A 72089-nucleotide genomic window follows, 5' to 3' on the forward strand; every position below is an offset into this window, starting at 1 on the left:
CTTCTCTTTTCCAGACTAAACAAACCCAGTTTTTTCAATCTTTCCTCAGAGGTCATGTTTTCTAGACCTTTAATCATTTTTGTTGCTCTTCTCTGGACTTTCTCCAATTTGTCAACATCTTTCCTGAAATGTGGTGCCCAGAACTGGACACAGTACTCCAGTTGAGGCCTAATCAGTATGGAGTAGAGCAGAAGAATTACTTCTCATGTCTTGCTTACAACACTCCTGCTAATACATCGCAGAATGATGTTCGCTTTTTTTTTGCAACAGTGTTACACTGTTGACTCATATTTAGCATGTGGTCCACTATGACCCCCAGATCCCTTTCAACAGTACTCCTTCCTAGGCACTCATTTCCCATTTTGTATGTGTGCAACTGATTGTTCCTTCCTAAGTGGAATACTTTGCATTTGTCCTTGTTGAATTTCATCCTGTTTACTTTTCAGACCATGTCTTTCTTTTTTTCAGAGCATTTTGAATTATAATCCTATCCTCCAAAGCATTTGCAACCCCTCCCAGTTTGGTATCATCTGCAAACTTTATAAATGTACTCTCTATGCCATTATCTAAAGATTGATGTAGATATTGAACAGAACCAGACCCAGAACTGATCCCTGCGGGTCCCGCGCGTTATGCCCTTCCAGCATGACTGTGAACCACTGAGGATTACTCTCTGGGAATGGTTTTCCAACCAGTTATGCACCCACCTTATAGTGGCTCCATCTAGGTTGCATTTGCCTAGTTTGTTTATGAGAAGGTCATGCAAGACTAAAGTGAAGATATACCACATCTACCACTTCTCCCCATCTACAAGGCTTGTTACTCTGTCAAAGAAAGCTATAGGGTTGGTTTGACATGATTTGTTCTTGACAAATCCATGCTGACTGTTACTTATCACCTTATTATCTTCTAGATGTTTGCAAATTGATTGTTTAATTATTTGCTCCACTATCTTTCCAGATACAGAAGTTAAGCTGACTGGCTTGTAATTCCCCAGGTTGTCATTATTTCCCTTTCTATAGATTGGAAAAGGACAAATATAGTGTCAGTCTTCTGGAATCTCTCCTGTCTTCCATGACTTTTCAAAGATAATCGCTAAGGCTCAGATATCTCCTCAGTCAGCTCCTTGAGTATTCTAGCATGCATTTCATCAGGTCCTGGTGACTTGAAGACATCTAACTTGTCTAAGTAATTTTTAACTTGTTCTTTCCCTATTTTAGCCTCTGATCCTGCCTCATTTTCACTGGCATTCACTATGTTAGATGTCCCATCACCACCAACCTTCTTGGTAAAAACTGAAATAAAGAAGTCATTAAGCACCTCTGCCATTTCCACATTTTCTATTATTGTTTTTCCTCCCTCATTGAGTAACGGACCTACCCTGTCCTCGGTCTTCCTCTTGCTTCTAATGTATTTGTAGAATGTTTTCTTGCTACCCTTTATGTCTCTAGCTAGTTTGATCTCATTTTGTGCCTTGGCCTTTCTAATTTTGTCCATACATACTTGTGTTATATGTTTATATTCATCCTTTGTAATTTGACCTAGTTTCCACTTTTTGTAGGGCTCTTTTTTGATTTTTAGATCATTGAAGATCTCCTGGTTAAGCCAGGGTGGTCTCTTGCCATACTTCCTATCTTTCCTACACAGTGGGATAGTTTGCTCTTGTTCCCTTAATAATGTCTTCTTTGAAAAACTGACAACTGTCTTCAACTGTTTTTCCCCTTAAAGACTTGCTTCCCGTGGGATCTTACCTACCAACTCCTGAGTTTGCTAAAGTCTGCCTTCTTGAAATCCATTGTCTTTATTTGGCCACTTACAAGTGAGCAAGGTAAGAAGGGCGAAGGGGAGAAGAGAATGGATTTGTAACTTGTCAGAAGACAACATTGCAGGATGAACGTGATGAGTCAATGACTCAGTCTACGCCTCCTTTTGGGGGTAGGGATAAGGTAGACACCTGAAGGTCCCTGTACCCTTCACTCTCCTCCTATCTATAGTTCTGATCTAGCAAGGAGCTGAGCACTCTGGCCCTGATCCAGTGAAGCAATTACCCATGTGCTTAATTTGTTAGCGTGCAAGTAGTTCCACTCACTCCAAGTTTGCTGGATCAAGGTCAGAGTGCATGGCCCTTTGAAGGACTGGGCTCTTTGGTTGCTAGAACTATAGTGAGGAAGAAAGCAAAGGGTGAAGAGGCACATTCTGTCGTACTTGTGCTCTGGTCTGCTCTTCCAGGTGGATCAGATCAAAGAAAGGAGCTAGAGTGTTGCACATTGAGTATTGTGCAACCCTAAAAAATGATGCCACAAAAGTGTCCCAGTGTTTGCCTTGCCAGAAGGGAGAGTCTACAAATTATGTACCTAGATGACCTTCTGGGGTCCCTTCCAACCCTGATATTCTATGATTCCATGTGGTGGATGGGGCAGGCAGCATGAAAATGCTACATATTGTTTACTTGAAAAAGTTCTTGGTGATGAAGTGGTGATTTTTATTTGTAATGGATTTTTTAAAAATAGATATTTTAAAGTCTGGAAGGAATTCTCCTCTGGATCCTCAGGGCTGTATTGTGCTATCGATTCATGCATTCAACTCTCATTGGTGTCAAACCTATTTTGTCAAATCTGTACTTCTGAAATACTTGTCCTTCCAAAAGACATAACCCCACCCCACACACACACAAACCAACAAACCCTCTCTACTCTTCTGTTAGTTTGAGCTATTAGCAGGTTCAAAACTAATGATGGGTGAACCTCAAAAGGTCTGAGGTGTCAATGAGAGTTGCATGTCAGGCTCAAGGGCACAATCTGACCCACATTGATTTAAGGTAGATCAAAATATGGATCTAAGATACTTGCTAATATCACTTTAAGGAAGAGAGGAATAGCATTCCAAGGAGTTTTGTTGATGTTCTTATGTATGCACGTTGTTTAAAATAATAAATGAATACATTTTTTGTGCATTCAAAATTCCAAGCTGCAGAAAATTTCCTCTTGTGATGAGAAGCATTCAAAACAAAAACATGTGGCCTGATTTGTCTTTTATAGAAATCAAAGGCTGCATTCTAAAAAGACTTCCTTTACCACACAAATGTAGCAGATGTTTTTTAAGATTATAGCTGCACAAGCAATCCACAGTTTAAATCTCAGAAGCATTTAAGTTTTTAAGAGAGGAAGAGTCTTTGTGTTTTACCATGATGAACTGAAAGTTACTAGAAGAGGAATTGTTTAAGACAGGTAAATGGTGATAATAATATACAGTAGATATGATCACTATTATATTCATGAAGGAAAATAAAGTTAAGAAAGATCAGCCTGTTGCAGTCAACACTTTGGCGAGTAGGTTAATCAAGACACCTATTCACTGCTGTAGGTCAGAATATACATATGCAGTAGAACATGATAGAGAGGGGGAGAGAGAGAGAGAGAGAGAGAGAGATCTGTTCTTTCCACACTATTATTATTGTTGGATGAAATCCTCAAGTTCTTACTTTGTCCTTACTGAAGCCAGAGACTGATTACAAAGGATCTGATTTTGTGTTCACTGAAGTCAATGGGATCAATGACTGTAGGGCCAGGCTTTAAGTAAAGGCATCCAGATTTTTCTTGTTCTCATGCATTATTATAATTGCCTTCTCTCTCCTGATCAGAGTTGACCAGTAATATACACACATACAGCCCACTTCTAGTAACAGGCTCAAAGATTTTCTTAGGCAGTTTCTGTTCTGTACCAGATTACATGCTGGATATGTTCTCTAGCAGCGGTTCTCAGACTGTGAGTTGGGACCCCAAAGTGGGTTGGGACCTGTCACGGTTCCTCCCCCACTCTGAACTCTAGGGTACAGATGTGGGGACCTGCATGAAAAACCTCCTAAGCTTATCTTTACCAGCTTAGGTCAAAACTTCCCCAAGGTACAAAATATTACACCTTGGACTGGCCGCTACCACCACCAAACTAATACTGGTTACTGGGGAAGAGCTGTTTGGACGCGTCCTTCCCCCCAAAATACTTCCCAAAACCTTGCACCCCACTTCCTGGACAAGGTTTGGTAAAAAGCCTCACCAATTTGCTTAGGTGACTACAGATCCAGACCCTTGGATCTTAAGAACACTGAACAATCCTCCCAACACTTGCACCCCCCTTTTCCTGGGAAATGTTGGATAAAAAGCCTCACCAATTTGCATAGGTGACCACAGACCCAAACCCTTGGATCTGAGAACAATGAAAAAGCATTCAGTGTTTTACAAGAAGACTTTTAATAAAAAATAGAAGTAAATAGAAATAAAGAAATCCCCCCTGTAAAATCAGGATGGTAGATATCTTACAGGGTAATTAGATTCAAAAACATAGAGAACCCCTCTAGGCAAAACCTTAAGTTACAAAAAAGATACACAGACAGAAATAGTTATTCTATTCAGCACAATTCTTTTCTCAGCCATTTAAAGAAATCATAATCTAACACATACCTAGCTAGATTACTTACTAAAAGTTCTAAGACTCCATTCCTGTTCTGTCCCTGGCCAAGACGACTACAGACAGACACAGACCCTTTGTTTCTCTCCCTCCTCCCAGCTTTTGAAAGTATCTTGTCTCCTCATTGGTCATTTTGGTCAGGTGCCAGCGAGGTTACCTTTAGCTTCTTAACCCTTTACAGGTGAGAGGAGCTTTCCCCTGGCCAGGAGGGATTTCAAAGGGGTTTACCCTTCCCTTTATATTTATGACAGGACCCCATTGTAATGGGGTCGCCAGGGCCAGGATTAGACTTGCTGGGACCCAGGGCGGAAGCTGTAGCCCGAGGTCCACCCCCATCTGGGGCAGTGGAGCTGGGGCTCCAGTCCCTTCTACCCACACCTGGGGCGGCGGAGCTTAGGCTCTGCCTGCCCATTTCCAGCGTCATACAGTAATTTTGTTGTCAGAAGGAGGTCACGGTAAAATGAAGTGTGAGAACCGCTGTTCTCTAGTATACTATTTCCTACAGTGGTTTGGTGGGGTCAACAAATTTATGCATGATCTAGCCTGGCAATGGCAGGGTAAAGCACAATGCAGGACTGATGTCCCCATGTACAATGCAATAAAACATTGTACATGGGGACATCCTGACAAATCTAGGCGGTGTGGTTCGTATGTAAATCCTAGTAAGCTCATTCCAGAAGAGCAGGAGGCTGGGCATGAGAAGATGGCAGAAAGAGAAGATCAGGAATAAAAGAGGTAGATAATTTCAAAGGAAATTTCTAAAGGAACTTCCTGCAGTTCCATAACTGAATCTAAAATTTTTTCTGATTTAAGTATTATTTATTACTTGTATTTTGGTAGCATTTGGGAACCCCAGTCATGGATTGGGACCCCATCATGCTAAGTGCAGTAGAAACCCAGAACAAAAAGACAATCTTGGGGCACTTCACTAGCAATGATACCAGTATAACCTCAGTATAAAGGTAAATAAATGTTTCATATTAAGCATGGGGGCTCTAGAATATAAAATGTATGTCAGAATTAGATATTGCAGCCTTCTGCTTCCCCAGGAAATGTAAGAGTATTGTTGGCAGAAAGAGGCAATCTGTTATTCAAGGGCTGTTCTACCATCAGAGGAAGCACATATTGATTTTTGTGAACTATTAACCCATTCTTTTCAGGAACGCACAGTGATGGATGATGATGTGGGTTAATTCTATTTTGCCCATGAAATCTTGTGAGGAAGACATTGGGCATTATATTACCATGGGGTTACTACATCGATCAACCATTACTTCCAGTCGGAAAATTGCAGACCATGTCATGGGAAGTGAATCATTGCCGCTTCTCTGCGCTTTCCCATACTTGGGGGAACTTCCTGCATCAAACTATTTCTTCTCTGTACTTTTCAAATGCTGCAAATCTCCCAGATCTTTCTTCAGTCTGAGATATTTTTTAAGGAAGTACCTCAAATTCTTCGTCTGAAAAAATCAAAAAAATACAAGACTACCTTCCTTTTTCTAGTGGTCCAACAGTTATCAGGCTGGTGGTCAGGAAGGGGAAGGTGGAGTGAAGGAACTCTGCCATAGTATTGGAACCCAACATTTTGGGTTACTTGTTTAAGAAGAAGTGTTTCTCATGACCAGAGGCAGAATTGAACCATTCATGTTCTGTTCCGACTATTAATTAAGCAATCCATAGTGATTATATTGCCAATGTATACTTGCCCCAGTTTGTATTGTCACTAATTCTTCTGCTCCTTGCAGATATATGTTAGTGATTAATTTTTTGCCTTGGTGTTTGTTTGGTTTTGGTTTCTTTTCAGACTGGGTAATTCCAGACTGATCAGCAAATATAGGGGAAAAGCAGCATGTCAAATGCATAAACTTTTGGTGCTAAAACTAGACATAAAGCATAAGTGTGGCTTGTTGCTCAGAAAATAAAATGACCGCTGAGACTTGAAATGTTTTGGGATCGTGGAGAGAGTGCTGGAAATTATGCTCATGTGAGAAAGGTTAGGCCGAGAGGAAAAAGCACTGAAAAAATGAGGTAGGATTGAAGAGATCTGCAGCAGTAAAAATATGCAGCTTGTTAAAGGCTCAAGATGGTGTTATCAGGGATGGGTGTTTTGTCATTCCTGAAGAGTGTTGAGAAGAAGTAAAATTGTATGTGGATATCATCCATGAGAGAGTTTTTCATTGCTCTAACAATTGCACAGCGGTAAGCTGTTGTGCTTGGAATGGGATCTTCTGTGGAAAGCTTTTTGGTGGGGTAAGCAGTGTCCGCAGCTTTAATTTCTAGCAGCACCCTACATCCTTGCCATTGACCCTCCATAAGGTGCTTCCTGATGACTGGAGGAGATCAGTTTTTTGACCCTCAGTTCCTAGCTAATGGAAAGTAGTGTCACAAATTCTGACCTCAGTTAAACGTACTGGGGATTGACAAGTTGTCTTCTGCAGATCACGTGTAGACAGTTCTATATTGAGGTTCCCCACTGGCTACCAGGTGTACAGTTCCTACCACATGTGGCTTTTTTAATAGGACTTGAAGCAGGGGCAACAGTTTCCCTGCCTTTGAGCTAGGGCGAGTCAGTGCTAGCTCTATATTCCAAGGCTGCCTTTGACAGAGATTCTATTTTCCTGTGGTCCTCTTTCACACAAAGGCCAAGAGCTGAGGCCCTGCAGTAAGAGTTAATGTGCACCACTGAGTCAGAGGACAATCCAAAGGCCATCACACACCTTCATAATGGACCACAGTTCATGTACAGTTAAGTAGTTGCGAGGGAGGGTTTTGTCATGATTCTGGCAGAGCTTGGAACTCTCCAGAGCTGACATTGAGCTAAAAGACATCTCCATTAACTCAGACCAGCAAAAGTCTCTGCTCTATTTAATTCAGGCTCCCTCACACTCTAAACGAGACATTTACTGGAAGGCTTTACAGTAATGCTTGCAGGCAGCTGAGTGCAGAGAGACTGTGTCAAAGAAACAAGAGACACTGGAAAATGTGAAAGGAAGCAGAATAGACTCGACTATTATTGGGGGGTGAAAACAAAAAGAGACAGACAGCCTTCGCGTTCTGCTCTTCTTCCCAGCAATTTTTGCAGGCATCATCTCAAAAAATACAAATAACTAGAGTTTAGTAAAATAAAATCTGTTAACAAAGTAGGATATTTGGAAGGTTAATGTCTGTGCATTTCATGAACCTCCCGTTCTTCCATGTACACAATCACAGAAACAGGATGTTGAGAAGAAAGTCTTGGGAGGGGGAAGGAAACCAGTGTTATTTTACCAGCAATGGAAATAAACCTGATCTGAATAATTTCTTTAAATTCTTTCATGTAAATCTTAGTGCTGCTGGATGGAGCATCCCTGGAGATGGAAGGGCTTTCTATTTCCTCACATTGTTCCAGCAGCATGCCATGGCCCTAGGATCCATGGTCCACTTCTAGGGATGAGACAGCAAGTCAGTAACCATGGCCTGTTCTGTCCTTTGCTTCTTTGCTAAATTGGATGCTAGAGCGGGTAGAATATTTAAAAAAGTAAAAATTTCAAGCAAATTTAAAATCTTAGCTATTTGTTTTAAATTTCCATGAGCACTATTGGAGGAGTACGTTTATTGGCAGGAATGTAATGGGAGCAACACATTTTAATCGACTATTGAAGAATGCTATTTGTCGTCAGATCAAGATTGCATGCCTTTCAGGAACGTATGCTTTAGTCAAACACACAGTTATAGGGTTCAATACAGGAGTAACTGGACGAAATTCTATAATTTGAATTCATAATTGCAAGTACTGCAATAGGAGAAATTTGGCTCTAAGACCTAAGTTTATTCAATCAGGAAACAAAAACATATAAGGTGACCTATGCATCCAATCAAAAGAACATTAATTTCAAATAGTAGTAGTGAACTACTCCAGAACTCTCAGCAGAAATTATTTAGGAAATAATTTTGCATAATGAACAAAGGGAAGAAAAATCATAACCTGTTTGTGGACAATTTACGAACAGAAACAGAGACAAAATTCATTGACCAGTGTATTTGCTAGAAATTATTCTTCCAGCTCTAGCAGGCAATGATCCACTAGGAACACCAAAAAAAGATCACTATCAGCTCATTACACACAGGCCAATGAGCAACTGTTGGTAATGATTTTTGACCACTGCTGACCTGGCCAGGTTGAAATCAGTGACCTAGACGTGATGGGCTCTCCAGCTCATTAGCGATTCACTATGAATGTTATGTTTTAAATGACCAGCATTTCACTTTTAAGCAGCTAATATTTTCAATAGAGTTTACACTAGATCATCATGATTTTTTTAACATAAAAAAACCCAACTTTATAAAAACTCTTCCATTGACACTGCTTTGAAATGGGTTGGAACAATTTCCAACTGAGCAAAGATTAGCGTCACACAGCCAGCTTGGCTGTGGTGGAGGTGAAGTTCTATTTTATTTACCTGGGACAGAAGATTGTGGAGGACAACACAAAAGTCTTGCTACAAGGATCAGCTGGGGTGGTATTTAGATCACACATCCAGAAACCCCAGCTGGGGCTGCATTAACCAGCAGACACCATCATCGTGTGTGTCTGTGTGTGTGTGTGTGTGTGTGTGTGTGTGTGTGTGAGAGAGAGAGAGAGAGAGAGAGAGAAAGAGAGGGTAGAAAGGAGTGGCGACTCAATGCAGATCAAATCAAGTGCATTGCAATATAATTCACAAAGGACAGTGTATAGATAGAAGAGTGGGAAAATACTCTGAATTCCTTAGTTGGGAAGCTACTGATTGGCACATACAGAGAACAGGTAGAGGGTTTCACTGGGGTGGAGGATTATCCTGGTTTTCCCCTTCAAATACATCTCAACTTCTCTTCTCAGCAGCCCATTTAGAATCATTGTAATGCCATGAGATTTTTTCCCCACAACTGTAAACATTATCTTTTAAAACAAACAGCCTTTAAAACAGAGTCAAGGCACCCCACCCAGTTCTACCCCTGGGGGAACCAAAAGAGAAACAAGCTGCTGTTTTTAAATGAACAAGGTGCCTTTTCAGAGTGCAGCTGATCACCCTCACATACCGCTTATCATAGGGTTAATATTCTAGATAGTCTTGATTTTAAAAAAATCATAATTGATTAATAAGCGCAAGCCTAAAAATGAACAGTACACCTCTTTCCTGCCTTCAAGCAGCTGAGTACTGCTACAGTCTGTCTATGCTAGGTTTTGGGGGGGCAGAGAGTCAATAATTAGCTCTTGAGCTTCTGCTTGAATATGCATGCAGCGGAAGTCATAATACACATCTTCACATTGCTCCTCAATTAATTTTCCATTTATATCCTCCCGAACCGTCCTCATTCTGTTTGCATTTAAAATTAATATTTGCAGGATAAATGGAACCATCTTGGGCACTGATGGGGGAGAAAAAAAGAGAGACAGAAAAAGTGCTCCTGGAACCCCTTATTTTATTGGAGTTGTGTGTAAAAATAAATGTTGTGTTCAGCAACCATTATAATTAATTTGACACAAGTGGCTGGGAATGTTGCTGAAGCCTTTTATCTATGGAATTAGATGATCCCTTCAGAGTTACTTAAAGAGTAACACACTCAGGCAAATTAAAAAAATATATCATATTTCACTAAAACCCCATTAAACCGTCACTTACTTTTTTCTGCAGTTCCTTTAGCACCATTTCTTTGGCAAAGCATTCGTGCTTGTGCACTGCAAAGAGAGGCATTATTCTATATTATTGTGCCTGTCCTCCCCATCACCTGCTTCACTCAGCAATTTCACAATTGCTTGTACATAATTATATAAGCAAAAAGTGTGCATGCAATTGTTTAATTTGCACATGCATATAACACCATTACACATGCAAGCACCATAGTGGCACATGCGAGTGGCTAGTTCTATTCTCGTCCATGTGCAATGATCCTATTTGCCTCCAAATTTAAAGTCGTTGTGTGTGAGGAAATTAGGTGTTCACTTGTGCATTGCACATGAGCAGTTTTGAGCTCCAATGTTTGCAACATCTTCACAGTCATTTTGCCTGGTGGCAAACAGTGGTGTCATGTACGCTGGCATAACATCTTGTAATGAACCAGCGAGGAGAAAGCAGCTGGTTGTAAAGTGAAACATCCAATTTGCACATAAATAACTTGCTAACTTGGCCTTCTTGTAAAAGTTTAGTTTAAATTTTGTATAGGCCTGGGTGTAATTTATTGCCACTCGAGAGAATGTAGACTAGATATGGATGTTGCTAGAGAAATGGTTAGCTTGTTTGTGTCCAAAGTGTTATCTTACCTGAAATCACATAGCTACTTTACTAATAAAATGGATATTCCTGGGTAATAGCAGGCCATAAACAATCATGATTAATACCAGGAAGTAATTCAGAATGAAATAAACGCTTTAACCAAGATCCATCTTCAGGGCTGGGTGAATGTTTAATCAAGACTTTAGCAATCTGTCCCCAGTGACTGGTGTGTGTGGGGAGTAGACTAAAGAGCAAAGGCAGAAAGGTGAGAAGGAAAGAGAGTGACGTGGAAAGAAACAGAGAAAAACTGGAGCCTGACATGGTACCTGATTTTCTTCTTGCCCTCAGCTTGGCTTCTAATTTTGCAGATGTAGTTTTGCCCTTACAAATAGTTGCATCCACAACTTTGTGCCTGCAGCAAAACGCAGGTGCAAACGATAGCATTTAAATGGGCTGGCATGGATTTTCAACATGGCCTAAATTTTTGCAATGAATTCTGGGGGAAAATAGTAGTTAAATGTCTAGTTACCTGCTGATGCCTGTAAATCAGGTAGCTAGACATTTAACTGCTACGATTTGTGCTCACAAAGAATTGTGGGTGTGGAAATATGGATAAAAGTTTTTACAGGTGCAAAATTGCACCTGTAAACACAAAGGCCAGACTGATGCCGAACTAGCAACATGGGTTCTAAATACTAAAGTGGTCTGAAAGTCCTTGCACATTCAAAACCATGGATGCAATTATCTGCAGGCACAAAAGTGTCCACCACGTTAGAAGCTGTTACAGAAAGCCAATCCCAAACTAACTTGCAGACACTTCCAATATGCTTTTTTAGTACTGAGGTTATGCATAACAACTCTAGTTCTGCAGGGCAATAGTCCACATGTTTTAATTCTGAAGGTTATGTTGCAAGAGAAAGATAGTCTCATCATTCCATCTCCCTTCCTAACTGCTCAGTCCTCCACGACTTGATTCTCAAAATACTAGCAGACCAGCGGGATGGGCTGTGCAGAGCACAGGCGGTCTAAAGACCACAGTTTAAGAAGAATGGCTGTGAGGAACGTAAGAGAATTCTTAGCTGTTTCCTGTTCAGTCACTAAGTTTGTGACCTAGCTTGCTCTATGGAAGGCTATTCATTTACTGCACACAGGATGTGAGTTAGTATGGCGAAGAAGCCTTCTGTGCAGCAGCTGCGTGTGCTAAAAAGCCACTCTGGCCCAGATTCCCCCAGGCACTAAGGCCATTGTGCATCACAACCCATGCAACAAGGTCCTCAGACTGATCTAATTTATACTGAGGGATTTGCCCAGCACACAGCCTACCCGGATAGTGGATTGAAGCCACCTTCTCCCCACTCATCCACCCAAGTTGTACCAACATTTGGGCCTTTGTCAATGGCTTAAAGAAGTCATTCCATCCACTTGTTGCCTGCTAAACAGCATGGTCGCAGCCTCAAGCTCTCCAATCCTCTGGGAGTCCTTCTGAGTTCAGTGACATTGCCCTGTCTTCTCTCATAGTGCCACCGTCATCGCTAGCTGTTCAATGTACATGTGAAGCAGGAGATATGAATATCACATTCTCTCTTACTGGAACTGCCTGATTACCCTTGTGTTCAGATTTCCTGGGCACAGTGAGATCATATAGAGAATGTGTCACACTATGGGAAGAATGCAGAGGGCAAAGCATAATAATAATAATCCTGCCCTGAAAGGTCTGAATTAGTAGACTGACAATCTCAAGCCTGAGGACTGCAATGCATGAATCTCATCCTGGCAGCACAGGAGCGGCACATTGCTTCTTGTGATAAGATTACTTATCAAAGGTTAATGACTAATCTGTTTACCCAAGCTTCATTAATCAAAGATTTACTAGAAGTCAGATTCATATTGCCACTCAGGGCACAGACAGCTTCACGTCCAGGTTACAAACTGCAGCTGCACAAACTGCACAAAGCATATAACTCAATGCAAATTGAGGTTACTAATGTGTGTGACCAAGTGAACATCAAAGAAAAAAGACCCTCATCAGAGGGGACGATATCTGTGCCCATGGGGATCACGTGCACTTCACTTTGGAGAAGAGTTCAGTGATGTCCAGCTGCAATATGATCTATTTCAACACTAGTTCAACCATCTGAAATGATTACAAATTTTTTATATCCTGAAATATTCCCATATTCTTGATTGGAACGAACACGTCAATAGCAGCATTTATGAAGAGCTAAAAGAAAGCAGAAGGTTGCCAAGAAAATGTTATATTAAGTGGTCAATGGACAGGCCTGGGAAACAGAACTTCTAGGTTCTGTTCTGTCCTTATCATCTAACCTCTGTATATCCATTAGTATACTGGACATAATGAAATGTACCAACCTCAGAGAATTAATTAATCCCGAGAAGCACTTTGAAAATTCATATTTGTAAAGTGCTTTGAGATCCTGAAATCAGAGGGACTGTAACTGGAAAAGTATCAATTCCATATCAGGTTCTTGCTGCGGACTACAAACTTCACCCAAGTTTGCAGAACCTGAACCCCATTAAGTATCATCCATCTTTGCCTTATTGATGGGAACACTGAAGCTCAGACATCTTCAGTTGTGAAACTGGTCTCAGTCGCCAAAGCGTGGACTTTTGTCAATTGACCTATTCACCAGTTTTAGCTCTGCAGACTCAAATGTGGACAGTCCAGGCAGATTTTTATATTCTCCTTTCCAAACAACCCCCAAACCCCTCTAAAACCTCTGTCACCAGAAGATGCATCACATTGCATAAAATCAGAAAAAGAATGGATGAAGGGTCTCATATATATGACTTGATGGAAAAAAAATAATGGAAAATTAAAGCTGTTTGGAGAACATATGGACAGACACACTCTCTCAAATCCTGGTACTCATTCAGGAGAGAGACAGATTATTAGTTTGGTTACTATAAGATCACAAACATCACTCCACCAGCACATGAGCAGACCATCACTCTGTTCCACCATCAAAGCAAAGCAAAGTGGCTTGCTGACAACATGAAGTTGATACACTGAATGTAAGAGCAGCAATGACGCAGGACTCTGTTCATGGGTTGTCACTTTGCTGGTTTATGCTGGGTCTAGTGTTTATTTTTATTAGGGGGTTAATTTATATATAAACTTTTTACATAATGTAAAAAGCATTTTGTACCTATCCAAACTAGACACTTTGCTCTTGGGTGGCCTGGTGTTATTTACAGCTCACACCTATTGTCAATCACTTTGCTGTTGGTCCCACTGATATTTCCAAGAAAGAAGAGAATCATAGTAAGGAAGGAAATAACTAGTGTGACAGGGTCAGGCCAGATGTCTACAGGAGAGTAACAGAAGGCAGATATATTAGCCCCTGGCTATGTAGGTCCCTTTTCCCTGGTAACAGGGAAGGTTCCAGAACAATCAGGAACATTCTGGAGACAATTAAGACAGACAGGCTGATTACAACACCTGCAGCCAATCAAGAAGCTGCTAGAATCAATTAAGGCAGGCTAATCAGGGCACCTGGGTTTAAAAAGGAGCTCACTTCAGTTTGTGGTGCGCATGTAAGGAGCTGGGAGCAAGAGGCGCTAGGAGCTGAGAGTGAGAATGCGGACTGTTGGAGGACTGAGCTGTACAAACATTATCAGACACCAGGAGGAAGGTCCTATGGCGAGGATAAAAAAGGTGTTGGGAGGAGGCCATGGGGAAATAGCCCAGGGAGTTGTAGCTGTCGCCCAGCTGTTCCAGGAGGCACTCTAGACAGCTGCATTTCCACAGGTCCCCGGGCTGGAACCCAGAGTAGAGGGCGGGCCCGAGTTCCCCCCAAACCTCCTAACTCCTGGTCAGACTCAGGAGGAGTTGACCTGGACTGTGGGTTCACAAAAAATGGCCAAGCTGAGGGCTGCCGTGAAGCTCCAAGGCGAGCAAATCTGCCAATAAGCGCAAGACCCACCAAGGTAGAGGAGGAACATTGTCACACTAGCTTGAAGAAAACCAGACTTGCAAACCACAAGCTGAAAAATAATTCCAGGTTGGCTTGAATCCCTTTTCATCACATGGTCTCATTTTCAGGGAAGGCCAAGCGACAATGATTGTGACGATAGCAGTGATTCTCTGGGAGTTGTACAGATTTCAGTCAACTACTGAAATTGGTCTGTATGAAATGTTTCAAGAAGAAAAAAAGAAGAGAGCATGAGAAGAGAACACACATACTGGGGAGAGAGCGGGGAAACCAGGAGTCATGGCCAGTACTGAGAGATCAGTGCAAACTCAATATACTTATTAAACACATTTTTAATGTCATATACTGTAAACTAATTAATTTAGAGCCAGACTGTGACCCCCTTACTCACAATTCCTGACTTCTGTACAAACTTCCCATATGACTTTGGACCAATCACTTAATTTCTCTGTGCCTGGATTCCCCACCTTCAAAAAACAGGATAAAATACTTCCTTTCTCTCTCCACCCCTTGTACTATCTATTTTGATCATTGATGCCTTTGTACAGCTCCTAGCACAATGGGCCCTGATCTCTTGATTTTCTCAAGGTTCCATATTATTATTTTTTTAATACAGTGATTGTTACCATAATACAAATAATAGAAATGTATGTAATTTCTAACCTTTTTTTTGTAAAAATATCTAAACCTTTCCCAAAGTTTGTGAAATTCCCTTTTCTTCCCACTCCCTCGAAAAGAAAAAAGAAAACAAAACAACAAACTAATACCACAACCACACCATGCAAAGCTCTCTCTCTTATTTACCAAGTAAAGGCACCTCATTTCCTTGTTCATTTTTTAACCATTGCTTTTGATGTCTCCTTATCAAAGAGTTTGAAGAAAAAGAATTGGTTTGTGTGGGAGGAGGTCCGATGATTTATCTGTGCACTGTGCATGGATGTCATTATCTGCACATGGCAAGTCTGACATCAGTATTCACTCAGTATCAGAGGGGTAGTGAGCAGTGTGGACCAATGAGAGACTCTACTTCTAATATACGGGTTTTAGCTAAAGGCAATGGCACCCTCACTCCTGAGAGCAATCAGTTCAATATGAAGTTGCTCTGTGTAAGTACAGAAGAGAAGTTGCAGAACTGTGGATATTGGGAACTTCCTATAAAGCAGAAAAAAATTTATATATGCAGCCACAGATGTCACTTTATATCAGACACTATTTTTAAAGGCACAACTTCCTATTTTAAATGAAAACAGCACAACTTTTCTACTTTTTTTAAAAAAATGTGTAGCTCCAAGGACAGCTTCAGAATAAAACAAACCAATACAAATTAGAAAAAAGGCTTGAAATGTTTGGAGGGTCAGATGAGCATTTGGAAGTTTTTCTTTTTTCTTCAGCAGACAAGGTTGAACTAGCTTGGTACATGCTTGGGGAATGTTTGCCCAGGGCACTTACGCTTTATTGATATAAATGATGGACCAGCTGGCAGGGCATCCTCTGTGAGGGCTCCAGGATTCTGGAAATTTATTCTCCTCAATCTCTTGGTTCAAAATAATCCAAATTTGGTGATCTTCCAGGCACTCTGCTCACGACAGTTCAGTTAGGGTTTTGGAGGAGGCCGTGGCATGGTTCCTCCATGATGAAAGGTGGAAAGGAATTTTTGTAGGTGGCTGTCAGCAGAGCTCTTGTTGCATTGATCATTTAAGGCTGAGGAGATTTAATTGTATTGTTAATGGTGTGTTATAAGGTGCCTAAAGCCTTGGATAGGCATATTTTTAGTTCGCTTGCCTTGAGACTAATACCATGTGGCTGGCAATAGGGATTAGTGAGTGACATTGCTCCCTTGAAATCAGTGAGTTATTTCTATTTTATGCTGGTTAAAGATCTGGCCCTTGAGTTCCAAACATTTCCAATAAAATTGGAGGGAGGGAGAGGAGAGATTGAATAAACACAAGATAAAATTGTCAAAAGTACATAAGTGACTTCGGAGCCAAAGACCCATTGAAAGTTCTGGGGAAAAAAATATTCTCAGCTCCAGTTGTGATCTGTCAAAAATTGGCACGGTGACGACACTTCTCTTCTGCTCCTGGAGGTATTGCCTTACATATCTTGGGAGGTATTTAGAGTTTCAGAACTGTATATTGTTTCTTGCGTACATCACTTCATTGTTCTAGGGCAGCTCATACACATGGAGTTGTTAACATTTATTTTTTTAAATGTGGTAAGAAAACAGCATTGACACATTTTTTCTTTGATTAATAAAAAAAAGAAATAATTGGCAGCGACAAGAGGTCCAAATTTAGGCCCACTGATCTCAACAGCGTTCCATTAAGAAGCAAAGAAAGAGCGGTGTCCTTATCCCCACGGATTGTAAGTCAAAAAAACAAAGCTGACTTTTACAACTAGGTGTCTAGACAATCAAGGGCCTTTTGCTCAACATAAATGTCAGAGTGGCCAAACTGCTAGAATGTCTGCAAGAGACTAAGAAATAAAAAAGGCAAAATTCCACAGAGTGGTGCAAGAGCCGTATCATATAATTGCAGGGTTCTGAAAGCATAAACTTGACTAAACTGGACAGCTTTCCCAGTCAAAATATACCTTCTGGTGTCATTTATCAACAGCTGCTTTACAAAGCCGACCTATGGAACAATGATCATTGATAGCAAGCTTTGCTGTCATTAATAAACTGATATTGCTTTGATCCTTTGAAAACAATGAATTCGGTGCTGGTCTTTTAGCCCTGAAGATTCTAAAGGTCAGTTATTATGTGGACACATTATTAGTATTAATTATGTTTATTACAGTAGTCCCTATCATGAAAATTCCCCCCAGACCATTTCACCCCTGATCTGGAGTGAGGAACAATCTCTAGAGGTAACAAGTTACTGAGTCATATACTAGCATCTAAACAACAGACACACATGAAGAATCCAAATTTGGTGACATTATTATTATTTTGCAAAGCTGTAACTTTAAAAATGTTCACTTCTTGTCAATTATTCTTACTGAAACTTAGGGGGTTTTGCTGCTTTCTGCTGAATCCTGCCGATACCTTCCTGTTGTGGTGTTGAAAACATTTTCTTAAAGGGCCCAGCTGTGTTTACAACTCCACTTCCTGGATTTTTTCCTTTTATTTTAAAGTAGAGAAGACAATATAGACATAGTTATCTCTACAACACCTAGCCTACAGTCCTGGAATTTTATGATTCCACCTACCATACAGAAAAGCGGGGGGGGGGGGGAGGGGAGACGGCTTTTTCACAGAGATTAACTATGCAACAGATCTTTGCAGGATCAGGACCTTCATTTCCAAGTGGGACTTAATAGCTGATGATACTTGGCAAGAAAAAAAAAGAGACCTTTTTGAATATTATCCTGAACATTTACAAAGCAGAAATAAATAGATGATAGCCTTGGAGGTGTGATTTGTTTGTTTTATGAATCAGAAAAGAGCCCATAACTCAGGAGAGATTAAGGCTGAAGCAAGTTGTATGGGATCTTGCATTACAAGTGGAGCTTAATGTTTTATCTCATGAAGCACCATCATTCATCAGTCTTTACTGCAGTAGTTTAATGTTAGTGACAGAAGAATTGAGTTTTACATTTTAAAAATGTTCTTAGTTTCTGTTTGGCTTTGCCAGGGGGTTTTGTCAGAAGCCTGGAATCTTTCGTAGTTAGGAGATCCTCCCAGCACAGAGTTGTTTTAAAGAACTATCCAGGGAATACACCTGCAACCGTTTTAATGTCATAGAGCTTTAGGTGACTAACATGGTAAGAAACAGCACCCTAACCCCTAAAATGGATTCAATTGAAGGGCTCTACTACCACTAATCCTGTCAAGTCAACAGTATGCAATATCACTTCAACAGAATACCTCACTGCACATCTTGTTCACCATTGCCAGAATCGCTTTCCCAGTCCCTGCCACTCCAGCGCAACATTGCCCTGCTATCCCACTGGCTACAGCTACTTGTGCAAGTCCACCAGAATGCTTTTGCCATGTTGCTTCTCCCTTTCACCAGAATTTCAGTGGCCATGATTAATTAAAACCCATAATTCATGGGCATTGTTAAAACAGCTGTGAATGACAACATTTTATTTTTGGACTGCAGTGCTCTTGTGGGTTGTTGACTTTATCTTCCATTGCTATATATTGTATCACTATCACACCTGTGAATCTTATGCAAATTACACTAAAATGTATTGAAACACCCACCTTTTATAAATCTATTACAATCGTCTCTGCTATTATCGTATCCAAGACTGCAGATGCAACAGGAGAATTAACTTGATGAAATGTACCATTCCAAACTGTTTCTAAAAAACATCTTTCAGGGCATCTCTATCAGCTCATGGATTCTCACTGGTTTTCTTTCTTTTCTTCTTTTCCAGAACCATTTGCTGCTTCTCAGTTGTGGTAAGCCATTATTTGTGCTTTAAAGCAAACTCCATGAAGAACATTTTTCAAGTGGAGATCAAAGAGTACAGCAAACATAAAAGCAGTCTTATAAAAATTGCATTTTAAAGAAACTAAGCTACATCCATATGACAATTACATCCAAACCTCATGTCTCCTTCTCTATAAGGCTGTTTAAAGGAGATAGGAATGTTGCATGTTACGAAAAAGGCTTGCGTTATAGAAGAGGAATTTATCACACAACTGGTAGCTGGCACATATGTAGTAACCTTATATTGGCAATACAGGGCTTGTATACCCAGAGAATTTAATCAGGAGCTTTTTGACATGTATAAGGTAACACACAACACACAATACTAATATCTGCACTAATATCATGCAGACAAGATGCCTGTACCCTCTTTCAGTTTGCATCATTGTGTACACATGGCAGCAGCTTGCTGCATATTGAGAGTGTGGCATGCTTGGCGGATATCCCATGGTCCTCCCCTGAGCTGATTGCTCTTTATCTGGCACTGGTTGGCATTCCAGTTGTGACCCCTCACTGACATCTTCTTAGCAATGTCCACGAAAAGATCTTCATTTTGGTGGCTGGCCACAAGAGCCATGCAGCCATGTTTCTCCCCAGATGGCGATGAGATCCAGCATTTCAGCAGGCCTCCAAGTGGCTGCTCAAGGCATATAGTAAGCTTCTGTAGTAATAGCACAGCACTGCTGATATACTCAAATCCAGGAGCAAATGAACAAATTCTGATATCATATGGCTGCTTCCCCAAAGGCTACTGTGGGCTTGTCTACACGGGGGATTTTAAACTGGATTAAGTTGAGCCAATCTGGTTTGAAAACGATTGTGTAAACAAGACAATTCATTATAGCACACAAACTCATCATTTATCACAAACTCTGGAGTCCTCTTTCAAAGTGAACTAAGTTTGATGCATATTGACTTAGTTCTATTTTTCATGTGCTCATTACTTTGGCACTCCTCCAACAGCTATCCCACACTGCTTTTGTGGGCAGCCCTTATTGACCTGTCTGTTTACCTCTGTGCCCTCCACTCATCTGGTGTCAAATTGACTGGATGTCTCCTCCCCTGTTTAAAAACTGGCACAAGGCCAGAATTTGCTCATATGCTCCTGGATTTGAGTATATCAGAATTGCTGTGATATTATATTCAGGTTTTATCAGTAGTAGTTCTGAAACGTGGGGGATAAAATGTCATTCTCCAACCCACCGAACTGCATCAGTTTAAGAACTTTACATTAACCTTCAGCAGCCAGCATAGCCCTACTTCCTTAAGCAAATGTTTGCCACCTACTCTGGCACATCCAATGCTCAGATCCAAAAACCACCCCTAAAAGCCTTGTCATGTAGGCTCCCGTGCATCATTCTTCTGTAATTTTCTTCTCCTTTAACATTTCTGCACCACAGGTGTTCTTCCCATTGACTCTTCCCAACTGGGTCACACAGCAGCACACCCAAAACCCTTTTTGGATTTGAGCAACATAAAAGACTGATGGAAGTTCTCACACTGCAGATATCTGCATGGTGTCAAGGTTCCATATTATTATTTTTTTAATACAGTGATTAAATACAATTAGACTTCAGAATGTGCAATTATGGGAGATTCTCAAAGAGAAGTGGAAACAGAATAGATGGGCTAATGACACATGGTCCAAATTCTGCTGTCACATCCGTGCAACCCTAATAGCTTCCTTCTTGTACCTTCCGTGGTGTCAAAGATTGTTAGAATCTCTTTGTATCAAGTGTGACAGGGTCGGGCTAGATGGCTATAGGAGAGTAACAGAAGGCAGATATATTAGCCCCCAGCTAAGTAGGTCTCTTTTCCCTGGGTAAGGTAACAGGGAAGGTTCCAGAACAATCAGGAACATTCTGGAGACAATTAAGACAGGCTGATTAGAACACCTGCAGACAATCAAGAAGCTGCTAGAATAAATTAAGGCAGGATAATCAGGGCACCTGGGTTTTAAAAAGGAGCTCACTTCAGTTTGTGGTGTGCATGTGAGGAGCTGGGAGCAAGAGGCACTAGAAGCTGAGAGTGAGAACGCAGACTGTTGGAGGACTGAGGTGTACAAGCATTATCAGACACCAGGAGGAAGGTCCTATAGTGAGGATAAAGAAGGTGTTGGGAGGAGGCCATGGGGAAGTAGTCCAGGGAGTTGTAGCTGTCGCCCAGCTGTTCCAGGAGGCACTCTAGACAGCTGCATTTCCACAGGGCCCTGGGCTGGAACCCGGAGTAGAGGGCGGGCCCCGGTTCCCCCCAAATCCTCCCAACTCCTGGTCAGACACAGGAGGAGTCGACCTGGACTGTGGGTTCAGAAAAACGGCCAAGCTGAGGGCTGCTGTGAAGCTCCAAGGTGAGCAAATCCGCCAATAAGTGCAAGACCCACCAAGGTAGAGCAGGAACTTTGTCACAACTGGTGTCAGTAGTGGGATCTGGTGTCCACAGCATGGCGGAAGAAGGAGGGTGTTCGGAAGGAAAAAAAAAAGGGAAGAGAGTCTATTTTTTATTTTTTTTCACCACAATGGAGGAGGTAGTGCGGGCACTGATACAAGCCACGGCTGCCCAGCAGGAGGCTACTCGTGTCCAGGCAGCCGCCCAACAGGAGGCAGTGAGGCTGCAGCAAGAGACTAATCGTCTGCTGATGGACCAGGCTTCTCAAGACCGAGCTATGTTGCGGGAACCGGTGAACCAGGTAAAGGCCCTTACAGAGCTGAACCGCAGCCATGATGGGATGCAAATCATGCGGGCCAGCAATTGGCTGCAGAAAATGACGCAGGAGGATGATGTAGAGGCATACCTCCTGGCCTTTGAGAGGACAGCCCTGCGGGAGGCTTGGCTCCGAGAACAGTGGTCTGGCATCCTCGCTCCATTCCTGTGTGGGGAGGCCCAGAAGGCCTACTATGATTTGCCTGAAGAGGCTGTGGCAGACTACCCCCAGCTGAAAGCAGAGATCCTGGCCACATCTGGGGTAACGACCGCAGTGCAGGACCAGCGATATCATGAGTGGAGGTACCAGGAAAACAAAACCCTGTGGTCCCAATTATATGACCTCATCCATCTCGCACAAAAGTGGTTATGAACTGAGTCCCGGAGTCCAGAGGAGATACTAGAGGTTCTGGTCATCGATCGGTACATGAGAGGACTGCTGCCAGACCTTCGTGTCTGTGTAAGCCAGAACGAACCCTCCACCTATGACAAGGTTGTCGCACTGGTAGAAAGGTGAAGGACAGAGAGGGAGCTGACCCAACCAGTTAAGGAAGAAGCACCCCAGGTTAAACTAGCAGCACCAAGCCCTAGAGCTCGGATGACTGGGCCACCAGGAGAACCCAGGTGGAAAAAGAAAGGGGCTGAAGGCCCACCAGTAGCCACAAAGAGTTGGAGCACTGAGGGGGAAGAGGATCGTGATGTTAGACTACGCAAACCAAGAGACCGGGGAATGCCTAGGGCTCCATACAGATGTTACGCCTGCGGGGAGTGGGGACACATAGCTGTACAGTGTCCCAATGCCGAGGAGCCTATGCAGTGTGACCTGGGGAACTGGGCAGACCCATGTTCCCTAATCCACCTTTTGGGGGTCTCACTAACCCCACATATGTACACTAGACCAGTGAAGCTAAATGGGGTAGAGATCACAGCACTGGTTGATTTGGGGAGTGCTATCACACTTGTCTCGGGGAAGCTCGTGAAGCGTTGTCAGCTGCTGTGGGCTAAGCATACGGGGATAACATCCATCCATGGGACAGTTGGTTATTACCCCACCATCCCAGTAAACATCGGGATTCAGGGGAACACTACTGAGGTAGCAGCAGGTGTAGTCCCTAAACTCCCATACCCAGTACTCCTCATAGGGAGGGACTTCCCAGGGTTTGGAGACTTACTCCCGGTAGGGGAATTGGAGAAAGGGGGAAGCCCTGAAAGTAGTGAGGCATCCACAGTAGACTGTCAACCCCCAACCTTCTCTGAAATATCCCCAGATTTGTTCTCCACTCCCAGACAGCGTAGAAAGACGAAAAGGGAAAGAAGGGCAGCTAAGGCCTTGGGAACCTGAATACTGGCCCAAAGCCAGAGGGTCGCTCTCATAGGTAGGTGGACCTGAGCAGCTGAAAAGAAGGCCACCCAGGAGGGAGAAGCACCGAGTCTGACCCACACCCTAACGCCTCTGAACCAGGAGAGGCAACAGAGACTGGCCCCCTAGATCTCAGGCAGGTTAGCCCCAGGAGAGGAAATTTTGGATGGGATCAGGCTGAAGACCCAAGTTACGACAACATTAGGAAGGAGGTGACCGAAATAGATGGGGTCCCCGTAGAAGGAAAACCCAGGGACCAGGACCCTACTTCATAATGAAGAAGAACCTCTTATACCGGGTTGCACCAGTACATGGGCAGAAGGTACACTATATCCTAGTACCTCAAAAACACCAGAATGCTGTATTAAGTCTGGCCCATAGTCATCTTTTTTGGGAGCATTTGGGGGTAGAGAAGACCCTGGCATGGGTCCTGTGACGATTCTTCTGGCCTGGAGTACATGAAGAAGTGCGGAGGTACTGTGCGTCCTGCCCGGAGTGTCAGCTGCACAGTCCCCGTCCCCACTTGAGGGTACCTTTAGTACCCCTTCCCATCATAGAGGTCACCTTTGAGCAAATAGCCATGGATCTAGTGGGACCCCTGGAGAAGACAGCCCGGGGCCACCAATATATACTTGTCATTCTGGATTATGCTACTCGCTACCCAGAAGCCATCCCCCTGTGGAACACAGCCTCTAAAACGATAGCTAAAGAGTTGGTGGGGATCTTTGCCCGAGAGGGGCTGCCTAAGGAGATATTAACAGACCAAGGTACCCCATTTATGTCAAAGGTAATGAAGGACCTCTGTACGCTACTCCATATACATACCCTGAGAACTTCAGTCTATCATCCGCAAACCGATGGGCTGCTAGAAAGGTTTAACCGAACCCTCAAGGCAATGATAAGGAAAGTGATAAGTTGAGATGGGAAGGATTGGGACACTCTACTACCCTACCTTATGTTTGCAATCCGGGAGGTACCTCAGGCCTCAACTGGGGTTTCCCCTTTTGAATTATTATACGGACGCCATCCCCGTGGCATACGAGATATTGCAAAAGAAATCTGGGAAGAGGAACCCAATGGGGGAGAAATATAATTGACCATGTGTTGCAGATGTGAGAATGGATAGCCTGGGTCACCCCTATTGTACGGGAACATTTGGAAAAGGCGCAGGAGGCCCAGCGAACCCATTACAATTGCCAGGCAAAAGTCCAACAGTTCCAACCAGGGATCGGGTGATGGTGTTGGTACCCACGGCAGAAAGCAAGCTTTTGGCCCAATAGCAGCGGCCCTATGGGGTGGTTGAACCCATGGGAGAAGTAACCTACAAGGTGCAGCAGCCAGGACGCCGGAAACAAGAACAAATTTATCACATTAACCTCTTAAAGCCTTGGCACCAACGAGAGGCGTGTGTAGTGGCCCAAGAGACCCCGATCCAGGGAAATAATATGCAGGAGCAGATCAGGATATCCACTGATCTGACATCAAACCAGAAGAAGGAGGTAACTGAGATGATCAACCGATACCAGGACATGTTTTCAACCAAACCAGGCTGGACCACCGAAGCATATCACCACATTATCACAGACCCTGGGGCAAAGGTAACTTTAAGGCCCTATCGGGTCCCAGCAGCAAAAAGGGAGGAGATCAACTCAGACGTAAAAAGGATGTTGGAGCTGGGAGTCATCGAAGAGCCCCACAGTCAGTGGTCAAGCCCGATTGTGTTGGTGCCCAAACCCGATGGCACCAGTAGGTTTTGTAATGACTTTCGCTGGCTGAATGAGATATCCAGATTTGATGCATACCCCATACCCCGTATCGATGAGTTAGTTGACCACCCTTGATTTAACAAAGGGATACTGGCAGATTCCCCTTGCCAAAGATGTGAAAGAAAAGATGGCATTCTCTACCTCAGAGGGTCTGTTTCAATATACTGTTCTTCCTTTTGGACTGCATGGGGCACCTGCCACCTTCCAGTGTCTTATGGACGAGCTCCTACGGCACCATACCAGTTATGCAGCCGCATACCTGGTTGATGTGATTATTCACACCCCCGACTGGGAGACCCACTTAGGAAAGGTGGAAGCGGTTCTGGACACACTAAGACAGGCTGGCATCACAGCCAAACCGGCCAAGTGTGCTATAGGGCTAGCCGAGGCTAAATACCTTGGCTACATTGTAGGAAGAGGCATGGTCAAGCCCCAACTAAACAAACTAGAGGCTATCCAAAATTGGCCCCGGCCAAATCGGAAAAAGCAAGTCTGGGCATTCCTGGGTGTGGTGGGGTACTACCGATGATTTATTCCCCATTTTGCTACCAGAGCGAGTCTCCTGACAGACCTGATAAAAGCCTGGGGTCCAGACATGGTGAAGTGGACAGATGCCGCAGAGAAAGCATTCATGGATCTACAGACAGCCCTCTGCAGTAACCCCGTGCTTATAGCCCCAGACTTCAACGAAGAATTCATTTTACAAACAGATGCATCTGAAGTAGGATTGGGAGCTGTCCTATCACAGATTCATAGATTCATAGATATTTAGGTCAGAAGGGACCATTATGATCATCTAGTCTGACCTTCTGCCCTGGAGGAAAATTCCTTCCCGACCCCAAATAAGGTGATCAGCTAAACCCTGAGCATATGGGCAAGATTCATCAGCCAGATACTACAGAAAATTCTTTCTTGAGTAACTCGGATCCCACCCCATCTAATATCCCATCACAGGCCATTGGACCTATTTACCATGAATATTTAATTACCAAAACCATGTTATCCCATCATACCATCTCCTCCATAAACTTATCGAGTTTAATCTTAAAGCCAGATAGATCTTTTGCCCCCACTGCTTCCCTTGGAAGGCTATTCCAAAACTTCACTCCTCTGATGGTTAGAAACCTTTGTCTAATTTCTAGTCTAAATTTCCTGGTGGCCAGTTTATATCCATTTGTTCTTGTGTCCACATTGGTACTGAGCTTAAATAATTCCTCTCCCTCTCCGGTATTTATCCCTCTGATATATTTATAGAGAGCAATCATATATCCCCTCAACCTTCTTTTAGTTAGGCTAAACAAGCCAAGCTCCTTGAGTCTCCTTTCATAAGACAAGTTTTCCATTCCTCGGATCATCCTAGTAGCCCTTCTCTGTACCTGTTCCAGTTTGAATTCATCCTTCTTAAACATGGGAGACCAGAACTGCACACAGTATTCCAGGTGAAGTCTCACCAGTGCCTTGTATAACGGTACTAAAACCTCCTTATCCCTACTGGAAATACCTCTCCTGATGCATCCCAAGACCGCATTAGCTTTTTTCACGGCCATATCACATTGGCAGCTCACAGTCATCCTATGATCAACCAATACTCCAAGGTCCTTCTCCTCCTCCGTTACTTCTAATTGATGCGTCCCCAGCTTATAACTAAAATTCTTATTATTAATCCCTAAATGCATGACCTTACACTTCTCACTATTAAATTTCATCCTATTATGGTCAGTTTAGATGAGCTATTACCAGCAGGAGAGTGAGTTTGTGTGTGTATGGGGGTGGGGGGGATGTGAGAAAACCTTGATCTATGCAGGAAATAGCCCGACTTGATTATGTAAAGAGTTGTCACTTTGGATGGGCTAGCACCAGCAGGAGAGTGAATTTGTGTGGGGGGGTGGAGGGTGAGAAAACCTGGATTTGTGCTGGAAATGGCCCACCTGTTGATCACTTTAGATAAGCTATTACCAGCAGGACAGTGGGGTGGGAGGAGGTATTGTTTCATGATTTCTGTGTGTATATAAAGTCTGCTGCAGTTTCCACGGTAAACATCTGATGAAGTGAGCTGTAGCTCACGAAAGCTCATGCTCAAATAAATTGGTTAGTCTCTAAGGTGCCACAAGTACTCCTTTTCTTTTTGCGAATACAGACTAACACGGCTGTTCCTCTGAAACCTGTCATCCTATTACTATTACTCCAGTTTACAAGGTCATCCAGATCCTCCGGTAGGATATCCCTGTCCTTCTCTAAATTGGCAATACCTCCCAGCTTTGTATCATCCGCAAACTTTATTAGCACACTCCCACTTTTTGTGCCAAGGTCAGTAATAAAAAGATTAAATAAGATTGGTCCCAAAACCAATCCTTGAGGAACTCCACTGGTAACCTCCCTCCGGCCTGACAGTTCACCTTTCAGTAGGACCCGTTGTAGTCTCTCCTTTAACCAATTCCTTATCCACCTTTCAATTTTCCTATTGATCCCCATCTTATCCAATTTAACTAATAATTCCCCATGTGGCACGGTATCAAATGCCTTACTAAAATCTTGGTAAATTAGATCCACTGCATTTCCTTTGTCTAAAAAATCTGTTACTTTCTCAAAGAAGGAGATCAGGTTGGTTTGGCACGATCGACCTTTTGTAAAACCATGTTATATTTTGACCCATTTACCATTGACTTCAATGTCCTTAACTACCTTCTCCTTCAAAATTTTTTCCAAGACCTTGCATACTACAGATGTCAAACTAACAGGCCTATAATTACCCGGATCACTTTTTTCCCTTTCTTAAAAATAGGAACTATGTTAGCAATTCTTCAATCATATGGTACAACCCCTGAGTTTACAGATTCATTAAAAAGTCTTGCTAATGGGCTTGCAATTTCATGTGCCAATTCCTTTAATATTCTTGAATGAAGATTATCTGGGCCCCCCGATTTAGTCCCATTAAGCTGTTTGAGTTTCGTTTCTACCTCAAATATGGTAATGTCTACCTCCATACCCTCATTCCCATTTGTCATGCTACCATGATCCCTAAGATCCTCTTTAGTCTTATTAAAGACTGAGGCAAAGTATTTGTTTAAATATTGTGCCATACCTAGATTATCCTTAACCTCCACTCTATCCTCAGTGTTTAGCGGTCCCACTTCTTCTTTCTTTGTTTTCTTCTTATTTATATGACTATAGAACCTTTCACTATTGGCTATAATTCCCTTTGCAAGGTCCAACTCTACTTGACTTTTAGCCTGTCCCACTTTATCCCTACATGTTCTGACCTCAATAAGGTAACTTTCCTTGCTGATCCCTCCCTTCTTCCACTCCCTGTATGCTTTCTGCTTTTTCTTAATTACCTCTCTGAGATGCTTGCTCATCCAGCTTGGTCTACAACTCCTGCCTATGAATTTTTCCCCTTTCTTGGGATGCAGGCTTCCGATAGCTTCTGCAGCTTTGATTTAAAATAATCCCAGGCCTCCTCTACCTTTAGATCTATACATTCTTCAGTCCAATCCACTTCCCTAACTAATTTCCTTAATTTTTGAAAGATGGTCGGAGATGAAGAACACCCAATCCTCTACCTCAGCAGGAAACTCCTCCCGAGAAAGCAGAAGTATGCCGTGGTTGAAAGAGAGTGCCTAGCTGTGAAATGGGCCATGAAAACACTATGTTATTACCTTCTGGGATGACGGTTTACCCTTGTGACTGACCATGCACCCCTCCAGTGGATGCAGCGAAATAAAGAGAAGAACGCAAGGGTGACCAGATGGTTCCTGTCCCTACAACCTTTCCAATTCACCATAAAACACCAGGCTGGAAGCCACCATGGCAATGCAGATGGCTTGTCACGAGTACACTGCCTGACGTCCCAAGTTGCTCAACCCCATATTGTTGAGCGGGGGGGGATATGTGACAGGGTTGGGCCAGGTGTCTATAGGAGAGTAACAGAAGGCAGATATATTAGCCCCCGGCTAAGTAGGTCCCTTTTCCCTTGGTAAGGTAACAGGGAGGGTTCCAGAACAATCAGGAACCTTCTGGAGACAATTAAGACAGGCTGATTGGAATACCTGCAAAAAGCCAATCAAGAAGCTGCTAGAATCAGTTAAGGCAGGCTAATCAGGGCACATGGGTTTTAACAAGGAGCTCACTTCAGTTTGTGGTGTGTGTGTGAGGAGCTGGGAGCAAGAGGCACTAGGAGCTGAGAGTGAGAACGCGGACTGTTGGAGGACTGAGGTGTACAAGCATTATCAGACACCAGGAGGAAGGTCCTATGGTGAGGATAAAGAAGGTGTTGGGAGGAGGCCATGGGGAAGTAGCCCAGGGAGTTGTAGCTGTCGCCCAGCTGTTCCAGGAGGCACTCTAAACAGCTGCATTCCACAGGGCCCTGGGCTGGAACCCGGAGTTTAGGGCAGGCCCGGGTTCCCCCCAAACATCCCAACACCTGGTCAGACACAGGAGGAGTTGACCTGGACTGTGGGTTCAGAAAAACAGCTAAGCTGAGCGCTGCCGTGACGCTCCAAGGTGAGCAAATCCGCCAATAAGCGCAAGACCCACCAAGGTAGAGCAGGAACTTTGTCACACAAGGCACTAAGACTAGACACCAAGGTATATAAAGCATTATTAAATGTTCCTATTCTTGATGAGTATAGTTACACAGTGCTGATTCAACTCCCAAAGTCCAGTCCCAGCAAGTATTGGTGATAGGTTATCTGGTGGCCAGTCTTTTCTCTGGTTGTTCCAAAGTCCTGAACAAGAATATGAAGAAGGACATTACACCTTCCGTCTAGTGACTCAAAATATGTTCAAGGTATGCAGGTATTCATTATTTAGAGCCTAGTGTACATCTAGAGTTAAATATTGTCTGATAGGCTGCTGCCCAGGAAGGGTTGACACTGCATTCAGAGTCTTGTCCAGGACCCTTTTTCCCTCAGGGCCTCAGCTTTACATTTTCCACATGAGAACTGACAACCGAAATTCCACATCAATTATCCCTTCCCCCTTAACTCAGGGCATTTCACGGGAGCCTACCTACTCCCTACAGGTTTTCACTTTATAGGTCTCTTGTTGGAGAATCATACTCCACTCCAGGGCCTGCCACAGAAGTCAACCTGTTTGTCCCAGGGGCTTCCTGTCACAGTCCTCCTGCTCCAGCAGTTCACTAGCCCAACTGAGATGTTTGCTGGCTTTTATAATTACCTGATCCCTAGCTGATCAGTCTCTACAGGGAAGTAGCTGGTCATTACAGGTGAGGCTGGAGCCAGCTCCCAAAAGGCCAGCCATCCTGTGACATGCCCACAGTTGGATGTGAGCACAAGGGCTCAGACCCTCAAAAATATTTAGGCACCTAACTCCTATTGAAATCAATGGAAGTTAAGTGCCTATATACCTTTCAGGATCTGGGCTGAGGCTCTCTCTAATATCACGGGGCATATTTCTGCCCTCTGTGGAATCCATACCATTGAATTTTGCCCAGCTATCATGCAGCTAAGGCTAGATTTTGGCTCCAGTCATGTATTGTTGCTTCTGATAATATGGTGAAACACAGCTAGAACACAAAGTAAACAGGCAGGACTTTAAGGAAGCAATAGAAAGATACATGAATGCAGAGGAAGGTTGGGAATTTTGCTCGAAATATTTTTTTAAAGTGATCAAAACCATTCTTTTCATTGAACAAAAAAAATAGTATTTGTACCTGTGCCAAAGGTGAAACATACTGTAGACCCATGGAAACAAAAGACGAGTGAAAAAGTTAATGAGAAAATAGTTACTGGAAGTTCTCACCCTGACACAAGTAGTCTTATAAATACTTCTTCAGCCATGAATATCCAGGGTCAAATTCTCAATAGGTGTAAATAGATGTAGCCCCCATGACTACAAAGGAGCTTCACCAATTCACACAAGTTTAGGATCTGGCCCTGAATATACCATATAATATGCCATCAAATCTATAGAATTGTGAGTCCCTAACAACATTTTGTGGTTCAACAGAGTGTGGAGAATTTTTATTATGGAAAAGTTAACAGCGGACCTTAGACATGGGGATAGGAATGTCTTACAGATGAGCTCCCACTGACTTACTTGGGAATTGGATTGAGCCCTTGGCCATCATTTTTAGAACAGGAAAAAGGCAAGACAAATGGAGCAGAGAGACCTGGGATATACAGAAAATTCTTTTACTCTGAAATATTGAGTCATTGGCTTCTGATCTATGAGGAACAACTATCTGTTGAACCACAAAATGTATTAAGGGGGCTTTTTCCCCTTCCAAATCCTGCCAGCAGACAGTTCAATGCTATCAGAAGGGAGGACTACAATTTTGTATCATGCAGTGGATATGTCTTTTAATCTTGGAGACCCAAAAGCACTACCACTGAATCCACTAGTAATTTTACTTTTGTTATATCCATTTTGAGGTTTAAAATCTTTGTCTATTACTCCTGTGCTTTGGGTCATTCTCCCAGAATATGGATAAAAATACCCTTTCTCCCCCTTCACTCCAGCAGTCATCTGATACATTTTTGTGGGTTTTCTTTAAAGGAGACGGGGTCAGAAGCCATTGAAAATAGCCATTTATAACTATATTCTGTTACATATATGCAAGAGGAAGCTGCCATGCACCTAATGAGGAACCAGTTATCTAGGGGAATTTTCACATTTATTCATGTAATTGCATTTGTCTTCTATATCATATTTAATAAACTCTCTATATAATTTGAAATGATCCCTTTGGATCTTAGGGAGTTTATCATCTTCTTGGTTTCTGTAACTGGTCTCTCTTTAAGCACACCATTACTTGGTAGTTAGAAAGATGTTTTAATGGTATATAGTTAAATATAGGCACCTTATCTATACTGAACGGTCTTTGCAATGCCTATGGGGCCATCATTTCCTCCCCTTTAATTAACCGCCCTTCTCTGTGCAGGGCCACTGTTAAAAATGGGATCAATGTCTCCTGGAGAGAAGTTTGGATTGGATCCAGTTGGGCCTGATTTTTGAGGGTGCCTGAGTTTTATGGTACTATGTAGGGGCCAGTGTGTGATTCTGTGTGGAAAGGACGATAGTCAGTGGTATCACATGGCTTCAGCCCCTAACCAGGCACAACCTAGTTTGTGCAACAAAAATGATTAGGGTGCTGGAGCACATGACTTATGAGGAGAGGCTGAGGGAAATGGGATTATTTAGTCTGCAGAAGAGAAGAATGAGGGGGGATTTGATAGCTGTTTTCGACTCCCTGAAAGGGGGTTCCAAAGAAGATGGATCTAGACTGTTCTCAGAGGTAGCAGATGACAGAATAAGGAGTAATGGTCTCAAGTTGCAGTGGGGGAGGTTTAGGTTGGATATTAGGAAAACCTTTTTCACTAGGAGGGTGGTAAAGCACTGGAATGGGTTACCTAGGGTGGTGGTGGAATCTCCTTCCTTAGAGGTTTTTAAGGTCAGGCTTGATAAAGCCCTGGCTGGGATGATTTAGTTGGGGATTGGTCCTGTTTTGAGCAGGGGTTGGACTAGATGACCTTCTGAGATCTCTTCCAACCCTGATATTCTATTATTCTAACCTCTGCTGTGCTGAGTTTAACTCCTCCTTTGTCTGCTGTGATCCTCACCCATATTCTGATTTACCCATCATCTTATTATATATCCTTCGACTTCAAGTCCTAACATATGTTCCTGGTCCTCAAGCCATTGTTTTCCCTATATCTCCCTCCTGTCTACACTCTCTAGTATCTGTCATCTGAGGAGCTCATTAATTAATTAGGCCTTGCAAAATTATCCCCATTTCACAGAAGGAGAAACTGAGACACAGAGAAATTAAGGCCCACATCCACAAAAGGTCCCTAGGTGCCAGAACCGCACACATAGGCACCTAAGTCTCGGGTTTAAGTGCCCCAGTCCCAGTTTTGGCTCCAGTATGATCCACAAAGCTCCCACCAAATCCCCTAGGTGCCTAAACTCACTTGGTGCCTAAATTTTCAGTGTAAAATTTCCCTATATGCTTATGTTTTTGGTGACGGGCACATGCACTGCTACCTCCCTCTAGGTATCTGAATGCCTGTCTCCGCACCTAAGCCCCAGAGTGATTCACAACCCAGGGACAGACAGGCATTCAGCCGTCTAAGTCATGGACAGAACCGGATCTGGTAGGGGACCTCTGAGCCCACCTACTGGATTGGGTCTCATTCAAAATAAAGGAGGAGGTGTGGGGGAAGGGTGATGGACACCATATAACTTTTATCCCAATGGTTACAGCACACACCTGGGATGTGGGAGACCCCAAGTCAATTCCCCACAATTTCCCAGAGGTAGGAAAGGGGTTTGAACCATTGTCTCCCACCTCTCAGGAGCATTCTCTAACCATGGAGCCCTGGGATACTCTGATGCAGGGTTCCTTCAATCTCCGCTGTTAAAGCTGTTCACAGTGGTTTAAATAAGAAAAGTGATTGGAGCAGGAGGACTGGACCCAGTGTCTCCCACCTCCCAGGTAGGTGTGCTAACCAGTGGACTAGGCAATCATTCTCCTTCTCTCACCCAAATGACTATTTAAGTATTTATCCACCCTAAGTAACTTGCCCAAGGTTACATAGTGAGTCAGTGACAGAGACAAGAAAAGAAGTGAGGAGTTCTGGCTCCTGGTCCAGTGCCGTGTTATATAAGAACATAAGAACGGCCATACTGGGTCAGGCCAGTTGTCCATCTAGCCCAATATCCTGTCTTCTGACAGTGGCCGGTGCCAGGTGCTTCAAAAGGAATGAACAGAACAGGACAATTGCCGAGTGATCCATCCCCTGTTATCTAGTCCCAGCTCCTGGCAGTCAGGGGTTTAGGGACACCCAGAGCATAGGGTTGCATCCCTGACCATCTTGGCTAATAGCCATTGATGGATCTATCCTCCATGAACTTCTCTAATTCTTTTTTGAACCCACTTATATTTTTGGCCTTCACAACATCCCGTGGGTGTTGTGTGAAGTAGTATTTCTTTATGTTTGTTTTAAACCTGCTTCCTATAAATTTTATTGGGTGACCCCTGGTTCTTGTATTACGTGATGGGATAAATAACACGTCCCTAGTCACTTATCCATACCATTTGTGATTTATTAGACCTCTGTTATCTCACTCCTTAGGGTATGTCTACACTACGAAATTAGGTCGATTTTATAGAAGTTGATTTTTAGAAACCGATTTTATACAGTTGAGTGCATATGTCTTCACTAAGCGCATTAAGTCGGCGGAGTGCATCCTCACTACCGTGGCTAGCATCAACTTACAGAGCGGTGCACTGTGGGTAGCTATCCCACAGTTCCCGCAGTCTCCGCTGCCCATTGGAATTCTGGGTTAAGCTCCCAATGCCTGATGGGGCAAAAACATTGTAGCGGGTGGTTTTGGGTACATGTCATCAGGTCCCCTTCCCTCCCTCCGTCCGTGAAAGCAACGGCAGACAATTGTTTTGTGCTTTTTTTCCTGAGTTACCCATGCAGACGCCATACCACGGCAAGCATGGAGCCCGCTCAGCTCACCGTCACCGTATGTCTCCTGCATGATGCTGGCAGAAGTGGTACTGCATTGCTACAAAGCAGCATCTCCTTGCCTTCATGGAAGACAGTGCAGTAGGACTGACAGCCATCGTACGTCTCCTGGGTGCTCCTGGCAGACCTCGGTGAGGTCGATCAGGGGCGCCTGGACAGACATGACTATCCTCCGCTTAGAGCACTGAATGGGAGCCAGAGACTCCAGGTCATTCTCTTTTTTAAGTTTTGTCTCATGGAGATTCAGTCCTGCCTGGGATATCATGCGAGCTGGAGGCTTCTGCTTCAGGCTGCTCTCCCAGCCAGCAGCACCGTGTGGTCACACCTATCCCAGCCTACCCCTTGCTCCCATGGCTCATGAAGCCTGGACTGTAGGAAGGAGCAGTTCAACTATAGGCTGAGCAAGTGCAGAATGGTGGTAGAACGTGCCTTTGGACGTTTAAAAGCTCGCTGGTGCTGTTTGCTGACTAGGTCAGACCTCAGCACAACCAACATTCCCATTGTTATTGCTGCTTGCTGTATGCTCCATAATATCTGAGAGAGTAAGGGGGAGATGTTTATGGTGGAGTGGGAGATTGAGGCAAATTGCCTGGCATCTGATTTTGAGCAGCCGGACACCAGAGTGATTAGAAAAGCACAGCCAGGTGCGCTGCACATCAGAGAGGCTTTGAAAACTAGTTTAATGACTGACCAGGCGTCGGTGTGACAGTTGTGTGTGTTTCTTCTTGATGCAAACCTGTCCCCTTTGTTGATTTTAATTCCCTGTAAGCCAACCACCCTCCCCTCTTCGAAATAAAGTAGCTATTGTTTTGAAACCATGCATTCTTTCTTTATTCATTAAAATAAAAATGAAATAACGGACAAGGTAGCCTGGGTGGGGTGGGGGAGGAGGAAAGGACAAGGCCACATTGCTTATTGTAGCCACAATAAAAATCAAAGTGTTTGAATGACAGCCTTCGGTTGTTTGGGCCATCCTCTGGAGTGGGGTGGCTAGGTCCTGGAGCCCTCCCCCCCCGCACATTCTTGGGCATCTGGGTGAGGAGGCTATGGAACATGGGAGGAGGGGAGGCGGTTATACAGTGGATGCAGCCGGGGTCTGTGCTCTTGTTGGCTTTCCTGCATCTCCAACAGATGTTTCATCATGTCTGTTTGCTCCCCCATTAGCGTCAGCATCACATCCTGCCTCCGCTCTTTGCGCTCACTTAATTCTTTCCTGGCCTCTGCCATTGAATGTCTCCATGCATTAAGCTGTGCCCTATCAGTAGGGAAGAACTGCAGGAGCTCGGAAAACATGTCATCGTGAGTATGGTTTTTTTGCCTTTTAATCTGCGATAACCTCAGGGATGGAGATGATAGGGGAAGCATAGAAACATTCTACGCTCTGTGATTCTGGGGGGACTGTATGGTCACCTGTGCTGCTGAGTGCTGCTGAGCTCGCCACACTGACCAAACAGGAAATGAAATTCAAAAGTTCCCAGGGCTTTTCCTGTGTAGCTGGCTAGTGCATCAGAGTTCAAAGTGCTGTCCAGAGCGGTCACAATGGAGCACTCTGGGATAGCTTCTGGAGGCCAGTTCCGTCAATTTGCGTCCGCACTACCCAAAATTCGACCCAGAAAGGTAGATTTTAGTGCTACTCCCCTCGTCAGGGAGAAGTACAGAAGTCGATTTTAAGAGCCCTTTAGGTCGACAGAATGGGGTTGGTTGTGTAGATGCAGTCATTTTTAAATCAACCTAACGCAGCCAAATTCAACCTAACCCCGTAGTGTAGACCAGGCCCTTTTAGTAATCTCTTTTCTAAGATGAACAGTTCCAGCTTTTTAATCTCTCCTCCTATGGAAGCTGTTCCATAACCCAATAATTTTTTGTTGCCCTTCTCTGTACTTTTCCCAATTCAAATATATCTTTTCTGAGATGAAGTGACCAGAACTGCATGTGCTATTCAAGGTGTGGGTGTACCATGAATTTATATAGTGACATTATGATATTTTCTGTCTTATTACCTATCCCTTTCTTAATGATTCCTAACATTGTTAGCTTTTTTGACTGCCACTGCACATTGAGGAGATGTTTTCAGAGAACTTTAGCAAAGCTTTTGATACAGTCTCTCACAGTATTCTTGCCAGCAAGTTTAAAAAGTATGGATTGGATTAATGGACTATAAGGTGGATAGAAAGTTGGCTAGATCATTGGGCTTATCCTTACCTGTTTGGCATTGAAGTCAATCTTACTTTAGCAATCATCCCTTTTTTTTAGCAAACAGGCTGATTTTGACAGGTGTGTCCTGTATCTTTCAGGGCATTAGAACATTCTCAGAAAAACTCTTGAGGGCTGATGCAACACGGTGGCAGTATAATAGCCTCATAATGCAGCAAAATGTATTCCTGAGGGCAAAGTCAGAAAGGTGATAACCCTACAAGAAACTGGCATAAGATTGCTTCTCTCTCTCTCTCTCCCCCCTCATCACTCCATGTAGTAAAGGGTGAAGGAGTATTATACATCTCTAATGGGTCTATTCTTACCTTGAAGTATGAGAATAAGTCCCATTAACATTCAACTGAAAGTAGAATGGACTGTGGGCCCATTCGCATGAAATATAATCTTTACATACTTGCTGCAAAGAGACACTTGCATATCTCTTTTTTTAAATCTATCGGGAAAATGCATGACTATATCTAATCTTCCAGCTCAGTCTTCAGTCCTTAATCCTACAAACATTTATGCACATGCGTAACTTTATGCACATGAGCAGCCCTACAGAATTTTCCCTTTGTTTGGTTTACTGTAGGGCCTATAATATAATAAACCCTGTTGCTCATATAATCAACAAAACTGATGCTCAAATAAATGCAAGCAGGGGGATTGGATGGAAACGCACACTGGAGAGTCTCTTTGAAGGAGGATGTTTAGAAGCTGAAATCAACAACTGACAAACGAAGTGACAGAAAATTCCCACAGCCTGAGATACAGCCTAGCCCTGTAACGCTGGGCATAAAACCCTCCCTACTTTCTGCCTCTGCAAACAGCCAATTTATGCAGTGCACCTGTGCAGGGTGGGAGAGTGAGGAGGAAAATAAATTTAACTCCTTGTGCACCAGGAGCCAGGCAATGCCCCTTTACCCTTTTCCAGTGAAGAAGCAAACAAGTCAGATCCACGCTAGCTTTTTGCCTCCTCAGGGCAAAGATAAGCTAAGTGTTTGCCAAAAGGAAAAGAGTAGGATCCACAAAGAGGCCTAGGTGTTGGTTTTCAGCACCCAAATCCCAGCTGTAGGCTCCACTGTGATCCACAAAACTCCTGCTGAGCCCAGTGGGCACCTACACTCACTTGGAGCCTAAGTTTTTTAGGGTTTTAGGTGTCTATGAGCATGAGCACTGCCATCACTCTAAAACCCAGATCCCTCTCTCCCACCTAAGCTCCAGAAGCGGCAGAAGACAAGCATCTGTCCACTTAAGAAGCGTGCAGGTGCCCTGAGAGGTGGCCTCTGAGCACACCTACCGGATCCCAGGCAATTGCTCTAACCACCTAAGAGTTAAAAAGGTGAGCACCCCCACCACCTCTTCTGCTGCCCCCATTTTGTGTGGAGCCGGGCAGCTGCCCATTTTATTCCCACAAGACACAGCCTAGGCCCCTGACAGCAGGCAGGGGTTCCCATATGTGTATTGCCTCCCTGTTGCCCACTTAGGTGCTTATTGCCAAGAGTGGAGTGGGGCTTAAACACGCCCTCCTCTTGTCAGCATCTCCCATTGGCTAGCGTAGGTGCGTCCCTACCTGGGGTGCTCGCTTTTGCGGATTGCATTTTGTAGATGTCTCTCTTTCCCCATTCATTGGGTAAGGTGCCTTGGCTCCTAACTCATTTATGTGGATCACAGTGTTGTTCCTGTGATCTTCTAGGGCCTAAAAGCTAGGTGCCGGGATGCTGGGCATTGTGAATTCCTCCCAATAACTATAAAGATCTCCGGGAGGTTTTGACAATGGCCTGTTCCAAAGCTGCACACGGATTGGTGCTGGCTTTGCCCCAGATACACATTGTCTGTAAATACTCAACACTTCAGTCTAGGCAAGGGCACTTTACAGACATTAAGAGCTCTTTTGTGCTGTTAAGGCTCCGTCCTGTGACTTCAGTAGGAATCAAAGGTGCTTTGCCCCTTGCAGGATGAAGCCCATCCACAGAGGTAAAGTGGCCTGAGGTGCTCTAGCAAGTCTTGTTGCTGGAGGGGGCGCAATGCCTGCCAGAGCTCCAGAGCACCCAGGATGAACATAGCAGCTGCACCCGCTTTGTGACCAAATTCCCTTTCCGGTCAGCCTGGTCTTTGTGGGGTGTGGGGAAGGCTCCTTCTGCTCTTGCCCTATGTACACAACAGGTGGGCTCAATCTCACCCTAATTAATTAATGTCATGCAGGTGAGTATCCTGTCCATTTTAGGGAACATTACAAAGAGGCAAAGAAAGGTTAAGGGCTTTGCCCAAGGTCAGACAGCACAGCAGTGGCGGAGGTAAGACTAGCACTCATGCCTTCAGACTTCCTGTCTCCTGCTCTGACCACTCCACACTGCTCCCCTAACACATTACAGCTAGAAAGCTAACTAGGAGCTCTTCGCACATTTCTGATTTTACATCCAATACAATGTGTTAAAACTCTCCCATTTCATTTTCTTGTTGTACTTGAATTGACATTTCATAATGTCTTGCTGCTGAGGGCTTTCTATGACTGCCGTGGCAAATGAAGCATGTCCCCAGCTATTTCTACATCTCTTTCATGGATTGACTCATGTTCTTCCAATTGCAGTCAGACTGCGGGATGAACAGGTGTATCTTAGAAATCACATACAGCTTGGGTGGCTGAATGCCTCTCATGTTTTCCTTTTTGGTGGGTGTGAGCATCTTCCAGCCATTCTAAAACAGAGATCTCAGGTTACAAATCAAGTGTAATCAGCCCACTTATTCATGCTGCAGAGAACACTCCACTGAACACACTTCCACCCTGGGAGAGCAGGAGAGAACAAACACGAGAGATATTAGTCACATTGCTTCATGCACTACTGGAAGGCATGCCGATACTATAACGATGAGAGTGGTACATGAACGTATGTACGTTAGTATATAGAATAGAAAGGTTTGGTGCAACAGCTGGTGCTTTTGAATCTGGGTGGCATTCATGTTAAGTGCAACACTTTGCAATTTCTCAGTTATGTGCAAGCAAAACCAAAACCAATTCCCTCAGTGTATAAGTGTAACCCCTTCATTGCTGGGCTACCCTTTGCCATAAGATGCCTGTGTTGCTGCATTAAAGTGACATTCCCTTTAAATCATTTTGGTAGCACATTAGGTGAACATGTCACTGTCACATTTCACCTGTTGTGCAATTAGCACAGACCCTGCACAGAGGCTCCTGCAGTGAGAAAGTACAATAGCGTCCGAATAGAGGGGGCAGTGGTCCTTATACTTGGAATCCTACCTGGAAGGGGTACATCCTGGGCTATTTAATGATGGTTCTTGCTGAATATTAATTGAGAGGTTGTTCCAAAAGCAGGGGGTGACATGAAAGAAGGCATAAAGTTAGGAAAAAGAAAAGGAGGACTTGTGGCACCTTAGAGACTAACCAATTTATTTGAGCATGAGCTTTCGTGAGCTACAGCTCACTTCATCGGATGCATACTGTGGAAACTGCAGAAGACATTATATACACAGATACCATGAAACAATACCTCCGCCCACCCCACTGTCCTGCTGGTAATAGCTTATCTAAAGTGATCACTCTCCTTACAATGTGTATGATAATCAAGGTGGGCCATTTCCAGCACAAATCCAGGTTTTCTCACCCTCCGCCCCCAAACTCACTCTCCTGCTAGTAATAGCCCATCCAAAGTGACCACTCTCTTTACAATGTGTATGATAATCAAGGTGGGCCATTTCCAGCACAAATCCAGATTTTCTCATCCCCCCCCCCCCGCTTTTTTTTCAACCTGGTGGCTGAACTTTGTGACTTTGTCCTTACCCATAACTATTTTACATTTGGGGACAATGTATACCTTCAGATCAGCGGCACTGCTATGGGTACCCGCATGGCCCCACAGTATGCCAACATTTTTATGGATGATTTAGAACAACGCTTCCTCAGCTCTCGTCCCCTAACACCCCTACTCTACTTGCGCTATATTGATGACATCTTCATCATCTGGACCCATGGAAAAGGAGCCCTTGAGGAATTCCACCATGATTTCAACAATTTCCATCCCACCATCAACCTCAGCCTGGTCCAGTCCACACAAGAGATCCACTTCCTGGACACTACAGTGCTAATAAACGATGGTCACATAAACACCACCCTATACCGGAAACCTACTGACTGTTATTCCTACCTACATGCCTCCAGCTTTCACCCTGACCACACCACACGATCCATCGTCTTCAGCCAAGCTCTGCGATACAACCGCATTTGCTCCAACCCCTCAGACAGAGACAAACACCTACAAGATCTCTATCAAGCATTCTTACAACTACAATACCCACCTGCAGAAGTGAAGAAACAGATTGATAGAGCCAGAAGAGTTCCCAGAAGTCACCTACTACAGGACAGGCCTAACAAAGAAAATAACAGAACGCCACAAGCCATCACCTTCAGCCCCCAACTAAAACCCCTCCAACGCATTATTAAGGATCTACAACCTATCCTGAAGGATGACCCAACACTCTCACAAATCTTGGGAGACAGGCCAGTCCTTGCCTACAGACAGCCCCCCAACCTGAAGCAAATACTCACCAACAACCACATACCACACAACAGAACCACTGATCCAGGAACCTATCCTTGCAACAAAGCCCGTTGCCAACTGTGCCCACATATCTATTCAGGGGACACCATCACAAGGCCTAATAACATCAGCCACACTATCAGAGGCTCGTTCACCTGCATATCCACCAATGTGATATATGCCATCATGTGCCAGCAATGCCCCTCTGCCATGTACATTGGTCAAACTGGACAGTCTCTACGTAAAAGAATAAATGGACACAAATCAGATGTCAAGAATTATAACATTCATAAACCAGTCGGAGAACACTTCAATCTCTCTGGTCACGCAATTACAGACATGAAGGTCGCTATCTTAAAACAAAAAAAACTTCAAATCCCGACTCCAGCGAGAAACTGCTGAATTGGAATTCATTTGCAAATTGGATACTATTAATTTAGGCTTAAATAGAGACTGGGAGTGGCTAAGTCATTATGCAAGGTAGCCTATTTCCCCTTGTTTTTTCCTACCCCCCCCCCCAGACGTTCTGGTTAAACTTGGATTTGTGCAGGAAATGACCCACCTTGATTATCATACACATTGTAAGGAGAGTGGTCAGTTTGGATGAGCTATTGCCAGCAGGAGAGTGAGTTTGTGTGTGTGTGGGCGGGGGGGTGAGAAAACCTGGATTTGTGCTGGAAATGGCCCACCTTGATTGTCATGCACATTGTAGGGAGAGTGGTCACTTTGGATAAGCTATTACCAGCAGGAGAGTGAGTTTGTGTGTGTGGTTTTTTTTTGGGGGGGGGGTGAGAAAACCTGGATTTGTGCTGGAAATGCTGGGGTGGCTGGTCAGACTGCTGGCATTGTACAGTGCAGAGGCTGCAGATGTCAAAAGTGAGGGCCAACGGGACGGAAGACATTAACATTTCTGAGAGACTGTGTTCTCTTCTCATGTTTCTTTGTTTAAGAAAACTCCAACAAGTTAGCAAAAACAGCAAAAGTGTCCAGCCCAGAGACCAATTCTTCTACACCAACCCTGCATAAATGAGTGCCACATATATATGTAGGTCTGAACCAAGCAGAATCCATCCTGCATGTACAGCATTCTCGACATAGGTTGCACCTTCATCTTGTTCAGTAGGGGGTGGGTTTCAAGAGTGGTGAAGTTGAAGGTACCATTGGGGGCTTTCTGTTCTGGCTGAGATGGGGATGGCAATGGAAGAATCCCACCTGGCATCATGAAGCAAGAGGACCCGAGCTTGTGTCAGTTGATGCACCTTTGAAAAGCAACACCTAACAGAATTAATCAAGTAGTCATCACCTGAGGCACAAGAGTAGAAGAAAAAAATCCCAGATTTTTCAGTTCAAAGAGAAAAGAACAATGGGCCTCTTGAGCCCCACTTAATATGCTGCAAGCTATTAGAATTTCAAAGTTGTATTAAGAACAAGAAGGCTAGATAAGAAACATGCTCAGATCCTGTCCCTGGTAGATGGGAATAGCTGTGTAACAGATTTGTCCCATTGTGCTGCCCTCCAGTCTGTGTGGGGTGAAACAAGGCCAAGTGAATGCACTATTCATCCCGAAAGGTTATTCCTGGGGATTCCTGGTATTTCACAGTGACCCAATGACAATGGCCTCACCCTTCCACTTTTTGGTGGTCATCTCCACATTCATGGATGCTGAGGGGCTGGATTCTGGCTGTAAGTGGCTAGTGAAGAATTCCCTTCTCAGAGGGCAACTCCCAGCTGCAGTAAAGAGGCTGGAGACAGTTCCTGTGCTAGCCACATCCCCATTCCCGGAGAAGGGGGCATGCCAAGGAGGATAGGGACATGCCGGGGTGAGGGAGAAGAGTGATAGAGCTCTACCCTCCACTAGTGGACCATAAAGCAGTCCCTCAGCTGCTCTACGTACTGCTGGCCTGAGCAGGGCTGAATGAGGGAGTTTCCTAATGCTCCCAATCGCAGCCCTGCATTAAGCTTGGATGTATGGGGGAATTGAACTCCAAGTTTCTTTCCTGTTTCTCCCATGCTGGTACCATTTGTAAGAGAAGACAGTCCTGCCGGGGGAGCGGGATGACCTAGTAAAGCTTTTTCTTCTCTAAGGTCCAGTATACAAACATTATGACTTTCTGTTCACAGAAGGTTTCTTAGTCTAATGTCCATGACCAGTCTGGCTCCAAGAAGTGCAAGAGGGACTCCCACTGAACCTCTCATTGGGAGGTTCACCTCAGGAGCATCGATGGAAAACTGGGTCCCACGTTTACAAGCTGTGATCATGCAAAGTCTTATACTGTGTTTCAGCTGTTGCACTCACTTGTCCCCTTTTTGGATAGGTGTTTCTTAAGTTGTTTCCTCAAATACAAAAATGTAGGTCCTGATGAGCAAACATGCATGCATCTGCATGCTGAGGATCTGATTTTCTACTGTGCTACCACAGTATTATGTCAAGAAAACCAGGAAACTATGAAAAGACTGATTTGATTTTGAAAGTTTAAACTTATTTCCTTCGTTTAGTTCCTTTTGCATTAATCCTCACTTTTCACAGCTGCATGTACAATTACAATGATTACACTTACAACTGGTGAGAGATCTTAGAAATACCAAATATAATTACATGCATAGAAGACCAGCAATCTGTATAGTCCCTTGCACATACATTTAATGTTCTTGTGACAGTCGTCATGGTAATTGCATGTGCAATTTAGGGGCCTGGTTCTTCACTGCATTATACTAGATTTATGCCACTAATTCTATTGAAACCATGCTGGCGTAAAGCTGGAGATCCCCAATCGCTCAGTCTTGTGGGTATAACTTTACCAGTCTTCCCAAAGAGCAATACTTGTCAGAGAACAGATATACGCAGTGGTATTTTGTCTGCCAATATTAATAGTGAAGTGACTGTCAGCATCCCAAATTACTCCCCCTTTGACATTCACATAGGCAGATACCTACTCAGAATATGGCCCAAGGCCTTCGGAAACAAATAATCAAAGTGATTTACCCATGCAAATGCCTCCGTTTAAGAATGGGTGCTCAGTTAAATGACTAGTTATCTTCAGTGTCTCTGCACATTTCAATGTTGAGCATGCCCCAAAGGTCAGATGCCTTAATGCTCTCACGCGGATGCAAAACAATTTTTGAGCACCACCTGTTGAAAACTCTAGTGTGTGTGCAACCACATCCTCAAGAAGGTGGGCAATTGTCTTCACATGTGCAAAGCAGATGCATATTTAAGGGATAGGGGAAAAAAAAAGCCATTGGCCCAATAATCACAATAAGAAACCTCACCACATACAACAGATGTTTTTTAACATAAAACTAGGAATTTATTTCCCTCTTTAAAAAAGTCCATCATAATTTGTTTTTTTTTCTGTATTAAGGGAAACTCTTAATAAAACATGTGCATTAAGGAGCGCCAACTGCATATAGGGAAGACTTAAGACTAAAAAGGCAACATCAGCTGGTGGAAGTCAGCATAGCTCCAGGCCAATTTCCACCAGCTGAGGACCTGGCCCAATATATACTAATAAACCCTTTGCAGCCATCACAGGTCACCATTCATCTTATTTACGTATATAGCCTTATTGATTTCCGTGGGGTTGCTCACATACATAAAATGAGCAGGATTTGGCCATTGGACTTTTCTTGTATTATTTTTTCCTATCACTGTTGATTATGGAAGATGTTAGGTATGAAAGAAAATTTCTCTTTGACAATCTGCTTTGCACACCTGCTTTTCACAATGCCACAGTTAGGGCCAGAATTCCAGACATGGTAGCTGTTTGAAATTTAAAACTGAGGGCACATGAGTGAATACTTGCCTCTAATGACCTGACTTTCGGCTTGAACATCTAAAGGCACTAGTATAGTGGGTCTCATCTAGGGGTACACATACCCCTGGCGGTACACAGAGATCTTCCGGGGGGTACATCAACTCCGAGATATTTGTCTAATTTTACAACAGGCTACATAAAAAGCACTCGCGCAGTCAGTGCAAACTAAAATTTCATCAAGGCAATGACTTGTTTATATTGCTCTATATACTATACACTGAAATGCAAGTATAATTTATATTCCAACTGATTTTATAATTATATGGCAAACATGAGAACGTAAACATTTTTTCAGTAACAGTGTGCTGTGACACTTTTTGTAGTTTTATGCCTGATTTTGTAACCAAGTAGTTTTTAAGTGAGGTGTAACTTGGGGGCAAACAAGACAAATCAGACTCCTGAAAGGGCTACAGTATTCTGGAAAGGTTGAAAGCCCCTGCTGTGTACTCAGAATTCTTCCCAAACATCATTTTGTGAGTACAAATGTTACAAGTGCAAACTGCACTTGCTAATGGATATACGTCTGATTGAAAAGTGTAGGCCTTTAAGTTGCACAGGCCATATAAACACAGTTGCTTCCACTCCCAATATCCATGCATAGTTATTGCAATTACATGCACAGATCAGGAATGATGTAAGTAAATAGCTAGACACTTTGCATGTGATATTTCCCAATTTGCACGCAGTGTTACAAACGATGGATTTAAGAGATCCTGATGTAAATAAAAAGTAAAAAGCAGCCAGCTGATTGGAAACAGTAATATTTCTCTGGACACGCAACAAAATCCTTCCATAACCAGAGACGACAGGAAAGGAAATACAGAAAAAGTCCATGAACAGTTCATGAGATTTTGGTAAAATATGATATAACTTTTTCAAATGTTCCTGACTCTGGAAATGGCAAACAGCTCCTTCAAATAATTCATTCCATGTGTAAAATGTGTTCTACATTCTTTTTCTGTTTAAGCTAATTTTCCTCATCCTGAAACGTTTTGCCAGCATGATTCTGTAACAATGACACAAAGCCTCGCAATACCCCTTTAAGGTAGAGCATTGTTACGTTCAGTTTACAGGTGGGGAAACCAAGGCACAGTAAGTGACTTATTTGCCCAGGGTTATGAAGCAATTCAGTGGGAATGGAACTCTGAGTACTTGACTACAAACCCTGTGCTCTTACTATCACCATGATTCCTCTTGTTGCTGCTGAGTCTCTCCCCCTTAGACTTCCCATAGTAGGCCTTTGCCTCACCTAGCTTCTTCTCTGGAATATTGCTCATTTAGATAACTTTTAAAGTTTTCCTCCAGTCTACTTCAGTCTCTGGACACTTCCTACCCCACATGGGATTTCCCCAGGGATGGTTTGCTACCTGGCAGGTGTCTGGAGTGTGCAGCTCTTCCATGAATGCAGCTAATTCCACTCTATAAATCTGGTGGCAAAAGAGACTCAAAGAATGTATTGCCCTCTCCCACCATTCCAAGGCCTGAATGCACCAACTCCATGATGCTTCTTCTGCTCCATGGGCCTGGAAAATGAACACTCAAAAGGTTTCTCCTCAAGTGGTATCGGTCTTATACTGTGTCTGCATAACATGCTTTCAATGCAGCATACATTTTTCAGAGTGTTTCACAGAACTGGTCAGGAATCCCCACCCCCCAATGAAAACATTTTTTTCCATTGAAAAATCATCAGCATTTTAAGTTTTTCCACAGGAAAAAGTCCGTTTTGATTTTTCAATATTTTTGAAACGGGGGAAATTAAAGTTATGAAATTTCAACATTTTTTAAATGAAAAGTTCTATTTTTCAGTTCAAAATGTAATTTATAGTAAATATTTTAGAAAACAAATTTAAAGGTCAAAAATGTTTTGACATTAACAAAACCATTTAAATTGACCCAAACTGATCCCTTCCCGCACTCCCCAATTACCTGTTTACAAAAGTTCAAGGTTCTGACTTTTAGTCTTGATTTGGGCTGGGAAAAAACCTCAGAAGTTTTCCTGGGACATGAAATCCATTTCTTCCCCAGCTCGAGTGCTTCATCTGCTGTGTTTCAGAGAGGTGTTCTAGCTCCTATTGAAGTCAAGGGAAGAGTTCCTATTCCCAAGAAGCTCCTGGACCTGCCTTTTCTCCCTGTTGTTGTCATATGCTCCATTCAGACGCCTTTAGGGTCTCATCTCCACTGGCTGAGGAGGTGCTGTAGTAACCATTTTAGTCAAGTCATATTCACAGAGGCCTTCGATCCTTAGCTGGTAGAGCGGTACTGCCATTGCTCTGTAACTATTGCCACGGTTTGACCCTGTTCCTAGCTGGAACTCCCTTAGCCCTCTTTTGAAAAGTTGCTCAGTGAGAATTTTCTCCACTCTGAGATCAGAGCTATGCTAGCTATTGTACCATAGCATTCAAACACCATGCTGGCTAGCACAGTTCTGAACCGGTTGTGGATGGGACTGGAGAGGTGATGTGTAACCTGAGGGCCTCGGCATTGCTTGGGAGAATAAAATAAACACTGGCGAAATGTGTCATTTTCAGTTGCAGGAACAGTAGTTGCTCAGGCTGAGAATTTTCCATCTGAATGACCATTTTTTGCACATCCCAGCAAAACACCTATTCAGAATGGAAGTGCCGGCAGACCATTAATGAATACAGAGAGAACGGGGCCACTCTCATCAGAGGGAATATTTATAGTTGCTTTCCCTGAGGTGCTGAGTTTATACCAAGCTGCGTGGAGGAGTCACGCCTGGTTTTACCTCTTAGCACAAGCTGCCCCTTCCCCTGGGGACTAGGATTATACGCCACAAAGTCACGTTGCACTCCTTGAGCTGCTGCCGCCACTTAACACAGCCACATGAAAACCAATATTGAAAAAGAGTTAAAGTCTCAGCATGAAACTAAGCTGTACAGCATATGCTTTTAACATTAAAAAGAGGAAGCAGTTCGGGGGGAAAAAAGCTGCAGACCCGGCAAGTTTTCATTCTTGGGGGTGGAGAGTGAAGAGTTTTCTCTCTCCTTAGATGGAAAGTATACTGAGTATAGTAGCTGACAAGCAGCTATCAAGGGCCTGGAGACACGCCATAGGTACCAACTGGCACAGTGACAAGCATGCCACATAGAATGCAAGGATTCATTTTCAGGAGTGTTGGAGGCAACGTTTCTTGCCTTAACTAGCAGGGTTTGTTTAAGCTGTAGCAGGCCTTTTATATCACACACTGTTCTCCAGCAGCCCCTCTATGGGTCCAATTCTGCAGCCCATAGGCTTAGAGTAGCACCTACTCAACTGAGTAATCCCATCGAAGCCCACGTGAGTAAAGGGTGCTGCTCAAGATGACACCATGCAATGTTGCCAACTCTTGCAATGTTTGGTGATTTTTCTTTTGAGTAAAGGGTGCTGCTCAAGATTACACTATTCAATGTTGCCAACTCTTGCAATGTTTGGTGATTTTTTTTGAAAGCCCCAGCTCCTGGAGTCATGTGACTATGAGAGACTCAGCTTTTTTTTTTTTTTTTTTAAAGTAAGTTGCTAGCCTTTGTGGTTGTAGAGAAAAGCTTGAAAAATGTCAACTCTAAAAGGCTCAAAGAGCAGCAGAAAAATAAAAAGAGCCCAATATTTTAAAAAAATCTCATGATTGTTAAACCAATCTCATCATTTTTTGGGGTCCTGACTTGTGATTTTTGAATGTTTGGCGTTGACGATATTTTCAGTGAGAGTCAAGATCACAGAATCAGGCCCTAAGTTTCTGATAGAACTGAGAGCACAATTTGGCCCAGTATTATCTTCAATGGACCAACACTTGTGTAATGGGGAGCAGAATTCAACCCATTGTGAGCAACAGCCTGGCTACTTTGGGAGGTTATGGTGATACTGCAGGTGTGTGCCACAGTTCAGCCGGACTTTGTGCAAATCTGAAGTTATTAGTCACATGAGAGACAACTACTCTGCACCTTGGCAAACCACTATGACCTACCATCCTGGATTTTTTCATTCAGTTTGGGACTAAAAAGGAGCAACACGACTTGCAGGCCTCTTAATCAGAGCTAGGCCCAGTCCCTGTGTTTTGTTTTCTGATGGCTAGATTATGCCATTGAGGCACAGCGTATAGCAAAGGATATCGCAGAGATAAACACTGCCCCAGAGGGAACACTGGTAAGCAGGGTCCAGTAGTTTAATTTTCTATTCTAGTTCCTGTTGGGGCCACAGGCTCAAACTGGGCTTCAGAGTTTGTTGCTTCAGGATAAGGGCAACAGGGTTTACATTTTCTAAAACGACAGTTTGATAATGATAGGATCTGAGAGTTTATAACTGGGATTTCTCCAATAGGGAAATATGGCTTCCACATGAAGACTATGGCAGCTCTGACTAGAAGACAGTTCCATTTCTTGGATCCACTTTCATCCTTACCCATACTTCTTTCTCTACCCCTCTCTCTCTTTTTCACATGAATTCATCTACAGTATGCTACACACCAGCCTTTAAAGCTTGCTGTGGAAAATACCTTCAAAGAGGATATAGCCCCACTTGGATCTTATAGTACTCCTGATTTGTCACTAGTGTAATCCCACCAGTGTACAGACATGAGTTCAGAATCAAGCCTTCCCTCTCTTGTGACTTGAGGGCTCTGTGCAGAGGAAAACTGCACGTGACTGAACAACGTGAAGACTAAACACCAGAGCTTGTATTTCCGCTCCTGCTCCCCACCTTTTTTTTTTTTTGCTCAATCAAGGCAACTGAATGGAAAATTTGCAGAAAAAGGTCATTTCGAAGTTATATGATTCACTCTGAGGGGGCAATGCCCTTCCCTACCTCTAAGTAATATCCTCTATTTCCTCTTCAAGGTATCACGTGCAGGCAAACCACAGACTGGTGCCATTTGCTTGCTCAAGTTGATTATTTTTATCCAGTAGTGAATACCCTCGCTTCCTGCTTCTCAACAGATCGATGACTCCCCCGAAGCCCCTTGTTGCGACAGAGCTTCCTACAGCTTTAACCATTTCTGCACTGATGAGATCTTTGAGAAGCAAACAGCTATGTCTCTCTCAGTCTCTCTCTCCTTTTATTTATTTAATTTATTTATTTATTGGCAGGGGCAAGGGTAGGAATTGATGTTATTTTCACCACTTAATACGTTTGGAGACATTGTAGAAAAGAATTAAGGGAGGTAGGGGGAGAAAATGGCTTGCTCTTGACCAAAGAGGATCTTGTTGGCGTTACGTTTGCTACAGTGACTTTTCCCTTCATATTCAGCTGATCCGGATGGGGCCAAATCCTTCGATACTTAGTTTTAATTCAGTCTTTACACAAACAAAGATTTGTTCTACCCTGCGTGGGGATTTTAGCTGTGCAAGGACTGAGTGAAAGCTGAGAACAGACTACAGGATTTGTCCCACTTTTTTTTTTTTAGAAGTGTATAGTTGGGTGGATTCTCCCCTCTTTTCACACTGATGTAAATCAGGAGGAACTCCATTGTAGCCAATAGCATTGAACTAGTATAAAATGCATGCGAGTCAGAGAATCAGATCACTCAAAACAAAAAACAAAAAGCAAATGAAGGATGCATGTAATACGTATCTACTTAAAATAGCATGGCAGTAAGTCTCTAAAGCAAGATACTACAAATAAATAATGCCAGAAAGAGATACACAACAGCAAGTTTATGCAGAGGCATCAATCCTTTAGTTTGCTATGTGTGTTAGCTGGGAAATTAGAATTAGACTGAGAGCTTTGGAGCAAGGACTGCATGTGTGTATGTGTATGGGCAGGACCTTGTTTGATGGGCCCCCCATCTAGTTGGGGCCCTAGAATGATACAGCATATAATAGATGAACAACATACTGTATCAACATGATAAATTCCTCTTCCTGAACACCCACCACCAAATCCAAACAGATCATCATATCAAAAGGCATCCTGTAGCTGGCAGGAGTTTGATTTGCATTCAAAGTGTGAATTTTTGTTTTCTTAAACACTAGTAGGATCCTTGGCATCTGAACAAGGGTGGCTACCTTTGACTTAGCAATCACAAGAGTGTGGGGAGGTCTTCCTCCTCCCCATCCAAGGCAGTAATATAAAGAGTTTTTTCTGTATAAGTTAGGGCAAGAAATTCAGTGCCAAAGCTTTCAGTCTATCCCTTCCTTTTGGACTCTGTTACACCCACCTCCTCCCTCCTAGTTAACTAGAACCTCAAACATACACCCAACAGATGTTGTGAGATTTTAGGGACTCAGGAGCAGGTTCAAGTGATCCCGAAGAGGAACCTACTTTTTGAAAACCTGATTTCATGAATATGTCCCCAAGATGACAGATCTCACAAGGACAACCTACTGCCACCATTCAGATGGATCATTCCACCATTTAGAATAGATCAGGAGATTTCAGTAACACACAGACCCTAACTATAGTCCTGCTTCAGTCTTGCACCCAAAGCTAATTTGTTGCGTCTCATCCTAACCCCCTTCTGGATCCCAACTAGCCTAGCCCATATTCAATTCTAGCAGCCATAAAATCGTCACATTCAACTAGTGGTTGTCTGTCTGCACCTACAAGTCCATACCCACATTTTGGATCCCAGAGGCATCTGCAAAATTTCAAGAGTTTGGTTAGACACACAAAATGGGTGAAGTAATCTTTTATTTCACCAACAAAAGTTGGTCCGAGAGACAAGCTTTCGAGCTTCCTGAAGAAGAGTTCTGTGTAAGCTCAAAAGCTTGTCTCTCTCTCCCCAACAGAAGTTAGTCCAATAAAAGATATTACCTCACCCACTGTGTCTCTCTAATATCCAGGAACAACAAGGCTACAACAATGCCTACAAGAGATTTGTTAGTAATTATGGTTTTATTAAAGATTTTCTGAAGGGGATATTTATTAATTAAAGGGAAAGTCCGATTGATATTGCCTCTCTCCTGCAAGTGCTGAAAAATGCAAAGATTTTCACCTTCACAGAGGGTATAAAAATTCCCTACAGGTTCAGTGTTGATGGAGATCTACAGCAGCAGGGTATTAAACTGGGATCCCCATCTATGGGCATAGAGGGTTACTCCCCTTACACAATATACAAAGGAAGGAAGTGGAAAGGAAGTAATTTATGAGTTAGCACTGAGTAATACAGAGATATGGTTATAGATGAAGAGACGGAGGAACATGTATGCAAGAGTTAAAATCCATGGCTGACTGGGAGACCAATATGGGAAGGAGTAAAGATGTATTTCATCTGAGTGCATCTAGAAGATCATGAACAGTAGTAGAAGCAACACATGGGATCAAGTGAATGGAGAGGAAAGGGAGCCTTTTATATAATTTACACAGGTGACTTTATACATATCTTTTCCTTCCTTTGTAATTCCCCTTTAAGGAGGTAACCACTATAGGATGAACAAGTATTTTTTGTATTCTGAACCAGATTAGATATATTTATAATCTCTTGGCATAGAGTTCTGTATTGCATATAATAGGAGAATTTTTGTCATGTAGTTTTATCTGTTAACTCTTAATTTGTTCACAATTCATAATCATTGGACTACTTCAGACAAAATACATACAGAGGTCCCCAAACATTTGACCCAAAGCTTACACAGAGCCTAAACCAGAATTTCTGGAAGTTCAAAAGAGTTCAGTTAACCTTTCCCCCTATTATTTTGTGTTTCTGGGAAATGTACTTCCAGGCCCCAAGTAGGATCAGAAGTGGAAGTCCTGAAACACAAGAAGAAAGGCTGTTTGTTCCTGCACTTTCATTTTGATGAGAGTCAGAAAGCATCAGAGATCCTAAAACAAAGCCCATTCTGGTAGAGCTAAGAGGTTTGGATAAGGTCTGGAGATGGAGACAAAGTGTTGGGTGTTTATCCAAACTTGATCAGAAATCGTAGGCTTTTAAGGTTCACTAATCACTATTCAGAATATTCTGTTTTTTTCAGTACAGACACTTGCTTCATGCCAATAAATATACATTTGTTTAAAAAGGAAGGATCTAGGAATGACAGAGGTGACTGATGTCCTGTAAGATTAAATTCAGCACTTAGGAAGGCATTGGAAATGTAAATCAGAGAGAATCTGAAATCACCTGGCAAGGTCTGATTCGTTGAAGGATAGCCAGCAGGGAGTTGTGAAATGGGTGCTATCATGTGTATCACCTTCCGTAAAACTTTATTTTAGGGAAGTTGAAAGCAGTACATAGTTTACCCAAAGCTCATGCAAACTATTCAGAGTACTAGTTTTCATGAAAGCTAACCCATAACAGTGGGTAGTACTGGGGGAGAGTTGTTTGAGGGGACAAAGATCTGGTTAGAATATTAACCACAAAGGGAAAAATACAGCCCAAATTGTCCTTTTGACACTCCAAGTTAAGTCCAGTTTGAATTGTAGGGGGTGATTAAAAATGATATACCCCAAAGATAAGGGGTGAAATCCTGGCCTCACTGAAGTCAATAGGAATTTTGCCATTGACTGCAATAGATCCCAGCTTTCACCTCAAGATGCTCTGGGGTTTCTCCAGCTAGAGAATACAGTCATCTGTCCCATATCAGCTACTGTGGAGTTCCTCAGAACAGGATGTGTACTAGAGCAGCGAGAAACCAATTAGCTGCACTTGGCATGGGTTTCAGCAAGCCTTGATACCTTCCCTATAAAAGGGAAGCAATGCTAGTTTTCTGACAAAACCCTAGCGAATAAATGCTCTGATTTTGGATGGACCTTTTGACACATTACCTCTTTGCAATCACTGGAATCCAGAGACATCAGAAAGGATTCCGAGGCTATGTCTACACAGAGATAAAAAACCTGTGGCTCTGAGTCTCAGAGCCCTGGCCTGAATGTGTACACTGCAACTTTATAGCCCCACAGCCTGAGCCCTGCGAGCTTGAGTCAGCTCTCCAGGGCCAGCCACAGCTGTGCTACCGGTCTTTTACTGAAGTGTAGACAGGCCCTGAGAGGTCTCAACTCAGCCTAAACATGAGCCAAAAATCAAAATCTTGATCTGAATATCTGCCCCCAATCCAGACTTTAGTAGTTCATGGCCTCTGGATCCAAACTGAAAAAGTTTTGCAAAAATCAACAGATCCCCTTTTTAGTCCATTACAGAGATGGACCAAAACCAGAACCTTCTATCTGACCCCACACCACACACTTTGGATGTGATTCTGCTCACAAAGACTCAAAGGAGATTCACTACTGATTTCAATGGAAACATTATTGAGGAAAAAAAACTGGAAACTGAATCTGAACCAACACCAGGTGTGGCTAGGGTTTGTAAAAACCCAACTCATGCTGCTTAGGGAAACCCAACAGAAAACACTGTCTCCTTAGTCCATTCCCAGCTGAGCAGCTGGATGTTGGCAATTCATTGCAAGGATTAGGCATTTCACTGAAAAATTTTACTTGCTAACATGCTCCTCTTTCTTTAGCAATTCAAGAGACTATGAATACAATGGAGCAGTACTGACAAAAAATAAACCCCCAGCCATCCTAACAGTGCGTGAGGGAAAAGCAATGAACTCACGGTGAAGATGATAAAAGAGCAGATGTGGCAATCTCGTATTCATTGCTCATGTTTATAGTCTCATGCAGGAAGAAGGAAGCATGTTGCTCCAACTCCCAAATTCACTGGACATGTAATTTTCCCTTGAAAATGAACAAGCAAATTAGTTTTTAATTAGTTATTTTTAAATGTTTCTTCACCCAAAACATTCCTTCCTAGCGTTGAATTCCATCCCCATGTGCTGGGTGTCACTGCCACATAGCACAGAACAGTCACTTCAGACTATACAGAAGCCTCAAGACTGCTCGCAAGTAAATAAAATCAAATAACTGTAATAAAAAAGCTAATTCTAGCCTTTTGTTTGTTCCCATTGTAAAATTGCCATGGGACCGAGGAAATATAGTAGCACATAATTTTAATAGTTCCATCATTGTAGATTGGCTGGGTATTAATTGTGTTAACTGTGATCATATTGAATTCATTTGGTATTTATTGAGAGACCACCTGTGCACCCATATGGTTTCCATCATTATTCAGGAGTAGTTAATGGACCCATTAGGAGTTAGCCGAGAGATGTGGGCTGGCAGTTCTTCCCAAGAGTGGTAGAAACAGTCTGTTGCTATCCATTGCATTCTGAAGATTTTCCAAAGAGGCATTTGCTCCACACCAACTCTTTTCAAAAAATATAAATACTGTCATTTTAGGACTCAATACTTAAAGAAAAATAAACTCATGCTTTGCTGCCCATGAACAGGCTACAAAGCCAATCCCTGGCCTTCTAACTTTAGCAAGATATTTCTTACTCAGCATATTGGCTGTTTAACTCTCGAGAGGAAACAGTGCATACGGAGGCTTCCAACATCTGTGCAGTCTTTCCAGTGTGTGTGTGTGTGTGTGTGTGGTGGGAGGAGAAGATGGGAAGAGATGGGGGAAAAAAGGGGAAATATTCTCCTTTTGGGTTTACTTTGCACTGGCTCTCCAAGCCCACAAAGTGACATGCAATAGGTTTCGGTTGTGCAACACCAGAAAGCTGTGGTGGGGAGCGGGTGGCGGAAAGTCATGTGCAGGGAGTCAGCTCTGACTGTCAGCAGAGGAGAAGGAAGAACACTCTGGCTGGGTGTGGCGGTAACCAAGGCTGCTTTCTGACCACAGTGACCTCCTGCTTTGATCCACATATCTGAAATACTGTTGCACAGCAGCAAATCATTAGCCATACGCATGAAACGCACAAGAGACTGCAGCCAAATAACTTCTATTTTGGGTGCAGTAACAAGGGCCAAACAACATGTCCTTCGGCTGAGAAGCAAGTACTTACAGGCCTGTTTTGTGCAAAGGAATAATTATTTTATTCAAACTGGGATTTTCAAAGGAGCCTAAGAGAGTTAGGCATCTAATTTAAAGGGGAGATGAGCACCTAACTCCCTTAGGTTCATATGAAAAATCACAGCCTTATTTACTTCAATCTGATAAGCAGGTCATTTTCTGCTCTGTAAGTAAGGAATCTTATTCAATGTTTAATACACTTCCCAAATGGAGGCTCTGTTCTCTCACCTTCCCCTCCTGATCTGGGTTTGTCTGGGTCACATGTTCTTTAGTATTCCTAATAAGCCATTCATAAGATGTCAATTGCCAATGGAAATTAGAGGGCAAACACTGTGCCATTACTGCATCTGAAGTTTGTGTGACCAAACGTTATGAAATAACATCTCTCCAGTTTTGAGGACTGTCTTTTTAGCATGTGGCTTAACAGGGCATTTTTGTTTCTGCTATTAACCATATAAAAAGTTAGTGGCTTGTAATGTTATTAACACTGAAAATAGGTGAGGACTTAATGACTTAGGGAAATGACATAGCAGCTACTTAAACCTTCCCCTTTAAGCCCTCAATTTGAATGTGGTACAGGCTGTTAAGGATAAAAACCATTAGTTACTAACTGATGGCTGTTCAGTGGATTGAGTGGTTACCTCAGTCCAGATCTCTGTTGACACAAACAGAAGGTCCACTAATTGGCACCTTACTTCAGGGGAGAAAACACATTACTGAAACTCTGAACTGACCAGCCCAGGAAAACTGAGGTACCTTCTTGACCTTGGAGACAGTCTCTTCAGGTCAGGATTTTCATAAAATGAGGGAAAGCTTGTACTGATTCATATGTTCAGTCAAAAGAGCATCAGTCTCCAGGAATATTCACAAGCACTGAATAGCGTTAGGCTAATATTTTCCAAAAGCGGGCCTCTGATTTTGGTTCTCTCATATTTGGGGTGCACAACTTGAGACATTAAGCACATGACAATCAGAAGACATGTTAGTTTTGTTCTTAATTCACCTCTCCGCCCCCCACCCCCGGCCCTTTCTTTTTTGGTAAATTTAGTTAACCCTGGGAATGGATTTATGGCCGTATCTGAAGCCATTATGGGAGCAGACTAGTTCACTTCAACAGAAGGGCTCGTTGGAGTAAGGGCGGCACAAGAGGCCATTAATTTGGATTTCAGGAAGAACAGATTCTAAGTTGTATTTTGATGTTCTGTTTAGTGAGAGGTGACAGCAGTCAGAAAGATAACATAACTCCATCGGTCCTTACCATGTAGAACTAGATGATCAATGTAATAATGACTAGAGAAGAAAGGTGGGATTGGTGCCACACTCTTAGCTCCTATTGATGGTACAAGAAAAAAAACTGAATTCAACAGCAGTTGTTCATCTTAGTTATTTTCACACAGTGTGAGTGGGGCCTGAGAGTTCTCATCCTTTAAATGAAGCATTTTCCCCAAGATGCTTTCTGCTGGTCTCTGGTGGCTGTACCGCTGTACATTAAAGACCTGATATTAATAAAGGATAGTCACAGTTCCCTTGCAAACATTCGTTTGACATTTAAAACAAGTTAATACACAAAACTGAGGCCCAGATCCCTAACTCCCATGGGAGTTAGGTGCCTAAATACTTTGAGAATCTGGGCCAAGGAGCCCAATGTCCAGATCCTGAAATGCTCACTGAAGACAATGGGAATTGTGACTGCTCAGCATCTCTCAGGATCAGGCACACTAATGTGGGTCTCAGAATAGGCAACCTAAGTTAGCCTGACAAGTTTAAAAATTGGGCTCACAGGTCACCACATGACCAATATCTTTATAGAGCATTAATACTGAGAGGTGCTATGCAAACTTCAGTTTGCTTTTATCCACTGACTGTGTAGGTCACCAGTTTTATCTCTCTTCAGTCTGGTGTATCTCACGCTTTTCTCTCTTTCATGAGCACCTGTCATTCTGTCTGCTCATCCCCTTAATCTCTCCTCTGAGCTCTTAATTTTCCATTTACCTTCTATATCCAAACTTACAAAACCCCAAACATTTTAAAGTGCATTAGATTTATGCATGCGTTTTTACTGTATTGTAATAACCTTCCTTTCTCCTTTTCCCTTCCTGTTTTACTTTTTTGCCCCTCTAAACCTACCACTTCCACTTTTGTTTATTCTGCTTTCTTTAGTTTTCCTGTCTTCTTTTACAAAGTGTTTAGTTTTGTTAATTCAAAATTTAGGGCCACATCGTCATATCTTCCACCCTGGTGTCCTATTTGCACCCCTCCAGTGGATCAGATCGGCAAAAAGCTGCCTTAAGACAGCAGCTGGGGAATCCTCAGCTGGTGTAGAACTGATAGTACTATCCCTAGACCAGCTGCTCCTCATGCAAGGGTCATTCCAGGAGGGGTGGGGAAGTACAGGAGGGGGTGGACTAGAGCATAGGGTGATCCACTGGCTTTGATTGGTGGGCAGCTCCTTGGGCACAGTTACTCACCAGTTTAAGTTATAGTGGCAGAAAGGCAGAAGAAAGTCATTTTTATTTTACTCCCCCCACTCCCCCTTCACTCCCTTATGGCACTTTAAATAGCAACACCACAGGGGAGCACCTGTGAACTGGAAGAGAATGGAAAGGCATCCCTCACATCTCACTCACTGCAAAGATACCTACTGCTATCATTCAGCAGCTTGTCACTTAAAGGATTAAAGACCAGTCAAGTAAAGGTTATATTATTTCAAAGGGGGGGGGAGGGGAATCCCCTCCTTTTTTATTCTGACATTGTCAGACAATGGGCCCCTCAGTGACGGGCTAGGAGACACCTGTTCCAAATGGCTCTGCATGTCCCAGACCTCTATTAAATCTTTCCTACAATTACTGCTCTCGGTGGCCCTTTTAGCAGCTTCTCTACAAGCTTGGGCAGTAACAGCTCCTTTTGAATATGTACCATGATACTGAAGCACTGGAAGGGGTGGGGATAAATGAGGGGAAGGATCCTTAGAATGAAGCAAGTAAAAAAAAAAAAAAGGAAACTGATGTATAATTTAAGATAACTAATGTACTTGGTTTATATATTAAAGGCCAGATAGCGACCCAGACATTTAGGGATATGGGGGGGGGTGGTAAGATACCACCCCAGTCTCCCTGCACAGCCACCCCAGATGGCCATTTCTTATTCAAGAAGAGACCACCACTCCTTTCCAGGAGCAAACAGGTAATGAAGTGCTGGAGAGGAGCAGTGAGTACATGGAGCCCGGACTCCCCTATTCACCCTCAACAAGGCAGCTAGAGGAATTGTACCCAGATGGTGGAGGACAGAAGTAATCAGCACTGGTTAGCTGAAGCAGCTGACTTCCATGTTGGAGCAAGGGTGAAGCACAGGAGAAAGCGTGCTTCAGTCATGACGGGAAACCACTCCTTGCCTAGCACTTTGCCTAGAGTCACAAACTAGCTCTAAGGTAGCAGAAGCACAAAAGTTGGTTTTAGAGTGAGACAGATGCTACACTCAGTTACATAAAGCAAATTCAGAGTAACTGTTAAAAAATAAATAAAGTCACCAGAGCAAGTGGAATCAGACCCTGGCCCATAGCCTTGCTAATAAGGCTGAGCCTTCAGACTCCACAGGAACCCAAATAAGCCTGACTATTTAATGATTGTATTTACGATTGTAATTCATGGCTTCCTCCCCTACCCCAGAGTACAGTTTGTGGGGCTACAATAGTGTGAGAGCAGGTCTTTGCGACTTCCCAGGAACCAAAGAACCGTGAGAAGTTCCAATCTTGTATTATTTCAACCCCACAAATAACTTCCTGAGTGATTCCAAAAAGCATGTGGAAAAAATTGTCAAAAATACCTGAAACAAAAATACAAGCCCCAGAAGCTGTGCGCACCACAGTTTGGCAGGGACAGACAGGCCAACCCTGTACTCCTTTCTGCTGCAGGATCTAAGTGTCCCTACAATGCTCTCTTGATGATTTGCCTGTATTCACTGGTGCTTTTGAGGGGAAGTTCTGAAGGTTGCATAGTTGCCCCTGAGGAGCTGTACTTAGTTGCAGCTTCTCTCCTCCCTAAACCATGGCTGATTACCCTAATAGTACCCAGATTCTCAGCTGGTGTAAATTAGCTTAGCTCCATTTCAGATGAGGAACTGGCCCACAGTTATTTCTAGTTTCTCTCTCTTAGACCGGTGTTCTCCAACGGCTTGTCTGCAATGCAGAGTTAACTTGAGTTGTAACTTGAGTGCTGCCCCTAATTTGAGTGCCATCCACACACGCAAGCCTTTTATGCAAGCGTGGTGGTGCTTTTAGCTCATGTTTGCTGACACGTCAGGAGGTGTAAGTCACGGCTTGAGTTTGCACAACTGGTCAGCTGCCACCACAATCATTCTGTGTTGCCAATTCTATTACTCTGAAGCCTGAATGTTATTTCACACTATGGCCACTCTTACTTGAGCTAGGCTCACTTGAGAGGTGTTCACTCAAGTTACCCACACTCCAACTAACTCTTCAGTGAAGACATAATCTATGGGCCTGATCCTCTTTTCACTTACACCAGTGTGACACAGGAGTGAATCCCACATACAATTGACATGGGAGTGGAATGAGAATCACTGTTATGCTAGCTATGGCCCATAATCATTGTGGTCTCTCTGGGAGGCAGTGAATATCACATTTGAGGGCTATCTGCAGTACCACACACTGACTGCAAGCTCTTAATAGACAGCCAACTTCAGCCTTGTGCCCACATTATTACATAGCCTCTCTGCATACATTATTTTCTAAACTAAATAAAAATTAGTTCACTTTTCAAAGGAGCAAGTGAATCATACAAAATGTAGATCCAAAGATTCATAGACACAAGGCCTTGTAGTCTTAAAGCAAAGGATATCCAGAAAATATTGCAGAGTAAAAAAGACTATGCACAGTGCATAATAGATTTCAAAGGGTAAGTATCAAATATAGGCTAACACCAAAACTCTGGTCTAAATTCTCATCTCAGTTCTACCCATGCAACCCCAGTGATTTAGTGTAACTGAGGGCAGAATCTGCCGCTTTGTATAAAAAGGGCCAGATTCACCGGTACATTCTAGCTGCTAGTGACACAAAGTAGTAGTTAAACTGGGAGGCAGTGTGCATAGGACACTGGACTTGAGTGTTGGAATAGCTGGGTTCTAGTCCCAGCTGAGCCCCCCCACCTGCTGTTTGACCTTTAATAAGGTTGCTTCTCTTCCTTCCCTCTCACCCCTTGTCTTTATAAACTGTAAGCTCTTCAGTCTCATCGTGGGTAGAATGTCTAGCACAATGGGACCCTGGACTTGGTTGGTGCTCTTATAAATAATAATAATCTGGGTCTTTTCTAAAAGGACCTCTGTTACACACAGACAGCTGAATCCAGAAGGCAACTATTCCACCACTGGAGGTAGCTAAGGAAGACAAGACTCAGAAATGGGCTGCAAAGTTGGATCTGGATCCAAGTTTCAGAATATTTGGATCTAAATTTTTGGTTCAAACCCATCTGGAACAATTACTGCTTAAAAACACATGGTAAATCTCAGAGGAAAGAAGTTTAAAATAAAATAAAAAAGCCTCCCTTAGCTTTTCCATGGAAGGAAGGCACGGCTGCTACCGAACCCAGTGCCAACAGCTTTGGAAACCCAAAACAAAGTTATATAACAAATATAAAATTAATTTGGGGGAGTGGAGAGGAAAGTCTGCCTCCCCCCCCGCACCCCCCCCCAGCCCACCCATGTGTAACTGAATGCAATCAGCCATAAAAAGAGCAACTTGGCAGTACCTGGCACTTCAGGCCTCGTTCTGTGCCAGCCATGAAACTCCCACTGCTTTTTGAAAATTATTGTATTTTAGTCGAAGTGAACCACTGAAATTAAGCAAAGGCAGAAATATGCCTGCTCTTTCTCCAGTAGCTAGTACACTGTTGCTGTGTGAAGCTAACAGTTCCACTGTGGGACTGATACATCTTCATTTTGCTTTCATGGGTCCAATTCCTGATCCTTGGAGATAATAGGAGTTTTGCAGTTGGTTTCTATAGGTCCAAGATTTGGTTATTAATCTGAGTCAAAAAACACCATACCAAACTGCTCCACCTCCAGGCAGACTCCCTTAACTTCTTATTCTAGAAGTGGTCTTCTCACTTTATATCTGTATTATCATCAGCTATCATATGTATTGTACATGACAACTGCCATATGGATCAGATCAATGGTCCATCTAGCTGACAGTGGCCAATACCAGGGCTTCAGTGGGAATACACAGAACATGGCAGTTGAGTGATCCACCCAAGTCTTCCTCTCCAGCTTCTAGTAGTAGGTTACCCTGACCATGGGATTGCATTCTTGACCATCTTGGCTAATAGCTATTGATGGACTTATCCTCCATGAAGTACTTTTTTGAATCCAGTTATACTTTTGGCCATCACAACATTCCATGGCAGTGAATTTCACAGGTTAATTTTGTATTTGTGTGAAAGAGTATTTCCTCGTTTGTATTAAACAAAATGCCTATTAATTTAATCAGATGACCCCTTGATTTTATACTCTATGAAAGGGTAAATAGCACTTCTCTATTCACTTTTTCCATGCTATTTATGATTTTCTAGACCTCTATCATATTCCCCCCCCCTTAGTCATCTCTTTTCTAACACAAACAGCCCTAATCTTTTTAGTCTTTCCTTGTATGGAAACCATTCTGTGCGATTGATGATCTTGGTTGCCCTTCTCCGAACCTTCTTCAGTTTCACTATATCCTTTTTGAGATGGAGTGATCAGAACTGCACACAGTATTCCAGGGGCATTATGTTATTTTCTGTATTATTTTCTACCCCTTTCCTAATAGTTCCTAACATTCTGATAGCCTTTTTGACTGCTGCTGCACATCAGAGTTACTGATCCACGAGAAGACCTTCCCTCTTCTCCCATGACTACTTAATTTCCTTAAGAGTCTTTGGTGAGAGAATTTGTCACAGGGTTTTTGAAAATCCAAGTATCCAAGTGTCCAAGAAAATCCATATCCACTGGATCACCCTTATCCACATACTTGTTGACACCCTCAAAAAATTCCAATACACTGATGAGGAATGATTTCCTTTTACAAAAGCTGTGTTGACTCTTCCCCAGCAAGTCATGTTCATCTAGGAGTCTGATCATTGCATTCTTTACTATAGTTTCCACCAATTGCCTTGGTACTGAAGTGAGGTTCACTGGCCTGTAATCGACAGGACTGCCTCTGGATTGGTTTTTAAAGATCAGCAATACATTATCTGCCTTCCTGGTAGAGAGGTTTGTTTCAGCTATAGGTTCCATACTACATTTAATAGTTTTGCAATTTCATATTTGAGTTCCTCTAGAAATGTTGGGTAATACTGTCTGGTCCTGGTGACATTACTGTTCAGTTTGTCAATTTGTTCTAAAACCTTTTCTGACACATCAATGTGGGGCAGTACTTCAAGATCTGTCATTCAAAAAAGATAGCTCTGTTGTGGGTATCTCCCCCATATCCTCTGTGGTGAAGACCAATGCAAAGAGTTCATTTAGCTTCTCTGCAATGGCTATGTTGGTCATTAGTGACCCCACTGCCTGTTGGTTTTTGCATCTTTAGCAAATTGCTTCTCACCTTCTTTCTTGGCCTTCCTCACTATACTCTTACACTTAACCTGCCTGAGTTTGTGCACCCTATTATCCTCACTAGGATTTGACTTCCAATTTTTAAAGGATGCCTTTTTGCCTCTAACAGCCTCCATTACTCTGCTGTTTAGCTATGGTGGCATTCTTTGGTCCTCTTATCGGCTGTTCTGATTTGGGGTATACATTTATCTGAGTCTCTACTATGGTATTTTTAAAAAGACCCCATGCTGCTTTAAGGCATTTAAATATCTCCTTTTAATTTCTATCTAACTATAATCCTCATTCTTGTGTCGTTCCCCATTTTAAAGCTAATGTTAACATGGTGGGATTTTTTTGTATTATTCCTCAAAAAGATTTTATATTTAATTAAAGTATGAGCACTATTACCAAGTGGTTCAGCTAGTTACATCTCGAGTAAAACCTAGAGCCCCAGTAATAGACTAGATCCCCATGGTGCTATAGGCTGGACAAACAGAACAGAGACAATCCTTGACCCCAAAGAACTTACAGTCTCAATAATGACAGATTTACTTGCAATGTGTATGTTATTCAGAAAATAGAGATAAAATGCTGGCTTCATTGAAGTCAATGGCAAAACTCCCATTGATTTCAATGAGGCCAAGAAGTTATCCTAGGTGTCTGTGTGCTGCATAGGTTTCAGGAGCTAGGTTCGTAAACACATGAGACAAAGCTGGGCCTCCAACTGAGTGTCTGGTTCTTTGGTTTGTAGCTGTGTCCTATAACAAACATTTAAGGACTGTGATCCCATATATCATGTCATGACAAAACAAACTCTATTCACAGACTGTTGTCAGTGCTATTCTACCCTTACTGATATAGGTCCTCAACATCTACAATAGTAGATACTAGAGCTGGTTAAAATGTTTTGAATGTCAATACATGGACAAAATATTCAGAATTTTAAAATTTGGGAGTGGGATATGGGAAAATATTGAAGAAATCTCATTTTGTGTTCTTGGTTTTTTGAACTTCTATTCAAAATTTTTCAATTTTTGAAAAAAAACAAACAAGCCTGAAGTGGATTTTGAAATTTGGATTTTATCCTGGAGTTGGGCCAGGTAGCACTCAAGGAAGCAGTGAGAGTGTACATATGGAGCCTGGCTACCATGATTAATGCAGCTCCATAACCCAGGGGGTAATGGTCAACTAACTTGGGACACAGCCAGACCACAGCCTACCTGCTCAGACTCTGATCAGCTGCAGGCACTGTGAGTGATGATTCACGTGGCTAATTTTTCAAAGTAGTAATTAGGAGAACTGAAGAGCATATTGTTCCCATGAGCCATGCTGGCTTGTAGTGGCAGGACACTTCTTGGTCCCTCTGCTACTCTAGTTCCCACCCAGCACACCTCTGAGGAGTGAAGGTGTTGCCAGATGAGTCATAGTCTGTTCCGATGTGCAGAATTGCAAGACGGTGCAATTCTAATGTCCTGCAAACATACTGGGTTGCAGTCAGCCTATGGGCGCTGTGTGTGTCAGGCACTCCAGCTGGGTATGTGCTTTCCTCCCTTAATCCCTCTGTTTATTTTAATGGGAATTAGGTTCCTAACCTGCTTAAGTACTTTTGAAAAATCTTACTAGGTGAATATCTAGGTACCTAGAGACCTTTGCAAATTAATTAATTAATAAATAAAAGTCAGTCTGTAAGCACCAAAATCTCTTAAAAAGAAAAGGAGTACTTGTGGCACCTTAGAGACTAACAAATTTATTTGAGCATAAGCTTTCATGAGCTACAGCTGATGAAGTGAGCTGTAGCTCACGAAAGCTTATGCTCAAATAAATTTGTTAGTCTTTAAGGTGCCACAAGTACCCAGACTAACACGGCTGCTACTCTGAAACAAAATCTCTTAGATACTTTAAAATATGTTACCCTCTAACCTGACTTGAGCTATCTATAGTGGAAGACTAAGGACAAGCTCGTACAACTTAAAGAGTAAACCCCAGAGCCTATTTTCCCCACCCCCCTGCTGTTTTTATGCTCACATGAACTAGAGTGAATGGAAAAAGCTTACGAACAAGGTCATTTCCAAGTTATATGATTCACTTGGAGGGGATGTTACACAGCACTGCTTTGTCTCTCCTAAGTAATGTCCTGGGTTTCCTCTTCAAGGAATCATGTGGAGTAAAACCACAACAAGCTGCTGCCATTTGCTAGGCAGAGGGGAAAAGATATCCCTTCTCTTAGCAAAGAATCTTCACTTTTCTGTTTCTTTGGGTGTCCAGGCAGTACAGGTTTGATAGGATTCCCATGAATGAGAACTTTTCCCCCCAGAGTTTTCTCTCATTGTTTCTCTTGCATATAATAGTATTGAAGGTTTGTGGTTTAATGACCTCAGCATTGCGAAAGTAGCTAGCTTGCATTCTTCTAACAGCATGTGATTCCATAAGAAACACCACTCTATGCCTAGTTCCTTTTCATTAACTCTTTCATTGGGAGGAAAGCACTTCAAAACCAAAGACATTTCCTTTCCACTTCCCCTAGGAACTGTGAAATCAATAGGGTAATTCCATTCTGGCCTCCAGTTATCCCAAACCATAACTCAAGTGTCTATCTGCTCAGGAAAGACCTACTTCTAACTATTGCAGGTCAGGACTGTTGAGCTGTGTGAAGAAGTTTTATTATAATTGCCTATAGGTACCTACTGTGCTGTTCAAATACATAGTGAGAGACAATTCCCACCCCAGAGAGATTATAGTCTAAATAGATGAAGGAAACAGAGGGTGGGAAGGGAAAGAGAGGCACAGTGGGGGAAGAGACCTGCCCAAAGTCATGCATCAGGACAGGGACAAAGCTGGGAATAGAACACAGGTTTCCTAACTCCCCATCCAGTGCTTTACCAAGAACACAATGTCTCCCATGACCTTGCACGAGGGTACCTCTGCCAGTCCTGTTTTTTTAATCCCATGTTATCTATCACAAAAACAATTCAACTAAATTCGTTTAGGGATGAAGTGTGGGGCCAGGCCATGTGTCGGTGGCTCATAGGGGAGGAACAGAATTTCCTCCAAAATATCCTGATATGCAGGGGGCGGTAAAGCAAAGAAGCGCCTGTCCACTGCTAAACCTCTCCATAGGGTGCACAGATCTCACTCCATAGCCCTTTTTGTTGCCTGCCCATTCTGGGGTGCTGTACACCCATCTGGAGAATAGGGAGTGAGCAGTTCTACCATTGTTTGTCACCACTGTATAGTTGTAGGAGTTAGGGGGAATTGGACTGTAAGCAACTCAAATCAGTGACTGTGTGTGTGTACGCACACGTGTGTACTTACACAGCATCTAGCACAATGGGGCTCCAATTCTGATTCAGATCAGAGTACTACCACATTGCAGACACTAATAATGAAAGGAGGAAGAGAAAGTTACTGGGTGCCTGCAGGAAAACGGTGAAGTCAGCTGTGGCTTTCAAACTTGTGGAAAGTCTGAGTAGGGACAGGGATGAGAAACACTGTTCTGTGTATGGTGTAGAGTCGAGAAGAGATCCCCTCCCAGTTCTACATCAGTAACAACTATTGTAGAGAAAGTCTTTGAAGAATTCATTCCAAGTTTTACATAAAACCCACTCCATGTTAGGAGATGAAATTTGCAAGTACCTACTTAAGTCTACATAGACTCCCCACTAGGACGGATGGAGTGAATAAGAACTACAGTATCAGGCCAAAATTCTTCTTGCAGATCTCAAATATTATAGCTTCAGTGGGAGCTCAGTGCATGGAGAGCGGAATAGCTGAGCTGAGGTCTGCTGTGCAGATCTGAAAGGAGAATTTTGCCATTTTTTATATTGATACAGTCTTGATGCATTAATTCAGCGTTCCCAGCTAAACGGAACACATGTAATTCTCTAGAAGGTTGTTTCAGAGAGAAGTCTCCTGATGGAATGAAATCAGAACTAGTCAGAAGGTAGTAACATGCAGTTAGGGATATGGAGAGCAGACTGATAAGAGCAAAACATACCTATCAAAGAAAGGGTATTCTGTTTTACAAAGCATCCTCATTTTAAAAAGCTTCAGGATTTATTGTACACAGTCAGCACCTTCTAATTTCTCTGGGTGCGATTTGCCACTGTGCAGAGTGCCAACCCAAGGCCTGTACACACTTGAGCCCTGCTTTGAGGGTCAGGTTGTTATTATGTTAACGCCTAAGGATCAAACAAGAATGGGACCCCATGGTGTTTGTACAGTGCCTAATACCAAGTGGTAGATTGTAAGATCTTCAGGGCAGGGACTATCTGATTAAACAAGACAGGGTGGGAGAGGGAATAGAACACATCAGCAGAGTATACTGTGTTATGGCAGCAAGTGTCATATTAGTTCCACATTTTTGGGAGGGGTGGGTTTTATTAAGAGGGGTGAGGGGAAGAGGGCAGGGGAGAAAAGAGGGGGGAGTGAAGCTGAGGAGGAAGAGGGAGAAGGTTGGAGTAAAAACAGCCAAATCAGCATAATGTAGAGAAAGTCCAGTCAAAACTGGCTGACTTAAGAGGTGTGTGAATCTGGTGCTGACCCTCTGTGCAGGACGTTAATTTTGCTCTTTCTGGAGCCAGGCTGGGTACAGTTAGGCACTATGTAAAACTTCCCCCTTACACAGGTATATTGGAGCTCTTCACTCCTGACTCAGGATTCTTTGCCTATGCCAAACTGTATGTGGTGGTTTTGTTGTGTGGACAAATCATCTCACCAGATGGTATGATGTGGCCTCCTGACTCATTTCCACTTGGAATCTAGATCAGGATTTAGTTTGAACTAGAGATGGGCTCAAGCCAAAACCATGGATCTGAATTTCCTCAGACTTTGGGGAAGGATCAGTCTGAATCAGAACTTAGTGCCTGGCTCCAATCTACATAACGGACTGGAGCCAAACACTCCCAGAATATGGGAGAGCTCAGATCTATATTCAGATCTGATCTTTGCTGTTGAGACCCATCTCTAGCTTAAGCTCAGGTTTCCAGAAATGAAGAGCCAGTGTTTTAGTTTACTGTGCTAATGTACTGTTTTCTTGTGTGGATGAATGGTTAACCATTTAGTCCCTTTTTAGTTCTGCAATGGGATCTTGCTAGTTCCTACATATGAGAAAGGCAAGAAAAAAATATGTTTGCTAAATGGAAGAGCAATTTACTAGATGTTTGATAACTGGAAATGCAACTGTCTGTGTGGCCTAGGGATATGGCTCAGGCCTTTGGCCCCAAAGTGCTGTCAGGCCCTGGCTGCCAATAGTAAGCCTATGTCTCTTTTTGTTACAGAAGTCATGGGTTTGGCACAGAAATTACTGCAAGAGTTTCTATGGCCTGTACTATGCAGGTGATCAGACTAGCTGATCACAATGATCCCCTCTGACCTTAAAACCTACAAACAAAGGACACGTTACTATAATTCGTAAACAGCATTCCTTTACATGCTTCTCAGAGGATTAAAAAGCCCTGATACAAAACAGACCACAAGCTAAAGTCAATAGGCCTACACTAATTCACAGCAGCTGAGGATCTAGCCCTAAAATGCAGACTGATATCTAAAGTACCAAGCACAGCTAAGAAAAGGACATTGAAAGTGTCCCTTAAAAAGTACAGATTACATCACACTGTCTGCCACACTACTCTGAAGAAAATCTTTACTCCAACAGAAGGCTTTGTCAACACAGCACCATATCATTAGCTCAAGGTTTATACACTTCAGTTGACACCTCTCCCTTGTCCTACAGATGTTTCACTGTATTTAGGATTGAGCCTCTAACAATACAGCTGTTTGAACACATGTGCATTTTCCACTTAACAAACCACAAGAATATGGCAACAGGGTTACATCATCTGAATCCTACGGCTAGAATGCAGAAAGCAGAAAGGTAATTCTTTGGGAAATCTTTGTATTCTCCTGTAGCTGCTCTGTCCGATTGTATTCATCTACTGTACTACACACAGGCCATGGGGAAAGCAAGTCTGATTGATATTGCAAGTGACAACTAAAGCTTTTAAATCATTCCCACAGCTCATCTTCGGGAGGCGTTAAGCCTGCAATGTTTCGTTAGTGCCAGAGACATAGAGGCATTTCTTTTTTTTTATTTGCAAAAATCCAAGTTATTCCAATTCATCTTTAATCCATTGTTACTGTCAAGTAAGTTAGAGCCCACCCCACGAATATGTTTCCAGGGGAACTATAAAAGGTGCTGGAAAGGAGAAGAATTGAATTGACTTATAATATTCTTCTCAACACTGGGCAACAGAAGAACAGGCCATAGCTGGAGCCTCACAACACAGATGCCTTCCCCTCCCCCCCCACCGCCATAAAACACAAATCAGGGGAAGAGTTGGGTTAAGTGAAAATTCTTAAGAACCAGAAGATCTTAGGTCTGATTCTCCTCTAATTGACCCTGGTGTAAAACCAGTGTAACTCCATTGATTTAACAGAGTTACTACTGATTTACACCAGTGTAAGGGCAAGGAGAATCAGACTCTTTTCTGCAAGTGGGCATCTGCTCTATGAAAAAGGTGACATACATAAACTAATCTGTGGGCTTGATTCTGCTATCCTTTACTCTGGTGTAAATAGAACATAAGAATGGCCATACTGGATCAGACCAAAGGTCCATCTAGCCCAGTATCCTGCCTTCTGACAGTGGCCAATGCCAGGTGCCCCAGAGGGAATGAACAGAGCAGGTAATCATCAAGTGATCCATCCCCTGTCGTCCATTCCCAGATTCCAGCAAACAGAGGCTAGGGACACCATCCCTGCCCATCCCGGCTGCTGAGTAACTACTGAAGTTTAACTGGTGTAAAACTGGTGTCAGATCAGAATTTGGCTGTATGTCTGTCTCTTGAGCTGTATTTCTAGTTTTCCACCACTGTAGTATTGAGGCATCAAAACTAGGCCTGATTCTGATTTTTAGTTTGCAAAAAGTAATATAAGGGGGTTCAAACCTGGATCCCATTTCCTGCCCATTGATGCCCATGAACTTGGAGAAGTTTGGATTAATCCATGTCAATCAGCCTACCTCAATTTTTTTCCATTTTGGGCTGGAGCATTTGTAAACCATGGAAAAGTAAAAATGTAGTGTTTTAAATAATCTGCATGCTATTTCATGTGCACATAGAGGTAAGGTTCCCTAGGTCACAATAGCCCTACTAGTGGTGGGTAGTACTCCAAAGCAAGGTCCAGAATTTGGATGCATGCCTGCAAATGGAGGTTAAGGCCAAATACAGACTTACTGAAAGTCAATGGAGTGGCACCTGCTTACTCTGGCTCTGAGTCTGGCTTCTTTAGTGTGCAAAGTGGGCTAGGAATCACAGAACAGCCTTTCTGGCATTTCCATTTAAGGTCTTGGCAGAAAAGGGGAGATGGAAATAAAAATGAATGAAGCAAAACATTACACATTATTAATTTGAAGCTCAAAAATTTTTGGCTTTGGTCCCGCCCCTCTTTTCCCCCCTCCCATATCTCAAATACTGGAGGGGAAGAGGTGAATGGTGAAAACCCTAGAGGGGACTCCCCAGCTGCTCATTTAAAGTTGGTTTAAAGTCTCTTTATGCTGTACCAATGCTGCGAAAAGACCTTAATGTGGGCAAAGGCTCTATTGTGGCCCAGTTCTCTTCCTGGAGATACGCCCACGTTTTTGTTGTGCATCCCCCCATGATTCAGTAACCTACTTTATTGCCTTTTAAGTTCTCTTTTGCACCCAGAGGCACCTTGTGTGATGCACCATTTCCTAATTTGGATGCTCAGTTTAGGACTTCGGCACATTAATGATCATTTTGTGTGCCTTAGTGCTAAATTGGTGACCAAATCCTGCAGCTGGACATCCTAGAAACTGGGTCCATAGTCCACAAAATGATAGTATTAGACAAAATGTTAAAACTATGCAAAAGTTCTTGATCTTGCTACCTTTGTAGTAGTGTGGGATGGGGAGGGGAGAGAGGGTTAGAGGAGGAATCCCATCTTCTTCCCTTATCTTTTTTAGTCACTTTCATTCTATTAAAGATAAGTCCTAGCAGCAAAGTTCAGATCTACACTGGCACTTAAACTTTTCTCTAAATTCAGAGGTGTTTCAATCCAGAATCCATCACTAATTTTGATTTTTCCTCAACACTGGAAGCCTAATAAACTTACTCTGCAAAGAACACATTCAGCCAACATCTGGAAGCAGATAAAATCCTCCATGCTACTGTTCCACAGTCTTAAGGATCATTAGGACTGCAAAATGCCTGTGCAGAACATTTGTCTTAGGCATGCAATAAAATGAAAGCAACAACACCAAATTCAGAAGAACTTCTGATGGAAAGAAATATCAAACATTAAGCTAGACCTTGCCTAGCAAGAGAGGGTCACTTCCTAAACCAGAGCATAGGAACTATAAGAACAGAAACTTTACACTAGCACAGAAGGGGATTTTATTATTTGAATTGTGAGACTTCATCACCAGTTATTTTAATGTTTCTTTTTTTCCCACCCTAGTATTTACTTTACTGGTGGGTTTACTGCTTGAAAATTATTTGTCACATTGTTGCAATACTATCCAGATCCTTAATTTTCTAATCATGCATCTTTTACTGGGACTCTTATAAAGAAGCGCTATAATTACCTGCCAAAGAACCCTGTATATTTTACCAGGCTGTAAAATATTATACTTTAATTATCTGAAAAACCCCACAACAACTGGAAATGTTCACTGTGCGAAGCAAGGCAATCGATACTGTAAGGAGCATGGTGTCTTCTGAAGTTT

This window comes from Lepidochelys kempii, chromosome 13 (assembly GCF_965140265.1).
Source record: "Lepidochelys kempii isolate rLepKem1 chromosome 13, rLepKem1.hap2, whole genome shotgun sequence".
NCBI classification, from domain to species: domain Eukaryota; kingdom Metazoa; phylum Chordata; order Testudines; family Cheloniidae; genus Lepidochelys; species Lepidochelys kempii.